The sequence below is a fragment of the Mesoplodon mirus genome (assembly GCF_964341445.2).
Source record: "Mesoplodon mirus genome assembly, chromosome: 3".
NCBI classification, from domain to species: domain Eukaryota; kingdom Metazoa; phylum Chordata; class Mammalia; order Artiodactyla; family Ziphiidae; genus Mesoplodon; species Mesoplodon mirus.
In genome coordinates this window covers 138,036,663-138,108,751 of record NC_138978.1, presented here as the reverse complement: position 1 = coordinate 138,108,751, position 72,089 = coordinate 138,036,663, and the positions used below count along the sequence as shown (strand labels likewise).

General features: G+C 42.6%; 1 long non-coding RNA gene across 1 annotated transcript; it reads right to left on the bottom strand.

Annotated features, from left to right (window-relative positions):
• Positions 1 to 44,185: 44,185 nt before the first annotated feature.
• LOC309801131 lies at positions 44,186 to 52,551 on the bottom strand. The gene is made up of 4 exons (XR_014293533.1): positions 52,478 to 52,551; positions 51,992 to 52,022; positions 47,372 to 47,437; positions 44,186 to 44,233 (listed from the first exon to the last, which is right to left on the bottom strand). It is a non-coding gene; the product is annotated as an uncharacterized lncRNA (long non-coding RNA).
• Between the last annotated feature and the right edge of the window lie 19,538 nt (positions 52,552 to 72,089).

The window sequence follows — 72,089 nt, the reverse complement described above, 5'->3', positions numbered from 1 at the left end:
AACATTGTTTTTCTTCAAGTTTATCAATAAAATCAAGATGTTAACTCTTTGCTTGCAGACTGTTGTGCATTAATTCAGTTTTTCAAGAATGGGAGTTTTAGTATCTCTAATGGAGAGGTTGTCAAGACATTAGTTGGTTAATGTATCAGTAATAATGCAGAGTTTATGTTTATAGCCATTATGTCTTTTGATTTCAGTTAATGGAAACAAATGACAAACACTATTATTGGAGAATATATGGAAAAATTAAAAATGAGGCTTTCATCTAATGACACTTTATGAATTGATGATGTTGTCTGATTTGTCATATGCTTGCTTGTGTAAGTGGATACTAATGTATAGAGAAAAATATATTTCAGTGAAATGGTATTTAAAATGGGCTCTGTAATAAAGAATATCAAATAAGTATAGTTTCAACTTTATAGTGCTAGGAAGATACTTGTAAGAAAAACAGAAAAAGCAAGCAGTGAATCGTATGGATATATCTATAATTTTAACAACAATCTACAGAAGGGAAGAACAGTGTAGGCAGGAGAAATTGCGTGAAAAAATCTTAGAAGATACTGTATTCAAACTGAAGATAGAATGATATGTACTTTTTAAATAAATGCAGAAGTCAACAAACTTTGTTTATAGGGTCAAATAGTAAATAGTTTTGGCTTTGTAGATGGTACAGTCTTTGTGACAACTACTAAACTCAGCATTTGTAGCACAAAAGCAGCCACAGATGATATGTAGACGTATGTAAACAAATGTGCAAGTCTGTGTTACAATAAAATTTTATTAAACAATAAGCAGGTGACAGACCAGATTCGACCCACAGGTTAATTTTCAGACTCCTAAAATAGATTGCTATGAAACTTAAATTCTAAGTTTTTCGATTCTGATGTAAAAGGACTATTTTTTGTGTGTGTGTGTGTGTGGTACGCGGGCCTCTCACTGTTGTGGCCTCTCCCGTTGCGGAGCACAGGCTCTGGACGCACAGGCTCAGCGGCCATGGCTCACGGGCCCAGCCGCTCTGCAGCATGTGGGATCTTCCCGGACCGGGGCACGAACCCATGTCCCCTGCATTGGCAGGCGGACTCTCAACCACTGTTCCACCAGGGAAGCCCAGGACTATTTTTATTATAAATTTTTAATTCTGCAGCATTAGGTAAAATGTAGTAAGATGCATTACTAGGTAATATCTTAAGCAGTACACATTAAGTATGGAGTTTTCCCTAAAAACATAGAAATAATATGATCCAGCAATTCCACTTATGGGTTTTTCAAAGCGTCTTATCAAGTGATGAATGGATAAGAAGATGTGGGGTGTGTGTGTGTGTGTGTGTGTATGTATATATATATGCATATATATATGGATAATATTCCATATATATATGAGATATTACTCAGGCATAAAGAAGAATGAAATCTTATCATTTGTGACAACAAGGATGGACCTAGAGGGTATTAATGCTAAGTGAAATAAGTCAGACAAAGACAATTACAGTATGATGTCACTTATTCGTGGCAACAAAAAAGTTAACCAACATAACAAAATAGTAAGGCAGTCATAGATACAGAGAACAATGAAGTGGTTGCCAGAGGGGAGAAGGGTGCGGTGTTGAGAGAAATAGCTGAGAGAGATTAAGACTTACAAACTGGGCTTCCCTGGTGGCGCAGTGGTTGAGAGTCCGCCTGCCGATGCAGGGGACATGGGTTCGTGCCCCGGTCCGGGAAGATCCCACATGCTGCGAAGCAAGACTTACAAACTTCCAGTTACAAAATAAATGCATCCTGGGGACAAAATGGGCACCATGGAGAATATAGTCAATGATATTATAATAATTTGGTTACAGATGGTATTTAGAGTTATCGTGATGATCATTTTGTAATGTATAGAAATATCAAATCACTATATTGTGCACCTGGAACTCTGTGTTGTAGTTCAACTAAATTAAAAATATACTTCAATTAGATTAAAAAAAAACACTCCTGGCAAAAATGAATTAAGCAAGAAATTGTAAAATATTTGATCAATGTGTTAAAAGTGGAAGATCATCATAAGAGATCTGATATATGAATGTTGAGGTCCCTGAAAGAGTAAAATCAAAGCAAAGATACAAAGCAAATATTAAACATTCTGATACAAAGTTTTCTGAAACAAAAAAGGCTTTGAAATTGTTTATTAAAATGAACAATGAGCATTCAATTGCAATGACCAATAGCAAATAATACTATGGAAAAATTACTAGGCTTTAAAAATAAAAATACTTTGGGCAGCTAGAATAAAAGCGCAGGAGAAAGAGAAGGGAACAAAAATTAGAATTTTAAGAGCCTTTTTGGAGAGAAATTCTCTGTGTCAGAAGATAATAGAGAAACATATTTAAGATAGGCAAGGAGAGAAATGATGAATCATGAAATTTTTACCAGCCAAGCAGACTGAATATCGAAAGTCCTGACATCAAATCATGAAAGATCTAGGGTAATATTGTTCCCATGAACAATGGAATGAACAGACTTCAGAAAACAGAATCTTTAGAAAGTGACATAAGGACAGATGGTAAATAGAAAATTTGCAGTTCCTTACTCAACTTAGACTGAATAAGGATTGTGTGTGTGAGAGAGAGAGCGCGATCTTGGTGGTAGATACCAGGGTGACTACCTTACAACAATTCATTAAGTTCTACCTCTGTTGAGGGTGCTTTTCTATACACGTGTTTTATTTTATAGAAAATTATTTTAAAAGCAACTAGATAGATAATATAATTTAATTAAAAAACATAAACGTCAAATATATAGATACATATTGAACATATAGAACATAGATATATAAATAATAGATAAAACTGTAGCTAAAACTAATACTCAATCTGCACAATGAAACAACCGAGCTTGTATTAAATGAAGAGGCCTCAGGAGACTAGAAGTGATGTCGCTCCCGATCTTGGTTCAGATGACGCTCCTGGGCTCCAGGTCCAGGACTTTACAGGAGTGAGACCAGAACCTGCAGCACAAACATAGGCAATGGAGTCACTGAGGAGGTGTACAGTCAGATGGAAGAGGGCTCCCTGGGGAGGGTGAGCAGGATCTGGAAGGCTCCTCGGGCCCTGGACTTGGCCTTGGGCCCTCATGTCCCCAGGGGTCAGATCCACAGGGCACTGGGGTCTGTTTGCTGCTCTTTGCTGAACGTGTGGTCTGCTAGCAGGGAGTGTCTAGAAATGTCCTACAGGACCGATTATACCTGGGCTTTTGGCCGGGCAGCCTTCAACTGACGGGTCCCTGGACAGTGAGACTGAGGCAGAGGAAAGCAGGGGGGCTCAGGGATCCGGGACGAAAAGGCTGATTCCCAACCACCCTGGGCCCTGTGAGGAGCCGGAGGTCTGATGACACAGGGGGTGGGTGAACCTGCCCCTCCACCCTACACTCAGTATAACTGCTCATAAGACCTGCACATTGGAAATGGAGACACCTGGAGTTTCTATTTTCCCTTATAATTCTTTCTAACCCCCAGCCAAACTCTCCTGAGGTTTATAATTTTAAAATGTTATTATGCTGCTGTAAGGAAAACATACGTTTTATCTGTTTAGCATATTGCAACTTTAAAAGTGGACAGAAGACACTGCTTTTCAAACTGTAATAAGACAAGTTATATTTAGGTTATTTAATGACAGAGTTGGAAAAACAAATAAAAAGAACATGAGTAACTTGAATCCTGCCCCTTTAACTCATCCCAAATAAGCATTGCACTGAACTGCTTTCTGGTTTTCCTTAACTTGAATTGAACACATACACAAAAGAATCTACAGAACCTCCAACCTCAGGTTGAGAAATGGTGCCGTGAAGTGACCCAGGCCCCCCAGGGGCCCCACAGAGGGTGAGGGACCCCCAGGGCTTGGGCAACTCCAGGCAGGCTGGAATCCTGCAGTGGCCCTACCTGATGCCAGGACTGTGAAGCACCCACAGGGATGCAGAGCTGGGCCAGGTGAGTTCTCTGCTTGCAAGAGCACTGGGCGCCTGTGTCCTCTTCACACTTTTCCCAGGAGTGCTGGGACTGGGGAGGTCGAGGACCCCCCAACCTCTCACCACAGCTAGCGATTAACTGGGGATGCTCCCTGCTGCCTTTAGGGCGGTTGGGAGGGCAGGGCTCGGTCCCGCAGAGAGAGGTGATGAACTTTCCAGTGGGGCTCTTCAAAGGGAACATGCTGGAACAGTACCTCCTAGAGTCATGCACATGGTGGCCCCGCAGTGCCCTACAGCCTCCCCTGTAGATGTAACAGCTGCCGGAGGATGCAGCCCAGCAAACATGGGGGCTTGTGTGGATGGGTACATGTGCCCTGGGGAGATGTGCTCCTGGCATCCTCCACTTGTCTGCAGGGTTTATTACCATCCTCTTGTCACCACCTTTGTGGTCACACTCAACAGCAGTCCCCACTGTTTTGGCTGGTGTTTCTGAAGCAGCAAAATGTAAGCTGGGGACTTATGGATGGAGAACACGTGCACTTGTCTGCCCCACCTTTTCACCTCCAGCCCTCCACGTTCATGCTTCCTCTTCCTGGGCTTCCTCTTCATCAGAAAGGAATTCCTCAAAAAGTTCTCTCCAGAAGGGGGACAGAGAATATCTTGACATCTGGAAGGAAGAGCACAGTCAGCCAGGTCCACGGCCACCCAGGGCAGGAAAACAACCATATGGGGTAGCTCACGGCAGAGCCGGACTTCGCCGTGGGCCCCGAAGGCTGGAGGGGGCCCAGACCTGCTGACTCGAGCCCCATCTCCTGCTCAGGCCACTCATGGTGACAAAGACAGATTCAATGGTGCATACCTCTGGTCAAGAGCCAGAGACATGCTAAGAAAATGTGGGAGGAGGCCTGCAGGAGAGATCACACATCTAATATAAGATCCCAGGACCCCCGGAGCCTGGATGACACCAGGTCCTCCAGAATGACAATGATAAAAAGAGGGAAAGAGGAGACGAGGTAGGGTTACAAGGAAGAGTCTATGGATTTGAAAAAGAAAATTTAGAAAAAGACTTGCAACAGGAAATAAATTACCATCCGCATGTTGCTCTCTTTGTCAGAAACGTCGTCATCTGTCATGTAGAATTGTGGTGTCCAAGGGCAGCAGCCATGTTGGGGTGGACGTGGGAAAGGAAAGGGAAGATTCAGAGTTGGGATGTGACCTTGAGACCCCTGTGTTCTCATCTCCACGACCTCCCAGGGCCTCAATTGTACCACCTCTGCAATGAAGAAGTGGGTCTCTGACCTCCAACATAAGATTGCCGCCCTCAACTTTCCTACTCCCCTGTGCACAATACCCTAGATGTGCTAACCAGAAAATAAACTTCCATATTAGGCAGTGAGAAGCGCAAGAAAGAGCAGCTCATGTGCAAAAGATCATTTTTGATGAGCAAATCAAGAAAAGGTGATTATAGAGCACAGTCACGTCTAAGGACACAATTGCTCTCTATTGTATCATTAAAATAAGAAAAAAACAAGCCAGAATTCTACACATATTTTATTCTTCCTTCTGATTTCATATCCACCTTGCTCAGTCTCCAAAGCAGGAGATATAACCCTAAAGTTCCAGGAACCCTCTGCCATTAGATCCTACCTAAGTGTTGTTCCTACTTGTATGCTTTTCCTTATCATGGCCACAAATGTTATCCAAAGTCGATTCTGTACACACACACACATGAATTAACAAGTCTTATGGATACATTTAAAACGTGACTAATGTGACTGAGTAATTGGATATTTTATTTTGTTTTATTTTAATACACTGAGTTAATCATTAATTGAATTAAATAAATTATAACAGGCACATCTAGCTAGTGGCTACCACACTGTAATACACATCCCTCTCTCTCTCTCTCTCTCTCTCTCTCTCCATATATATATATACATATATATATATATATATATATGTATATATATAAAATATATGGAGGATGTTACCACCGCTCCCCTGGTTATTCCCCTCTGTATGGTCTACCCACTCAAGATGGCTGTTTGCTGATGGTTTACCAAAGGAAAAACCTCTGCCCCTTGAAGATACTTAGCCCAAGCGGTAAGAGGGATGCGTCCCTCTGCAGGTTTCCCTGGTAACCGATGAGCCCATCTGCTGTCAATTCCCCCTTTAACTGGTAGCCTGCCTATTCCGCCCAGAGAGAAGAATGCTGCTACTGCTGCTGCTGCGTTCTGCCTGCCATCGCCTATCTACAGTGGGATGTCTCTCCAGGACCACTTTGCTTCTGACGTGAAAGATCTCCCATCTATTAAACCATGAATGTCTCTGTCCCTGACTCTGGGCTCTTTCTTTAGCCCTGAGGCTGAGCAAGTACAGGGCTTGCAGGCGTGAGAGGTGCAGCCCAACACCTTCTGCAGGGCAGTTTGCTGGCCACATTTGATGATTCATTTGTAGGTGATTCCTAGGCTCATGCACACTTGCCAGGCACTCATGAGACCTTGGGGACACTGAAACAGTAATGTCAACACCCAGATCCTAGAGGAATTCCCGACAGGTGTTCCACTTGAGGGGAGAGGTAATGAGCATGGCCCAGTGCACCTGTGCTAGACATAATCAGCGAGCAGGTGCAGAAGGGAGGGAGGGACATTCACTCACTTCATGAGGCCAGCCTTCTCACCACTGCCTCTGAAAAATCCAGGGAAGGAAGGGACAATATGCCCTTAGAAGGTAAATGGCCTGTACACTGAAAACTACAAACCACTGCTGAAAGAATTTAACAAGGAACAAATAATTGAAATGACATATCATATTCATAGACTGGAGACTTATTATTGTTGACATTTCTACACTATGCAAAGGTAAGTATAAATTCATTGTAATACATATCAAAATCCCAATGTCATTTTCAAAGAAATAGAAAAAAAAAGATCCTAAAATATATATGGAAACACTAAGGACTCCAAACAGACAAAACAATCCTGAGAACAAAGAACATAGATGGAGGATTCTCACTTCCTGTCTTCAAAACACATTACAAAGCCACAGGAATCAAAACTGTACGGTACTGACATAGAAACAGATATATAGGCCTAAAGACCAGAATAAATAACCCCCAAGAAAACTCATAGATACATGGCCAAATGAAAATCACCAAGCTTCTAAGACAACAAATAGGGAAAGTATAGTTTTTTCAACACTCAATAGGATGAAAATATAACTTACAGAAAGATTACAAACATATATCAGAAAAGGAGCTAATGTCCAAAATATATAAGAAAAACACTACAACTCAAATGCAAAGTAAGTTAAAAAAATTAAAAAGGACAAATAACTGGGTTCAGAAATGTGCAAAGACTTAAATAAGACATTTCCTGAAAAAGACATACAAATGGCGAACAAATATAGGAAAAGGTTCTCAACCTCACTAATCATCAGGGCAATGCAAATCAACACCTCATACCTGTTAGGCTGTGTATTATAAAGAAAAAAAATTAGCAGTTTAAGGACAAGATGTGGGGAATTGGAAACTTTGTACACTGCTGGTGGGAATGTAAAATGGTGCAGCTCTTATGAAAAAGAGTATGGGGGTTCCTTATAAAATTATAAACAGAAATATCATATGATTCAGCAATCACAGTTCTGGGTATATATCCAAAGGAAATTAAATCAGTATCACAATGAGATGAACTTAGGTTCATTGCAGCATTCTCCACAATAGCCTAGATATGCAACCAACTTCAAAAAACAAGTAAGTGTCCTGTGCCTGAGCTAACCTTACGTACATCAAAACAACTCCATAAGTCTCTTAGCCCCTTAGAGAGGATGAAAGCAATATTAGAGTTAAAAGTATCTTGTCCGAATTCCCTCAGTCTGCAACACAGAAACAAAAGTTCTATAGCACGGAAAGCCTCATAAACACACAGCACGTGCCAGGGTTTACCCCAGCCTTGGAAGAACTGGGAAGGATAAGACCAAGGCAGGCCTGAGGAAAGGTGAGAGGACTGGACCAGGACTGGAGTGTGGGGAGCAGGGGCAGAGCTGTCTGGATGGAGCAGTGGGTTGTAAGAAGAGCAGTGACCCTGGGTCCTGCTGCCCTGAGTCTCTGTCCTCGGCCTGGTGAATTCCAGGAGACCAGGTTAGCAGGGCTGTGACAGCCAGTGTGTGAAGTGAGCCCAGCAGCCCCTTCACACAGTCCTCTACAATTCCTGCCGGCCATGAAGGGTCTTTAGGGGCAGCTGGATGTGGAGCCCTCTCAAATGGAAGCATGTCAGCACATCAGCCTTGGGAGGTGCTGAGGATAAAATGAGGAGACTGAGCACATGAACAGCATGTGTTCTCTGACTCATCCACCTCTGGGAGCGCCCTTTCCATGAGGAGTAAACAGTGAGGACAAAAGTAAGGTGAAGCTACAAGTCCTGAAAGTGTAGAGGGAGAGAGTTCAAGTCTCATCCACCACCTGACACTCACTATAAGAACTTGTTCTCCAGTGTCAAGTGACTATGAGAGTTTTGTTCCCACTAGGATATGGCCATCATACGTGAAGGTAAAAAGGAAACCAAAATCCCTGGTGCAAAATACCCTCCAGATACCAAACAGAAATGAAGTTCTCATCTTTGGCAGTGAAAAAGCAATGAAAGAGTAGTCTTGTGAGAAAGAAAATTTCTGAATGGCAAAGCAAGAAAAGATGAGTATAAGCACAGTACAGTCAAAGGACAGGGACAACATAACTCTATTATATCATTAAAATTTGGAAAGAACAAATCAGAATTCTACACATATTTCCTTCTTCTTCCTGATTTCATATTCACCTTCCTTAGTTTCTAAAGAACTGGGTGGAAACCAAGTGTTCTAGGAATTGTCTCGCTTTAGATCCTACCTGAGAGGTGTTCCCTACGGGAATCGTCATCAGCATCAATGTTATGTATGCTCTCCACCATGCATTCTGTACAAACACAACCATGAGCATAAAGTTATTATACAAGTTGACCCACCCATTTCTCCTACTCGACTTGCTGGCTCACACAGCATCACCCTGGTCTTCCCTCCAGGTACTCAGACCTCCCCTGTGCTCTGTGCAGACAGAGTGCTTCAATAAGATCTTGATCACAGTTGAAAATTTCAAATGAGGGAGAGATGCTGAGAAAATCACCTTTCGACCCCTCACTTCTATAGACCCATTTATAGCTTTCACCATCAACCTTACCAACCTGAAATTCCAGATGTTACAGACACACTTGAAACATGGCTAGTGTGACCAAGCAATTGTGTGTTTTTTTCATTTTTTAATAGAATGAGTTAATTATTGTTTGAACTAAATTAATCATAAATAGACACATTTGGTTAGTGGCTACCACACTGGAAAGCTCAGCTCTAAGAAATCCAAAGATGAGAAAGAGGCCACCAGCCACACCTCCCCTGGTTGTTCTTTACTGCAGAAAATTTGATGGCCTGATCTGATCATTCGTATGTATGTATATCTTGGACTCTTGGACTCACGCCAGGCATTGGGAGAGTCCTTGTGGACACTGAAATAGTACAGTCAACACTCAGATCCAAGAGGAATTCCCAGCATGGGGCCCACTTGTAGACAGAGGTGAAGGGCATGGCCAGTACACCTGTATTAGACATAATCAGAGAGTAGGTGCAGAGGGGAGGGAGGGATTTCACTCTCTCCATGAGTCCATCCTTCTCACCCCTGACTCTAGAAGACCTGAGGAAGTCAGTGGAAAAGACCCCTTAGGAGGTGAAAAATTTGTATACTGAAAACTACAGGACATTGCGGAAAGAAATTAAAGAAGAGACAAGTAATTTGAATGACATACCATGTTCATAGACTGGATTATTAAATACTGTTGGCATTTCTATACTACATAAAGTGATGTACACATATATTGCAACAACCCAAAATATTCCATGTCATTATAGAAGTGGACAGAATCCAAAAATACATATGAAACCCCCCAAGTAGGTAAAACAATCTTGAGAGCAAAGAGCAACGATGGATATTAACACTTCCTGAACTCAAAACACATAACAATGCCACAGTAGTCAAAACAGTCTGCTACTGGCATCAAGACAGTGAGATAGACCAATGAAATCTAATAGAGAGACCCCAAATAGAGTCACATATATATGGCCAACTGATCTTGGCCAAGGTTCTAAGATTACCAAGTGAAGAAATGATAGTCTCTTCAACAATCAACAGCATGAAAAGGCAACCTATAGGATTGGTGGAAATATGTGTAAACCTTGTATCTGAATAAGGGACCAATATCCAGAATATATAAGAAACTACTACAAGTCAATTTCAAAAAAGCAGCAGGCAAATAACTGAGTTTAAAAATGGGTAGGGCCTCCCTGGTGGCGCAGTGGTTGAGAGTCCGCCTGCCGATGCAGGGGATATGGGATCGTGCCCTGGTCCTGGAGGATAACATATGCCGCAGAGCGGCTGGGCCCTTGAGCCATGGCCGCTGAGCCTGCGCAACCGGAGCCTGTGCTCCGCAGCGAGAGACGCCACAACAGTGAGAGGCCCGCATACCGCAAAAAAAAAGAAAGGGTAAAAAGCTTCAGTAGAAATTTCTCCATAAAGACATACAAGTGGTCAATCTACATATGAAAATTTGCTCAACATCGCTAAACATCAGGGAAATAGAAATCAAGCCACAAGGAGATATCACTCACACCTGTTAGGATGTGTATTATAAAAAGACAATTAGGGCTTCCCTGGTGGCACAGTGGTTGAGAGTCCGCCTGCTGATGCAGGGGACACGTGTTCGTGCCCCGATCTGGGAGGATCCCACATGCCACTGAGCAGCTGGGCCCATAAACCATGGACGCCGAGCCTGTGCGTTTGGAGCCTGTGCTCTGCAACGGGAGACCTCACAACAATGAGAGGCGCTTGTACTGCAAAAAAAAAAGAAGAAGAAGAAGAAGAAAAGAAAGAAAATTACTGGATGCTGGCAAAGATGTGAAGAAGTGGAACTTCTATACCCTGTTTTGTACCCTGTAGTAATGTAAAATGGTGTAGCCATTATGGAAAACAGAATGGAGGTCCCCCAAAAATTATTAAGAGAACTCTCATAAAATCCACCAGTCACTCATTTAGCTTTGTATACAAAGGAGATAAAACAAGAATGTCCAAGAGATATCTACAATCTCATGTCCATTGCAGCATTATACACAATACACAACATAGGAAAACTGCCTAGTGTCCATGGGAAGATGAATTAAATAAAGAAAATGTGGTGTCCACATACAGTGGAATGTCATTCAGTCTTTGAAAAAGAAGGAAATCCTGCCATTTGCAGAAACACGAAAGAACTTGGGGACATTTGTAAGAGTGAAATAAGCCAGTCACGGAAGGTAAAAAACTGAAAGAAAACACCGAAAAGCACAGAATAGAAGGGTGGTTCCAAGAGCTGGCAGGAGATTGACATGGGAAGTCTCTGTTCAATGGTTAGAATGTGTTATTTGCAAAATGGAAAAGTTCTAGACACATGCTGTACAACAAGGTGCATGTAGTCAACAGGACTGCCTGGACATTTCAAAACTTGTTAAGACGTTGGATTTCATTGTATGAGTACTTTTACAACAATAAAATATACATATGTAAAATAAATACAAAGTGGAAAAAGGGGAAAAAAGAAGAAAAATAAGGAAAGGGAGTCAACAGAGGGAAAGAAGAAAGCAGGAAGGGTCTCGAATGTACACAGGTATCAGGAGATAATGGGAGAGAAGCTCCTCTCCCCAGGCTTTAAAGAAGACATCTCTCCACAGTTCAATCCAGCAGGAGGGGGAAGTCCTTTCTCTTCCCCATTCAACCAGAAGTGCCAATAGCAACCTAAGTGTGGCCCAGGCTGTGCTCAGGTGTACACTTTTCCTTGATCTCTAAACCAAACACCCCTGACTCCCTATGGCTCAGGTGTCCTTCCTGTATCTCCTTCCACTTCTCTAAAGCATTTCCCTCTTCAAGTCCATCCCAAGGCTCCATTCCTGTTCTCACATATGTTGTTCACTGGGTGGGTCTCTAAGTTCTTAAGAGCCTCCCTGTGAGTAGCAGGCACTGAATTGCACACCAGGGTTCCCCTCAGCACCATCAGCAAACTACGACCTAGGGATTGAGGATTTCTAGAACAACTTTACTCATAGACAGTCTCTTGGGTAAACAAATGATATTTTACAATCAAGCATTTTCAGTTTTTTCTTTGGTGGGGAAAATATTGACACATATAAGGCAATCATATTCTATTAAAGTATGTATTTCTCAAAGGACTCACTATCGAAAAAAAATTTTTAAGTATAACTTTCCATGTTTTAAACAACTTTACTCCCAGACTTGTTTGCTTGCAAAAGCCTTCAGAAAATACCAAGAACCTACTCCATCTGGCAGTTTGCACAGCAACATGAGTGGAGATGTTCTTGTCACACTGCTTGGTTTCTCTGTCCCACCTTGCAAAGCACAACCTCCTGTCCGCCCTCCTGGGAAGGGAGCCAGTACCCACCCTAAGCTCACACCCTGGGGTAGAGTTCTTGGATCTGTCTTCACTGTATGCAGTGTTCCTTGCCCAGCACACAGAAACAGGGCCGGCACAAGTGATGGAAGACAGACTTTCCACAGGAGAAGGACATTTCGTTTCCTTAGCACAGAATCCGATAGTGAATATTAGCCTCAAAGGAGAAAGGTGGAGTGAATATCCTCCATCTACTCCTGGAGGCTCCTTCTTTCTCGGACTCCTCCAGAACTGGGTGTGGCATGTGGGTACAAGCATGGGCTCCCTGCAAAAGGAAGGAGGCCTGCCTTGCACTAGGTGCTTCAGGTAAGGGGGGAGGACTCATCCCGAGGCTCTAATAGGAAACAGTTAGAATGAGGGAAGTGGCAGAGAGATGTATCATAACCATTCAGAATGCTATGAGACCTACTAAGAGATGAGATTTCTTATTAAATGAAGTTGTAACTGACCCAGTAGTAGGGACTCTGAAACCCAGTTGTGTTCCTTAAGGATCCAGCCATGGAGCAACTAAGTCCGTGCACCACAACTACTAAGCCTGTGCTCTAGAGCCCGCAAGTCACAACTACATAGCAGATGTGCCACAACTATTGAAGCCCATGCACCTAGAACCCATGCTCTGGAACAACAGAAGCCTCCAAAATGAGAAGCCCTCGCACTGCAACGAAGACCCGACACAGCCAAAAAAAAAAAAAAAAAAAGAATCCAGTAAACATTTGCCTGAGTGGTGATAGGATTTGTTTTCCAGGTTAAATGCGTCTCAGTTGGTATAAAATCAATGCACACACTGAAAGTGTACAGTTTATTTACTTTTATATCCATACCCATTCATGATGCAGTGGTGATGGGAATATTTTTTAGAAAGTTGGCACCAGTAACAGTGATGTTTAGGGGAACATAAATCAAGGGAAACACAACACAAAAAGTTCACATACTCACAGAATCATACCACTCATTTCACATACACACACACCCAGTCTCATGCACACAAACCTACACCACCTAACCGTATTACAGCTTCTTCCTGGGACTAAAATAATTGGTTCCATTACTTGTAAATCACTTTCTATCACCAGGACTCTACTCTCATTCCCAGCACAAATTTGCAATCAGTTTGCCCTCTACACTAAAACCAGCAAGAATGTCCCACTTTCTCATCTTCCAAGTTCTTCCTCCCCAAGTGACTGATTCCAGAATACATACCGTTTTCACGTTCTGGGAAGGCCACCTGCAATTACAGAAGAGAAAACACTATGAGGATAAGATCACAGTGATGCTCAGGTCTTTTGTTCATTTGCTGACAGTAGAAAACCTCATAAGAAACAGTGGTCCAGGGAACCCAGCAAGGGTTATCAGAGCAAACCTACTCAGGCTGAAAGGCAAGAACTTTGCTGGGAGGATGGAACTTCCAAGTCCATTTAGGTTGGAAATTACAGAATTCTTTTCCTAGAGGAAAAATCGCTGCAGGAGAGAGAGCTCCATACTCTACAGGCTGTAATGGATGCTGTCAATTTTAATGTCCTGTGGAATCAGGCACCATGTGTTGGTAATAGACTCTCACTCCACATTCTCCCAACCAAGGGAATTGTATGTATCTGGAAGGAATACCCTCAAATATTCATAACTCAATTCTATTGAAAGAGAAATAAAGCAATATTTCTATCTCAGACCAGAAAAAATCCAGCTTACCTTGGGGATCCACGGAGGCTTTTCTTCTGTCCTATCACGCTGCAGGTCATCCGCCACATCCTCAGGGAGAGCTGGAGGGACACAGAGTAACTGTCAGGACACTGGTGATGCGGCTCAGGGATTACTCAGGGGCTTTCTTCTTGATGAAGACATGGGGTGGTGTGTATGGAAGTGGGAGGTCAGTAAGTGTGGGCTGAGCTGGTGTTGGGCCATCCTCTTTGGGGGATGAAATAAGGCAAAGGACAAGAGGAAGGAAATGAAAACAGAGCTTTGGCTTTCTAGATAAGGGGAGCCTAATCAGAAGGGAAGGGTCGATCTAAAAAATGGTAAACACTAAAATGCATGCTCTGTTTTAATGACACAGACCCATGACCCATCCTGCCTCTTTTGAGCTTCTGCTAAATTGCCATTGTCTCTTGATTTTTCCCAGATCACTCTTTCCCCAGCATCCACAATGCCAGCTCCTGCATTTGTCACGTCTTTTGTTGTATGATATTTTATACTTGATTAACAGCAACCTCTATTAAAGGACTGAATACAATCCTAGACAAAATATGCTATATTTATTCACTAATCACTTGTCTTAAAGAAAATCAAATACAGAAGATTTGACAAAACTGAAATCCTACCATTTAGATACAGCCACTATCAATCGTATCATATTTTTCTCCCAGTCTTTGTTTTCTATACAATGTACGTATGCCCACTGAGTCAGGGGCTGTCCATACTCTAGGGAGCTGTTCCATAAGTGGGACACTTTGTTATGAAGAGGGAGCCCAGACTGAGCACAGCCTGTCTCTAACCCAGCTGTGCAGGAGAACTGTACAGGCTAATAGCCAGGTTCCAATTTGAGTCCTTGCTTGTGGACTACAGGAATTGACCAATTCTAAAGCTTATGGTAATGTTATCCAATACAATAAAATATCCCTGATTCTTATCTGCTTTTGGCCTTGTTTAAGCAATGACACCAGCACTGACAGGTATGACCTGTACTGTATACATGGGGTCTCACACCTCTCAGAATCTGTGAGCTGACCAGGAGAATGCAGGTCTTGAGGTGAATTTCACATTAATGACTGTGCCAAAGTCAACTGATAAGTCCACCCATAGCTGCCCTGGATTCTGTGACCATAAGGCCACCTGATGGGCAAGGTCTGGACCTTTGGAGATGCTAGGACTTCCAGTCAAGGATACGGATGCAGGGACACCCTTGCTCCATGACTGAGGATCCCTTGGCTGAGTGGTAAGTGCAGGTCAGGGATCCAGAGCACCCACATGGGGATCCATCCCTGGGTTCTCAGTTTGGCTTTTCCACTTAGGAGGTCAAGAGCTGAGAACATTTATCTCTGCACCATCTCCTTCTGAGGAAAAGGAATATTAACCAAATCTGGGCAACAGCTGTGTTGAGGGAAGAACAAGGTTGTGGACAGACAGTGTGCAGTGGTGATGAGCTTTGTTGACAGGTGAATTGTGCTGTGTAAGAGGGAAATATCTCCTGAGGAAACACACACACGCTCACGCATGCAGGTTCACAATCACACCACATAGGCTCACACATGGACCCCACCCCAACCCTGATACACACAAACCCACATCATCTAAATGATGCAGTTGCTTCCAGGACCATAGAACTTGGGCATGGCTCTTTACTGGGAAATCAGTCTCTAGCTCTACACCCCCAGCCCTGATCCCTGTAGGGACTCTGAATCAGGGTGTCTCTCCAAGCAAAGCCAGCAAGAGTGTCCCACCGTCTTCATCATCTAGATTGTTCCTCAGCACAGGGGTAAACTCTGAATACATACCGGTTTTGTTTGCTGTCCAATCCACCTGTGATTAGAGAAGAGAAAACAGTGTAAGGATCTCAGCAGCCTATGCTCTGCGGACACAGGTATTTCATCTCTTTTTTTGTCCTCAGAAAACCAAATGGGAAACTGTTGTTGAGTCAATGGCCCCAAAAGAAACCAGAGAAGACAGCTGTGGGAAAGGCTGGAGCTTTGCCTGGAAGATCTCTCAGGTCCACTTTGAGGAGCAAATACAAAAGTCTATTTCAAGGAGGGAAATTTTCTGCTGAGGAAAGTGTGTCTGACTCTACAGTTTCTAACTGATGTTGCCATTTTTTAAATGGCCTTTTGAATGAGTTATCTGTTGGGAAAGACCTTCAATCAGCATTCATCCAACCAAGCAAAATTGTATACATCAGCTGTCTTGAACATTGTAGATCTTCATATCTGAAATCAATTGGAAAAGAAAGAAATGAAGCAAACTTTTAATCTCTGATAAATAAGGGGAGCTTACCCTGGAGGTAGAAGGAGCCTCTTCAACTGCCCTCGCATGGGGCAGTCCCTCCAACCGGTCCTCATGGGGCTCTAGGAGGACACCGGGTTAATGTCAGGACACTGGTGATGCTGCTCAGGAATTACTCAGAGAGCCTCGTTAATGTGGACACAGGGTGGCAGTGTATGGATGCAGGTGGTTACTGAGTGTGGACTGAGGTGCTGTTGGACAAACCTCGCTGGTGGGTGGAGGAAGGTAAAGGGGAGGAATATTTCAGAAATGAGGAAGAGAACCTTTAGCTTTCTAGCTGTAGGGAACCTAATCAATTTGAAAGTGTCAGTCTGAAAAAGCTTAAACACTAACATTGCACTATGTTTCAGTATAGAGTCCCACGGCCCCTCTGCCCATTTCAAAGTCCCTCCAAATCCCTCTTCTTCTTGAAATGTTACAAGACTCTTTCAGCTTCCTTCTAATCAAATATGATGCTCCTTCATTCATCGTCCATTCTGTTGGATTTTTGACTTATTTTATTGTGATGAAATATACATATTTATGCTTTTCATAATTTTTAAGTAGACAGTTCACTAGCATTTCTTACTTTCACAATGCTGTGTACCCATCAACACAATCTACATCTTAATCTTTTTCATCATTTCAACGTAACCTCTGTACCCATTAAATCATAATCCACCTTACTCCTGCCTCCTGACCTTGGTAATTTCTGCTTCCGGTGTCTGTGAGTTTGCCTACACTAGGTACCTCATAGAGTGGAATCATATAATATTTGTCTTTCTGCGCCTGCCTTATTTCACTAACAATAATATATTCTTTATATTATTTGGATCATTCATTTTGTAGCATAAGTCAATCTTTAATTCCTTTTTATGGTTGAAAATTATTCCATTCTGTGTATATATCACATTTTATTTATCCATTCATCACCTCATAGAGTTTCGATTGTTTGTATCTTTTGGCTACTAAGAATAATGCTACTATGAACATTAGTGTACACATTTCTGTATGGCACCATAATGGTGACAAATAATATTGTACATATTTCAAATATCATTGAATATAACAACACAAGGGGTGACTCTGAGGTGAACTAGGGACTTTTCATTAGTAAAAATATACTTACATTGTTTCACTAATTGTAACAAATGTACTCCACCTGTCTTATATATTATTAATAGCTGAAACTGGAGCGATAGGATACAGGAATTTTCTGTATTGCATGTACAACATTTATGTCAATATAATCCTGTTCTAAATAATGTCTAATAATTTAAAGAAATCTCAAAACATGGTTTCAGGGAGGGATGTGTTCTTGCTAAAGTTCAAAAATCAGCTAATGTCTAAACCATAACTAGAGACCACCTTCACTCTTTTTTTTTTTTAATGCATATATTTTTTATTTTCTCCCATTTTTTTTATAACAAATTTAATCAGTTATACATATACATTTGTTTCCATAACCCCTCCCTCTTGCGTCTCCCTCCCACCCTCCCTATCCCACCCCTCCAGGCGGTCACAAAGTACCGAGCTGACCTCCCTGTGCTATGCGGCTTCTTCCCACTAGCTATCTACCTCACGTTTGGTAGTGTATATATGTCCATGCCGCTCTTTCACTTTGTCACAGCTTACCCTTCCCCCTCCCCATATCCTCAAGTCCATTCTCTAGTAGGTCTGTGTCTTTATTCCTGTCTTACCCCTATGTTCTTCATGACATTTTTTTTCTTAAATTCCATATATATATTTGTTAGCATACAGTATTTGTCTTTCTCTTTCTGACTTACTTCACTCTGTATGACAGACTCTAGGTCTATCCACCTCATTACAAATAGCTCAATTTCATTTCTTTTTATGGCTGAGTAATATTCCATTGTATATATGTGCCACATCTTCTTTATCCATTCATCCGATGATGGACACTTAGGTTGTTTCCATCTCCGGGCTATTGTAAATAGGGCTGCTATGAACATTTTGGTACATGTCTCTTTTTGAATTATGGTTTTCTCAGGGTATATGCCCAGTAGTGGGATTGCTGGGTCATATGGTAGTTCTATTTGTAGTTTTTTAAGGAACCTCCATACCGTTCTCCATAGCGGCTGTACCAATTCACATTCCCACCAGCAGTGCAAGAGTGTTCCCTTTTTTCCACACCCTCTCCAGCATTTATTGTTTCTAGAGTTTTTGATGATGGCCATTCTGACTGGTGTGAGATGATATCTCATTGTAGTTTTGATTTGCATTTCTCTAATGAGTAAAGATGTTGAGCATCCTTTCATGTGTTTGTTGGCAGTCTGTATATCTTCTGTGGAGAAATGTCTATTTAGGTCTTCTGCCCATTTTTGGATTGGGTTGTTTGTTTTTTTGTTATTGAGCTGCATGAGCTGCTTATAAATTTTGGAGATTAATCCTTTGTCAGTTGCTTCATTTGCAAATATTTTCTCCCATTCTGAGGGTTGTCTTTTGGTCTTGTTTATGGTTTCCTTTGCTGTGCAAAAGCTTTGAAGTTTCATTAGGTCCCATGTGTTTATTTTTGTCTTTATTTCCATTTCTCTAGGAGGTGGGTCCAAAAGGATCTTGCTGTGATTTATGTCATAGAGTGTTCTGCCTATGTGTTCCTCTAAGAGTTTGATAGTTTCTGGCCTTACATTTAGGTCTTTAATCCATTTTGAGCTTATTTTTGTGTATGGTGTTAGGGAGTGATCTAATCTCATACTTTTACATGTCCCTATCCAGTTTTCCCAGCACCACTTATTGAAGAGACTGTCCTTTCTCCACTGTACATTCCTGCCTCCTTTATCAAAGATAAGGTGACCATATGTCCGTGGGTTTAACTCTGGGCTTTCTATCCTGTTCCATTGATCTATCTTTCTGTTTTTGTGCCAGTACCATACTGTCTTGATTACTGTAGCTTTGTAGTAGAGTCTGAAGTCAGGGAGCCTGATTCCTCCAGCTCCATTTTTCGTTCTCAAGATTGCTTTGGCTATTCGGGGTCTTTTGTGTTTCCATACAAATTGTGAAATTTTTTGTTCTAGTTCTGTGAAAAATGCCAGTGGTAGTTTGATAGGGATTGCATTGAATCTGTAGATTGCTTTGGGTAGTAGAGTCATTTTCACAATGTTGATTCTTCCAATCCAAGAACATGGTACATCTCTCCATGTATTTGTATCATCTTTAATTTCTTTCATCAGTGTCTTATAATTTTCTGCATACAGGTCTTTTGTGTCCTTAGGTAGGTTTATTCCTAGATATTTTATTCTTTTTGTTGCAATGGTAAATGGGAGTGTTTCCTTGATTTCACTTTCAGATTTTTCATCATCAGTATATAGGAATGCCAGAGATTTCTGTGCATTAATTTTGTATCCTGCAACTTTACCAAATTCATTGATTAGCTCTAGTAGTTTTCTGGTAGCATCTTTAGGATTCTCTATGTATAGTATCATGTCATCTGCAAACAGTGACAGCTTTACTTCTTCTTTTCCAATTTGGATTCTTTTTATTTCCTTTTCTTCTCTGATTGCTGTGGCTAAAACTTCCAAAACTAGGTTGAATAAGAGTGGTGAAAGTGGGCAACCTTGTCTAGTTCCTGATCTTAGTGGAAATGGTTTCAGTTTTTCACCATTGAGGACGATGCTGGCTGTGGGTTTGTCATATATGGCCTTTATTATGTTGAGGAAAGTTCCCTCTATGCCTACTTTCTGCAGGGTTTTTATCATAAATGGGTGTTGAATTTTGTCGAAAGCTTTCTCTGCATCTATTGAGATGATCATATGGTTTTTCTCCTTCAATTTGTTAATATGGTGTATCACGTTGATTGATTTGCGTATATTGAAGAATCCTTGCATTCCTGGAATAAACCCCACTTGATCATGGTGTATGATCCTTTTAATGTGCTGTTGGATTCTGTTTGCTAGTATTTTGTTGAGGATTTTTGCATCTATGTTCATCAGTGAGATTGGCCTGTAGTTTTCTTTCTTTGTGACATCCTTGCCTGGTTTTGGTATCAAGGTGATGGTGGCCTCGTAGAATGAGTTTGGGAGTGTTCCTCCCTCTGCTATATTTTGGAAGAGTTTCAGAAGGATAGGTGTTAGCTCTTCTCTAAATGCTTGATAGAATTCGCCTGTGAAGCCATCTGGTCCTGGGCTTTTGTTTGTTGGAAGATTTTTTATCACAGTTTCAATGTCAGTGGTTGTGATTGGTCTGTTCATATTTTCTATTTCTTCCTGATTCAGTCTTGGCAGGTTGTGCATTTCTAAGAATTTGTCCATTTCTTCCAGGTTGTCCATTTTATTGGCATAGAGTTGCTTATAGTAATCTCTCATGATCTTTTGTATTTCTGTAGTGTCAGTTGTTACTTCTCCTTTTTCATTTCTAATTCTATTGATTTGAGTCTTCTCCCTTTTTTTCTTGATGAGTCTGGCTAATGGTTTATCAATTTTGTTTATCTTCTCAAAGAACCAGCTTTTAGTTTTATTGATCTTTGCTATCGTTTCCTTCATTTCTTTTTCATTTATTTCTGATCTGATTTTTATGATTTCTTTCCTTCTGCTAACTTTGGGATGTTTTTGTTCTTCTTTCTCTAATTGCTTTAGGTGCAAGGTTAGGTTGTTTATTCGAGATGTTTCCTGTTTCTTAAGGTGGGATTGTATTGCTATAAACTTCCCTCTTAGAACTGCTTTTGCTGCATCCCATAGGTTTTGGGTCGTCGTGTCTCCATTGTCATTTGTTTCTAGGTATTTTTAAATTTCCTCTTTGATTTCTTCAGTGATCACTTCGTTATTAAGTAGTGTATTGTTTAGCCTCCATGTGTTTGTATTTTTTACAGCTCTTTTCCTGTAATTGATATCTAGTCTCATAGCATTGTGGTCGGAAAAGATACTTGATACAATTTCAATTTTCTTAAATTTACCAAGGCTTGATTTGTGACCCAAGATATGATCTATCCTGGAGAATGTTCCATGAGCACTTGAGAAAAATGTGTATTCTGTTGTTTTTGGATGGAATGTCCTATAAATATCAATTAAGTCCATCTTGTTTAATGTATCATTTAAAGCTTGTGTTTCCTTATTTATTTTCATTTTGGATGATCTGTCCATTGGTGAAAGTGGGGTGTTAAAGTCCCCTACTATGATTGTGTTACTGTCGATTTCTCCTTTTATGGCTGTTAGTATTTGCCTTATGTATTGAGGTGCTCCTATGTTTGGTGCATAAATATTTACAATTGTTATATCTTCTTCTTGGATCGATCCCTTGATCATTATGTAGTGTCCTTCTTTGTCTCTTCTAGTAGTCCTTATTTTAAAGTCTATTTTGTCTGATATGAGAATTGCTACTCCAGCTTTCTTTTGGTTTCCATTTGCATGGAATATCTTTTTCCATCCCCTTACTTTCAGTCTGTATGTGTCTCTAGGTCTGAAGTGGGTCTCTTGTAGACAGCATATAGATGGGTCTTGTTTTTGTATCCATTCAGCCACTCTGTGTCTTTTGGTGGGAGCATTTAATCCATTTACATTTAAGGTAATTATCGATATGTATGTTCCTATTCCCATTTTCTTAATTGTTTTGGGTTCATTATTGTAGGTATATTCCTTCTGTTGTGTTTCTTGCCTAGAGAAGTTCCTTTAGCATTTGTTGTAAAGCTGGTTTGGTGGTGCTGAACTCTCTCAGCTTTTGCTTGTCTGTAAACGTTTTAATTTCTCCATCAAATCTGAATGAGATCCTTGCTGGGTAGAGTAATCTTGGTTGCAGGTTTTTCTCCTTCATCACTTTAAGTATGTCCTGCCACTCCCTTCTGGCTTGTAGAGTTTCTGCTGAGAGATCAGCTGTTATCCTGATGGGGATTCCCTTGTGTGTTATTTGTTGTTTTTGCCTTGCTGCTTTTAATATGATTTCTTTGTGTTTAATTTTTGACAGTTTGATTAATATGTGTCTTGGCGTATTTCTCCTTGGATTTATTCTGTATGGGACTCTCTGTGCCTCCTGGACTTGATTAACTATTTCCTTTCCCATATTAGGGAAGTTTTCAACTATAATCTCTTCAAATATTTTCTCAGTCCCTTTCTATTTCTCTTCTTCTTCTGGAACCCCTATAATTCGAATGTTGGTGCGTTTAATGTTGTCCCAGAGGTCTCTGAGACTGTCCTCTGTTCTTTTCATTCTTTTTTCTTTATTTTGCTCTGCAGCAGTTATTTCCACTATTTTATCTTCCACCTCACTTATCCGTTCTTCTGCCTCAGTTATTCTGCTATTCATCCCATCTAGAGTATTTTTTATTTCATATATTGTGTTTTTAATCGATGCTTGATTCATCTTTAGTTCTTCTAGGTCCTTGTTAACTGTTTCTTGCATTTTGTCTATTCTATTTCCAAGATTTTGGATCTGGGAAATAGAATCTTGGATCATCTTTACCATCATTATTCTGAATTCTTTTTCAGGTAGAGTGCCTATTACCTCTTCATTTGTTAGGTCTGGTGGGTTTTTATCTTGCTCCTTCTCCTGCTGTGTGTTTTTCTGTCTTCTCATTTTGCTTATGTTACTGTGTTTGGGGTCTCCTTTTTGCAGGCTGCAGGTTCGTAGATCCTGTTGTTTTTGGTGTCTGTCCCCAGTGGCTAAGGTTGGTTTAGTGGGTTGTGTAGGCTTCCTGGTGGAGGGGACTAGTGCCTGTGTTCTGGTGGATGAGGCTGGATCTTGTCTTTCTGGTGGGCAGGTCCACGTCTGGTGGTGTGTTTTGGGGTGTCTGTGGACTTTTTATGATTTTAGGCCACCTCTCTGCTAATGGGTGGTGTTGTGTTCCTGTCTTGCTAGTTGTTTGGCTCAGGGTGTCCAGCACTGTAGCCTGCTGGTCGTTGAGTGAAGCTGGGTGCTGGTGTTGAGATGGAGATCTCTGGAAGATTTTCGCCGTTTGATATTATGTGGAGCTGGGAGGTCTCTTGTGGACCAGTGTCCTGAAGTTGGCTCTCCCACCTCAGAGGCACAGCACTGACTCCAGGCTCCTCAATTTGGGATGATGTGTTGTCTATTCATGTATTCCACAGATGCAGGATACATCAAGTTGATTGTGGAGCTTTAATCCGCTGCTACTGAGGCTGCTGGGAGAGGTTTCCCTTTCTCTTCTTTGTTCTCACAGCTCCTGGGTCTCAGCTTTGGATTTGGCCCCGCCTCTGCGTGTAGGTAGCCGGAGGGCGTCTGCTCTTCACTCAGATAGGACAGGGTTAAAGGAGCAGCCTCTTCGGGGACTCTTGCTCACTCAGGCCGGGCGGGAGGGAGGGGCATGGAGTGCGGGGCGAGCCTGCAGCGGCAGAGGTCGGCGTGACGTTGCACCAGCCCGAGGCGCGCCGTGCGTTCTCCCAGGGAAGCCGCCCCTGGATCCCGGGACCCCAGCAGTGGCGGGCTGCACAGGCTCCTGGAAGGGCGGTGTGGGCAGTGACCTGCGCTCGCACACAGGCTTCTTGGCGGCGGCAGCAGCAGCCCCAGCGTCCCACGCCCGTCACTGGGCTCCGCGCTTTCAGTCGCGACTCGCGCCCGTCTGTGGAGCCCCTTTAAGCAGCGCTCTTAATCCCCTCTCCTCGCGCACCAGGAAACCAAGAGGGAAGAAAAAGTCTCTTGCCTCTTCGGCAGCTCCAGAGTTTTCCCGGACTCCCTCCCGGCTAGCTGTGGCACATTAGCCCCTTTCAGGCTGAGTTCTGGCCGCCAGCCCCAGTCCTCTCCCTGCGCTCTGACCGAAGCCCGAGCCTCAGCTTCCAGCGCTGCGCACCCCGGCGGGTGAGCAGACAAGCCTCTCGGGCTGGTGAGTGCCGCTCGGCACCGATCCTCTGTGTGCGGATCTCTCCGCTTTGCCCTACCCAGGTATGTGGGGAGTTTCTTGCCTTTTGGGAGGTCTGGGGTCTTCTGCCAGCGTTCAGTAGGTGTTCTGTAGGAGTTGTTCCACGTGTAGCTGTATTTCTGGTGTATCCGTGGGGAGGAAGGTGATCTCCGTGTCTTACTCTTCCGCCATCTTACCCGGAAGTCTCCACCTTCACTCTTAAACATGAACCAAATGTTGAATTTTAAATGCATGTTTACTTCCATCGTTAAAACAGTACCATCTGGTTTAGTAAGTTTCAATGTGAACACATGGAATAAAAGAAGAATACTGCTTAATATTTCATAGCTTTTTCTTCAATATGAGGCACTGAATCAACTAGAATAATTATTCTTGAGTGAACCGAATGAGACATTTTCCACAGTACCTTCAGCTGGGTCATTTATAGGGTGCACCCTAAAATGTGGCCGGATCCGGATCTTTTTCAGCCAGCCTGGGGTTGATATTCTTGACCTCTGATGAGTGTTTCTTCTTCTCGCATTCTGGGAGCAGCATCCTGGGAAATGCATTACAATAGAGACAACTATTGACATCTTGCTGGCAGAAGACCATGGGGAAATAAGCAATAATTTATTCACAGTTCAATCCTTTGGTCCCTTTCCTCACCAGCGGCCCAGAAGAGCCTCCTGAATCAAAGTTGGATTTAGGAAGATCTTGCAGTTTGGTATGCAGTGAAAACACCCAACAGACAGGTATTGTGGGCAAATATCTTCATTTAACTGAGAATGTCTAGAAAGTCAGCAAACCATTGGGACCATGACTGATGGACTGGATTCAAATCCCGATTAGAAGAAGCATGCACTTGGGAAAGATATGTAGATCCCTCTTTGCCTCAGTTCCCTGTTCTGAGATGTAGAAATGTTAATATGGCCTACTTTTAGCATTATGTCATGTGGCCAAAAATGATTGAATGCAGGTAAAATGTTTGAAAAATAAAGGACCAGTGCTTCCCAAATGCTCTATAAGTGTTCAATCCTGAATGATGGCAAGAAGAAGCTGGATATTTCGTAGCTGTTGAAAGGATAGAAGGGATTTGACGGCTCCAAGTAAAGGGGGATTCAAGCTTACTCTTCAGCTTTTTCATGGGAACAATGCTTTACAGCTCATGGAGAATATCCATTATCATGTCTGACACCCAGCCCTGTTGGGGGTGAAGGGGAGGGCAAAGTGGGGGGCTGTAACCCATATGTTATGGTGGAGGGTGTGGAAATTTAGAGAGATAAGTGACTGTCCAAGAGTCACAACCATGATGAATGATGGATCACGGACAGGACAGACAGAGCCAGTGCCTACCCTGAGCTCAATCCCTGGGGTAGATCTCTTGGTTCTGTCTTCACTGTATGCAGTGTTTCTTGCCCAGCACACAGAAACAGGGCCGGCACAAGTGATGGAAGACAGACTTTCTACAGGAGAAGGACATTTCGTTTCCTTAGCACAGAATCCGATAGTGAATATTAGCCTCAAAGGAGAAAGGTGGAGTGAATTTCCTCCATCTACTCCTGGAGGCTCCTTCTTTCTCGGACTCCTCCAGAACTGGGTGTGGCATGTGGGTACAAGCATGGCCTCCCTGCAAAAGGAAGGAGGCCTGCCTAGCACTAGGTGCTTCAGGTAAGGGGGGAGGACTCATCCCGAGGCTCTAATAGGAAACAGTTAGAATGAGGGAAGTGGCAGAGAGATGTATCATAACCATTCAGAATGCTATGAGACCTACTAAGAGATGAGATTTCTTATTAAATGAAGTTGTAATTGACTCAGTAGTAGGGATTCTGGAACCCAGTTTTGTTCATTAAGAATCCAGCCATGGGACCTGGAGGAAGATGGCGGAAGAGTAAGATGCAGAGATCACTTTCTTCCCCACAGATACATCAGAAATTCATCTACACGTGGAACAACTCCTGCAGAACACCTACTGAATGCTGACAGAAGACCTCAGATCCCACAAAAGGCGAGAAACTCCCCACATACCTGGGTAGGGCAAAAGAAAAAAAGAATAAAGAGACAATAGGATAGGGACGGGACCTGCACCAGTGGGAGGGAGCCGTGAAGGAGGAAAGGTTTCCCCACACTACAAGCCCCTTCGCGGGTGGAGACTGCAGGTGGCGGAGGGGGAAAGCTTCGGAGTAGCAGAGGAGAGCACAGCAACAGGGGTTTGGAGGGCAAAGTGGAGAGATTCCGGGACATTGGATCGGTGCCCGCAGGCACACCCCTGCCCAAGAGGCTTGTCTGCTCGGGCGCTGGGGCGGGCGGGGCTGGGAGCTGAGGTTCCGGTATCGGCTTTCAGTCGGAGCGCAGGGAGAGGACTGGGGCTGGCGGCAGGAAGAGAGCCTGAAGGGGTTAGTGCACCACGGCTAGCCCAGAGGGAGTCCGGGGAAAGGGTCTGGAGCTGCCGAAGAGGCAAGAGACTTTTTCTTCCCTTTTGTTTCCTGGTGCGTGAGGAGAGGGCATTAAGAGGGCTGCTTGGGGAAGCACCGGAGATGGGCGCGAGCTGCGGGTAGAGGCACGGACCCCGGAGACCGGCGTGGGACGCTGGGGCTGCTGCTGCCACCGCCGCGGGGCCTGTGTGTGAGCGCGGGTCACTGTCCGCCCTGCCTTCTGGGAGGCCTGTGCACCCCACCACTGCCGGGGTCCCGGGACCCGGGGACGGCTTTCCCGGGAAAGCGCACGGAGCACCTCGGTCTGGTGCAACGTCACAGCGGCCTCTGCCGCCGCAGGCCCGCCCCACTCTGTGTGCCCCTCCCTCCCCTATGCCTGAGTGAGCCAGAGCCCCTGAATCAGCGGCTCCTTTAAACCCGTCCTGTCTGAGCGAAGAACGGACGCCCTCCGGTGACCGATGCGCAGAGGTGGGGCCAGGTCCAAGGCTGAGACCCGGGAGCTGTGAGAGCAGAGAAGAGACAGGGAAATCTCTCTGTGCAGCCTTGGAGGCAGCGGATTAAAGCTCCACGGTCCACTTGATGTGCCCTGCATCTGTGGAGTGCATGAATGGACAGCGAATCATGCCAAATTGAGGAAGTGGACTTTGAGGACAAGATTTAAGACTTTCCCCCCTTTTCCTCTTTTTACAACGAATTATCCCAAATTAAGGAGGTGGACTTAGAGAGCAAGATTTCAGACTTCTCGCCCTTTTCCTCTTTTTACAACGAATTATCCCAAATTGAGGAGGTGGACTTGGAGAGCAAGATTTTTGATTTTTCCCCCTGCTCTCTTTTTGTGAATGTGTATGTGTATTCTTCTGTGTGAGATTCTCTCTGTATAGCTTTGCTTCCACCATATGTCCCAGGGTTCTATCTGTCCATTTTTTTTTCAATAATTACTTTTTAATTTTAATAACGCTACTATATTTCATACTTTATTCTATTTTACTTTACCTGCTCTTTCTTTTTTTCCTACCTTCCCTTCCTCCCTCCCTCCCTCCGCCCCTCCTTTCCTTCTTTCTCTCTTTCATTCCTTCCTCCCTCCCTCGCTCCCTTCTTCCGTTCACTCTTTTTCTTTCCTTCCTCCCTCCCTCCATCCCTCCTGTCCTTCTTTCCTCCCTCCCTCCTCCCACGCTTCTTCCTTTCACTTTCTTTTTCTTTCCTTCCTCCCTCCCTCACTCCTGTCTTTCTTTCTTTCCTTCCTTCCTCCCTCCCTCCCTCCCTTCTCCCTTTCACTCTTTCTTTTACTTTCCTTCCTCCCTCCCTCACTCCTTTCTTTCTTTCTTTCCTTCCTTCATCCCTTCTTCCATTCACTCTTCCTTTTCCTTTCATTCCTCCCTCCCTCCTTTCTTTCTTTCTTTCCATCCTTCCTCCCTCCCTCCCTCCTTTCTTTCTTTCTTTCTTTCTTTCTTTCTTCCTTCCTTCCTTCCTTCCTTCCTTCCTTTCTTTCCTTTTCCTTTCTTTCTCTCTCTCTCTCTTTCTTCTACTAATTCTTTCTACTTTTTCTCCCTGTTATTCTGAGCCGGGTGGATGAAAGGCTCTTGGTGCTGCAGCCAGGAGTCAGTGCTGTGCCTCTGAAGTGGGAGAGCCAACTTCAGGACACGGATCCACAAGAGACCTCCCAGCTCCACATAATATCAAGCAGCGAATATCTCCCAGAGATCTCCATCTCAACACTAGCATCCAGCTTCAGTCAACGACCAGCAAACTACAGTGCTGGTCAAGCTATACCAAGCAACTAGCAAGGCAGGAACACAACCCCACCCATTAACAGAGAGGCTGCCTAAAAACATAATAAGGCCACAGGCACCCCAAAACACACCACCAGACGTGGACCTGTCCACCAGAAAGACAAGATCGAGCCTCAACCACCAGAACACAGGCACTAGTCCCCCCCACCAGGAAGCCTATACAACCTACTGAAACAAACTTAGCCATTGGGGACAGACACCAAAAACAACGGGAACTACGAACCTGCAGCCTGCAAAAAGGAGACCTCAAACACAGTAAGATAAGCAAAATGAGAAGACAGAAAAACACACAGCAGGTGAAGGAGCGAGATAAAAACCTACCAGACCTAACAAATGAAGAGGTAATAGGCAGACTACCTGAAAAAGAATTCAGAATAATGATAGTAAAGATGATCCAAGATTCTATTTCCCAGATCCAAAATCTTGGAAATAGAATAGACAAAATGCAAGAAACAGTTAACAAGGACCTAGGAGAACTAAAGATGAATCAAGCATCGATTAAAAACACAATAGGTGAAATGAAAAATACTCTAGATGGGATCAATAGCAGAATAACTGAGGCAGAAGAACGGATAAGTGAGGTGGAAGATAAAATAGTGGAAATAACTGCTGCAGAGCAAAATAAAGAAAAAAGAATGAAAAGAACAGAGGACAGTCTCAGAGACCTCTGGGACAACATTAAACGCACCAACATTCGAATTATAGGGGTTCCAGAAGAAGAAGAGAAAAAGAAAGGGACTGAGAAAATATTTGAAGAGATTATAGTTGAAAACTTCCCTAATATGGGAAAGGAAATAGTTAATCAAGTCCAGGAGGCACAGAGAGTCCCATACAGAATAAATCCAAGGAGAAATACACCAAGACACATATTAATCAAACTGTCAAAAATTAAACACAAAGAAATCATATTAAAAGCAGCAAGGGAAAAACAACAAATAACACACAAGGGAATCCCCATCAGGTTAACAGCTGATCTCTCAGCAGAAACTCTACAAGCCAGAAGGGAGTGGCAGGACATAATTAAAGTGATGAAGGAGAGAAACCTGCAACCAAGATTACTCTACCCAGCAAGGATCTCATTCAGATTTGATGGAGAAATTAAAACGTTTACAGACAAGCAAAAGCTGAGAGAGTTCAGCACCACCAAACCAGCTTTACAACAAATGCTAAAGGAACTTCTCTAGGCAAGAAACACAACAGAAGGAATATACCTACAATAACGAACCCAAAGCAATTAAGGAAATGGGAATAGGAACATACATATCAATAATTACCTTAAATGTAAATGGACTAAATGCTCCCACCAAAAGACACAGAGTGGCTGAATGGATACAAAAACAAGACCCATATATATGCTGTCTACAAGAGACCCACTTCAGACCTAGAGACACATACAGATTGAAAGTAAGGGGATGGAAAAAGATATTCCATGCAAATGGAAATCAAAAGAAAGCTGGAGTAGCAATTCTTATATCAGACAAAATAGACTTTAAAATAAAGACTATTACAAGAGACAAAGAAGGACACTACATAACGAAAAAGGGATCAATCCAAGAAGAAGATATAACAATTGTAAATATTTATGCACCCAACATAGGAGCACCTCAATACATAAGGCAAATACTAACAGCCATAAAAGGGGAAATCGACAGTAACACACTCATAGTAGGGGACTTTAACACCCCATTTTCACCAATGGACAGATCATCCAAAATGAAAATAAATAAGGAAACACAAGCTTTAAATGATACATTAAACAAGATGGACTTAATTGATATTTATAGGACATTCCATCCAAAAACAACAGAATACATATTTTTCTCAAGTGCTCATGGAACATTCTCCAGGATAGATCATATCTTGGGTCACAAATCAAGCCTTGGTAAATTTAAGAAAATTGAAATTGTATCAAGTATCTTTTCCAACCACAATGCTATGAGACTAGACATCAATTACAGGAAAAGATCTGTAAAAAATAGAAACCCATGGAGGCTAAACAATACACTACTCAATAACGAAGTGATCACTGAAGAAATCAAAGAGGAAATAAAAAAATACCTAGAAACAAATGACAATGGAGACATGATGACCCAAAACCTATGGGACGCAGCAAAAGCAGTTCTAAGGGGGAAGTTTTTAGCAATACAATCCCACCTTAAGAAACAGGAAACATCTCGAGTAAACAACCTGACCCTGCACCTAAAGCAATTAGAGAAAGAACAAAAAACCCCAAAGCTAGCAGAAGGAAAGAAATCATAAAGATCAGATCAGAAATAAATGAAAACGAAATGAAGGAAATGATAGCAAAGATCAATAAAACTAAAAGTTGGTTCTTTGAGAAGATAAATAAAATTGACAAACCATTAGCCAGACTCATCAAGAAAAATAGGGAGAAGACTCAAATCAATAGAATTAGAAACGAAAAAGGAGAAGTAACAACTGACACTGCAGAAATACAAAAGATCATGAGAGATTACTACAAGAAACTCTATGCCAATAAAATGGACAACCTGGAAGAAATGGACAAATTCTTAGAAATGCACAACCTGCCAAGACTGAATCAGGAAGAAATAGAAAATATGAACAGACCAATCACAAGCACTGACATTGAAACTGTGATAAAAAATCTTCCAACAAACAAAAGCCGAGGACCAGATGGCTTCACAGGCGAATTCTATCAAGCATTTAGAGAAGAGCTAACACCCATCCTTCTCAAACTCTTCCAAACAATTTCAGAGTAAGGAACACTCCCAAACTCATTCTACGAGGCCACCATCACCTTGATACCAAAACCAGGCAAGGATGTCACAAAGAAAACTACAGGCCAATCTCACTGATGAACATAGATGCAAAAATCCTCAACAAAATACTAGCAAACAGAATCCAACAGCACATTAAAAGGATCATACACCATGATCAAGTGGGGTTTATTCCAGGAATGCAAGGATTCTTCAATATACGCAAATCAATTAATGTGATACACCATTAACAAGTTGAAGGAGAAAAACCATATGATCATCTCAATAGATGCAGAGAAAGCTTTCGACAAAATTCAACACCCATTTATGATAAAAACTCTGCAGAAAGTAGGCATAGAGGGAACTTTCCTCAACATAATAAAGGCCATATATGACAAACCCACAGCCAACATTGTCCTCAATGGTGAAAAACTGAAACCATTTCCACTAAGATCAGGAGCAAGACAAGGCTGCCCACTCTCACCACTATTATTCAACATAGTTTTGGAAGTTTTAGCCACAGCAATCAGAGAAGAAAAGGAAATAAAAGGAATCCAAATTGGAAAAGAAGAAGTAAAGCTGTCACTGTTTGCAGATGACTTGATACTGTACATAGAGAATCCTAAAGATGCTACCAGAAAACTACTAGAGCTAATCAATGAGTTTGGAAAAGTAGAGGATACAAAATTAATGCAAAGAAATCTCTGGCATTCCTGTACACTAATGATGAAAAATCTGAAAATGAAATCAAGAAAACACTCCCATTTACCATTGCAACAAAAAGAATAAAATATCTAGGAATAAACCTACCTAAGGAGACAAAAGACCTGTATGCAGAAAATTATAAGACACTGATGAAAGAAATTAAAGATGATACAAATAGATGGAGAGATATACCATGCTCCTGGATTGGAAGAATCAATATTGTGAAAATGACTCTACTACCCAAAGCAATCTACAGATTCAATGCAATCCCTATGAAACTACCACTGGCATTTTTCACAGAACTAGAACAAAAAAATTTCAAAATTTGTTTGGAAAAACAAAAGACCCCGAATAGCCAAAGCAATCTTGAGAACGAAAAAAGGAGCTGGAGGAATCAGGCTCCCTGACTTCAGACTATACTACAAAGCTACAGTAATCAAGACAGTGTGGTACTGGCACAAAAACAGAAAGATAGATCAATGGAACAGGATAGAAAGCCCAGAGATAAACCCACGCACATATGGTCAACTTATCTTTGATAAAGGAGGCAGGAATGTACAGTGGAGAAAGGACAGCCTCTTCAATAAGTGGTGCTGGGAAAACTGGACAGGGACATGTAAAAGTATGAGATTAGATCACTCCCTAACACCATACACAAAAATAAGCTCCAAATGGATTAAAGACCTAAATGTAAGGCCAGAAACTATCAAACTCTTAGAGGAAAACATAGGCAGAACACTCTATGACATCAATCACAGCAAGATCCTTTTGGACCCACCTCCTAGAGAAATGGAAATAAAAACAAAGATAAACAAATGGGACATAATGAAACTTCAAAGCTTTTGCACAGCAAAGGAAACCATAAACAAGACCAAAAGACAACCCTCAGAATGGGAGAAGATATTTGCAAGTGAAACAACTGACAAAGGAGTAATCTCCAAAATTTATAAGCAGCTCATGCAGCTCAATAGCAAAAAAACAAACAACCCAATCCAAAAATGGGCAGAAGACTTAAATAGGCATTTCTCCAAAGAAGATATACAGACTGCCAACAAACACATGAAAGAATGCTCAACATCATTAATCATTAGAGAAATGCAAATCAAAACTACAATGAGATATCATCTCACACCAGTCAGAATGGCCATCATCAAGAAATCTAGAAACAATAAATGCTGGAGAGGGTGTGGAGAAAAGGGAACACACTTGCACTGCTGGTGGGAATGTGAATTGGTATAGCCACTATGGAGAACAGTATGGAGGTTCCTTAAAAAACTAAAAATAGAACTACAGTATGACCCACCAATCCCACTACTAGGCATATACCCTGAGAAAACCATAATTCAAAAAGAGACATGTACCAAAATGTTCATTGCAGCTCTATTCACAATAGCCCGGAGCTGGAAACAACCTAAATGTCCATCATCAGATGAATGGATAAAGAAGATGTGGCACATATATACAATGGAATATTACTCAGCCATAAAAAGAAATGAAACTGAGCTATTTATAATGAGGTGGATAGACCTAGAGTCTGTCATACAGAGTGAAGTAAGTCAGAAAGAGAAAGACAAATACTGTATGCTAACACATATATATGGAATTAAAAAAAATGTCATGAAGAACCTAGGGGTAAAACGGGAATAAAGACACAGGACTACTTGAGAATGGACTTGAGGATATGGGGAGGAGGAAAGGTAAGCTGTGACAAAGCGAAAGAGAGGCATGGACATATATAAAGTACCAAACGTAAGGTAGATAGATAGTGGGAACCAGCCACAGAGCACAGGGACATCAGCTCGGTGCTTTGTGACCGCCTGGAGGGGAGGGATGGGGAGGTTGGGAGGGAGAGAGATGCATGAGGAAAGGGATGTGGGAACAGATGTAAATGTATAACTGATTCACTTTGTTATAAAGCAGAAACTAATAAAAAAATTATCTTTGAGCCGAAAAGGAAAAAAAAGAAGTAATCAATAAAAATTATTAATATACTCTCTCAAATAAAAAAAACAAAAAAAGAATTTAGCCATGGAGCAACTAAGCCTGTGCACCAAAACAACTAAGCCTGTGCTCTAGAGCCCGCAAGTCACAACTACTGAGCCCACGTACCACAACTATTGAAGCCCATGCACCTAGAGCCCGTGTTCTGGAACAACAGAAGCCACCGAAATGAGAAGCCCGCACACTGCAACGAAGACCCAACACAGCCAAAAAAAAAAAAAAAAAGAATCCAGTAAACATTTGCCTGGGTGGTGATAGGATTTGTTTTCCAGGTTAAATGAGGCTCACTTGGTATAAAATCAATGCACACACTGAAAGTGTACAGTTTATTTATTTTTATATCCATACCCATTCAAGATGCAGTCGTGATGGGAATATTTTCTAGAAAGTTGGCACCAGTAAGAGTGATGTTTAGGGGAACATAAATCAAGGGAAAAACAACACAAAAAGTTCACATACACACACAGAGTCATACCACTCATTTCACATACAGACACACCCAGTCTCATGCACACAAACCTACACCATCTAACCGTAATAAAGCTTCTTCTTGGGACTATAGTAATTGGTCACATTACTTGTAAATCACTTTCTATCACCAGGACTCTACTCTCATTCCCAGCACAAATTTGGAATCAGTTTGTCCTCTACACTAAAACCAGCAAGAATGTCCCATTTTCTCATATTCAAAGTTCTTCCTCCCCAAGTGACTGATTCCATCATACATATCGGTTTCATGTTCTGTGAAGGTCACCTGCAATTACAGAAGAGAAAACACTATGAGGATAAGATCACAGTGATGCTCAGGTCTTTTGATCATTTGCTGACAGTAGAAAACCTGATAAGAAACAGTGGTCCAGGGAACCCAGCAAGGGTTATCAGAGCAAACCTACTCAGGGTGAAAAGCAAGAACTTTGCTGGGAGGATGGAACTTCCAAGTCCATTTAGGTTGGAAATTACAGAATTCTTTTCCTAGAGGAAAAATCGCTGCAGGAGAGAGAGCTCCGTACACTACAGGCTGTAATGGATGCTGTCAATTGTAATGTCCTGTGGAGTCAGGCACCATGAGTTGGTAATAGTCTCTCACTCCACAATCTCCCAACTAAGGGAATTGTATGTATCTGGAAGGAATAACCTCAAATATTCATAACTTAATTCTATTGAAAGAGAAATAAAGCAATATTTCTATCTCAGACCAGAAGAAATCTAGCTTACCTTGGGGATACACGAAGGCTTTTCTTCTGTCCTATCATGGTGCAGGTCAAAGGCCACATCCTCAGGGAGAACTGGAGGGATACAGAGTAACTGTCAGGACACTGGTGCTGCTGCTCAGGAATTACTCAGGGGCTTTCTTCTCGATGAGGACATGGGGTGGTGTGTATGGATGTGGGAGGTTAGTAAGTGTGGCGTGAGCTGGTGTTGGGCCATCCTCTTTGGGGGAGGAAGGAAGGCAAAGGACAAGAGGAAGGAAATGAAAACAGAGCTTTGGCTTTCTAGCTAAGGGGAGCCTAATCAGAAGGGAAGGGTCGATCTAAAAAATGGTAAACACTAAAATGCATGCTCTGTTTCAATGACACAGACCCATGACCCAACCTGCCTCTTTTGAGCTTCTGCTAAATTGCCACTGTCTCTTGATTTTTCCCAGATCACTCTTTCCCCAGCATCCACAATTCCAGCTACTGCATTTGTCATGTCTTCTATTGTACAATATTTTGTACTTGATTAACAGCAACCTCTATTAAAGGACTGAATTCAATCCTAGACAAAATATGCTATATTTATTCACTAATCACTTGTCTTAAAGAAAATCAAATACATAAGATTTGACAAAACTGAAATCCTACCATTTAGATACAGCCACTATCAATCGTATCATATTTTACTCCCAGTCTTTGTTTTCCATAAAATGTATGTATGCGCACTGTGTCAGGGGCTGTCCATACTCTTGGGAGCTGTTCCATAAGTGGGACAATTCGTTATGAAGAGGGAGCCCGGACTGAGCACAGCCTGTCTCTAACCCAGCTGTGCAGGAGAAGTGTACAGGCTAACAGTCAGGTTCCACTTTGAGTCCTTGGGTGTGGGCTACAGGAATTGACCAATGCTAAGGCTTATGGTAATGTTATCCAATACAATAAAATAGCTCCCTGATTCTTATCTGCTTTTGGCCTTGTTTAAGCAATGACACCAGCACTGACAGATATGACCTGTACTGTATACATGGGGTCTCACACCTCTCAGAATCTGTGAGCTGACCAGGAGAATGCAGGTCCTGAGGTGAATTTCACATTAATGACTGTGCCAAAGTCAACTGATAAGTCCACCCATAGCTGCCCTGGATTCTGTGACCACTAAGGCCACCTGATGGGCAAGGTCTGGACCTTTGGAGATGCTAGGACTTCCAGCCAAGGATACGGATGCAGGGACTCCCTTGCTCCATGACTGAGGATCCCTTGGCTGAGTGGTAAGTGCAGGTCAGGGATCCAGAGCACCCACATTGGGACCCACCCCTGGGTTCTCAGTTTGGCTTTTCCACTTAGGAGGTCAAGAGCTTAGAACATTTATCTCTGCACCATCTCCTTCTGAGGAAAAGGAATATTAACCAAATCTGGGCAACAGCTGTGTTGAGGGAAGAACAAGGTTGTGGACAGACAGTGTGCAGTGGTGATGAGCTTTGTTGACAGGTGAATTCTGCTGTGTAAGAGGGAAATATCTCCTCAGGAAACACACACACGCTTATGCATGGAGGTTCACAAACACACCACATAGGCTCACACATGGACCACACCCCAACCCTGATACACACAAACCCACATCATCTAAATGATGCAGTTACTTCCAGGACCATAGAACTTGGGCATGGCTTTTTACTGGGAAATCAGTCTCTAGCTCTACACCCCCAGCCCTCATCCCTGTAGGGACCCTGAATCAGGGTGTCTCTCCAAGCAAAGCCAGCAAGAGAGTCCCACCGTCTTCATCATCTAGATTGTTCCTCAGCAGAGGGGTGATCTCTGAATACGTACCGTTTTTGTTTGCTGTCCTATCCACCTGTGATTAGAGAAGAGAAAACAGTGTAAGGATCTCAGCATCCTGTGCTCTGCGGACACAGGTATTTCATCTCTTTTTTTGTCCTCAGAAAACCAAATTGGGAACTGTTGTTGAGTCAATAGCCCCAAAAGAAACCAGAGAACACAGCTGTGGGAAAGGCTGGAGCTTTGCCTGGAAGATCTCTCAGGTCCAATTTGAGGGGCAAATACAAAAGTCTATTTCAAGGAGGGAAATTTTCTGCTGAGGAAAGTGTGTCTGACTATACAGTTTCTAACTGATGTTGCCATTTTTTAAATGGACTTTTGAATGAGTTATCTGTTGGGAAAGACCTTCAATCAGCATTCATCCAACCAAGCAAAACTGTATACATCAGCTGTCTTGAACACTGTAGATCTTCATATCTGAAATCAATTGGAAAAGAAAGAAATGAAGCAAACTTTTAATCTCTGATAAATAAGGGGAGCTTACCCTGGAGGTAGAAGGAGCCTCTTCAACTGCCCTCACATAGGGCTGTTCTTCCAACAGGTCCTCAGGGGGCTCTAGGAGGACACAGGGTAAGTGTCAGGACACTGGTGATGCTGCTCAGGAATTACTCAGAGAGCCTCGTTAATGTGGACACAGGGTGGGAGTGTATGGATGCAGGTGGTTACTGAGTGTGGACTGAGGTGCTGTTGGACAAACCTCCCTGGTGCTGGAGGAAGGCAAAGGGGAGGAACATTTCAGAAATGAGGAAGAGAACCTTTAGCTTTCTAGCTGTAGGGAACCTAATCAATTTGAAAGTGTCAGTCTGAAAAAGCTTAAACACTAACATTGCACTATGTTTCAGTATAGAGTCCCACGGCCCCTCTGCCCATTTCAAAGTCCCTCCAAATCCCCCTTCTTCTTGAAATGTTACAAGACTCTTTCAGCTTCCTTCTAATCAAATCTGTCGCTCCTTCATTCATCGTCCATTCTGTTGGATTTTTGACTTATTTTATTGTGATGAAATATACATATTTATGCTTTTCATAATTTTTAAGTAGACAGTTCACTAGCATTTCTTACTTTCACAATGCTGTGTAGCCATCAACACAATCTACATCTTAATCTTTTTCATCATTTCAACGTAACCTCTGTACCCATTAAATCATAATCCACCTTACTCCTGCCTCCTGACCTTGGTAATTTCTACTTCCGGTGTCTGTCAGTTTGCCTACACTAGGTTCCTCATACTAGTGGAATCATATAATATTTGTCTTTCTGTGCCTGCCTAATTTCACTAACAATAAAATATTTTTTATATTATTTGGATCATTCATTTTGTAGCATAAGTCAATCTTTAATTCCTTTTTATGGTTGAAAATTATTCCATTCTGTGTATATATCACATTTTATTTATCCATTCATCACCTCATGGACTTTGGATTGTTTCTATCTTTTCGCTACTAAGAATAATGCTACTATGAACATTAGTGTACACATTTCTCTATGGCACCATAATGGTGACAAATAATATTGTACATATTTCAAATATCATTGAATATAACAACACAAGGGGTGACTCTTAGGTGAACTACGGACTTTTCATTAGTAAAAATATACTTACATTGTTTCACTAATTGTAACAAATGTACTTCACCTATGCTATATATTATTAATAGCTGAAACTGGAGTGATAGGATACAGGAATTTTCTGTACTGCATGTACAACTTTTATGTCAATATAATCCTGTTCTAAATAATGTCTAATAATTTAAAGAAATCTCAAAACATGGTTTCAGGGAGGGATGTGTTGTTGCTAACGTTCAAAAATCAGCTAAAGTCTAAACCGTAACTAGAGACCATCTTCACTCTTAAACATGAACCAAATGTTGAATTTTAAATGTATGTTTACTTCCATGGTTAAAACAGTACCAGCTGGCTTAGTAAGTTTCAATTGGAACACATGGAATAAAAGAAGAATACTGCTTAATATTTCATAGCTTTTTCTTCAATATGAGGCACTGAATCAACTAGAATAATTATTCTTGAGTGAACCTAATGAAAAATTTTCCACAGTACCTTCAGCTGGGTCATTTATAGGGTGCCCCCTAAAATGTGGCCAGATGCGGAACTTTTTCAGCCAGCCTGGGATTGATATTCTTGACCTCTGATGAGTGTTTCTTCTTCTGGCATTCTGGGAGCAGCATCCTGGGAAATGCATTACAATAGAGACAATTATTGACATCTTGCTGGCCGAAGACAATGGGGAAATTAGCAATAATTTATTCACAGTTCAATCCTTTGGTCCCTTTCCTCACCAGCGGCCCAGCAGAGCCTCCTGAAACAAAGTTGGACTTAGGAAGATATTGCAGTTTGGTATGCAGTGCAAACACTCAACAGACATGTTTTGTGGGCAAATATCTTTATTTAACTGAGAATGTCTAGAAACTCAGCAAACCATTGGGACCATGACTGATGGACTGGATTCAAATCCCGTTTGGAAGAAGCATGTGCTTGGGAATGATATGTAGATCCCTCTTTGCCTCAGTTCCCTGTTCTGAGATGTAGAAATGTTAATATGGCCTACTTTTAGCATTATGTCATGTGGCCAAAAATGATTGAATACAGGTAAAATGTTTGAAGAATAAAGGAACGGTGCTTCACAAATGCTCTATAAGTGTTCAATCCTGAATGATGGCATGAAGAAGCTGGATATTTCGTAGCTGTTGAAAGGAGAGAAGGGATTTGACGGCTCCAAGTAAAGGGGGATTCAAGCTTACTCTTCAGCTTTTTCATGGGAACAATGCTTTAGAGCTCATGGAGAATATCCATTATCATGTCTGACATCCAGCCCTGTTGGGGGTGAAGGGGAGGGCAAAGTGGGGGCTGTAACCCATATGTTATGGTGGAGGGTGTGGAAATTTAGAGAGATAAGTGTCTGTCCAAGAGTCACAACCATGATGAATGATGGATCACGGACAGGACAGACAGAGCCAGTGCCCACCCTGAGATCAATACCTGGGGTAGATCTCTTGGGTCTGTCTTCACTGTATGCAGTGTTTCTTGCCCAGCACACAGAAACAGAGTCGGCACAAGTGATGGAAGACAGACTTTCCACAGGAGAAGGACATTTCGTTTCCTTAGCACAGAATCCGATAGTGAATATTAGCCTCAAAGGAGAAAGGTGGAGTGAATTTCCTCCATCTACTCCTGGAGGCTCCTTCTTTCTCGGACTCCTCCAGAACTGGGTGTGGCATGTGGGTACAAGCATGGGCTCCCTGCAAAAGGAAGGAGGCCTGCCTAGCACTAGGTGCTTCAGGTAAGGGGGGAGGACTCATCCCGAGGCTCTAATAGGAAACACAATGAGGGAAGTGGCAGAGAGATGTATCATAACCATTCAGAATGCTATGAGACCTACTAAGAGATGAGATTTCTTATTAAATGAAGTTGTAATTGACCCAGTAGTAGAGATGCTGAAACCCAGTTGTGTTCATTAAGAATCCAGCCATGGAGCAACTAAGTCCGTGCACCACAACTACAAAGCCTGGGGTCTAGAGCCCGCAAATCACAACTACTGAGCCCACGTGCCACAACTATTGAAGCCCATGAACCTAGAGCCCGTGCTCTGGAACAAGAGAAGCCACCGAAATGAGAAGCCCGTGCACTGCAACGAAGAGCCAACACAGCCAAAAAAAAAAAAAAAGAATCCAGTAAACATTTGCCTGGGTGGTGATAGGATTTGTTTTCCAGGTTAAATGAGGCTCACTTGGTATAAAATCAATGCACACACTGAAAGTGTACAGTTTATTTACTTTTATATCCATACCCATTCATGATGCAGTGGTGATGGGAATATTTTCTAGAAAGTTGGCACCAGTAACAGTGATGTTTAGGGGAACATAAATCAAGGGAAACACAACACAAAAAGTTCACATACACACACAGAGTCATCCCACTCATTTCACATACAGACACACCCAGTCTCATGCACACAAACCTACACCACCTAACCGTAATGCAGATTCTTCCTGGGACTATAGTAATTGGTCACATTACTTGTAAATCACTTTCTATCACCAGGGACCCTACTCTCATTCCCAGCACAAATTTGGAATCAGTTTGCCCTCTACACTAAAACCAGCAAGAATGTCCCACTATCTCATCTTCAAAGTTCTTCCTCCCCAAGTGACTGATTCCAGAATACATACCGTTTTCACGTTCTGGGAAGGTCACCTGCAATTACAGAAGAGAAAACACTATGAGGATAAGATCACAGTGATGCTCAGGTCTTTTGTTCATTTGCTGACAGTAGAAAACCTCATAAGAAACAGTGGTCCAGGGAACCCAGCAAGGGTTATCAGAGCAAACCTACTCAGGCTGAAAGGCAAGAACTTTGCTAGGAGGATGGAACTTCCAAGTCCATTTAGGTTGGAAATTACAGAATTCTTTTCCTAGAGGAAAAATCGCTGCAGGAGAGAGAGCTCTGTACTCTACAGGCTGTAATGGATGCTGTCAATTTTAATGTCCTGTGGAATCAGGCACCATGAGTTGGTAATAGACTCTCACTCCACATTCTCCCAATCAAGGGAATTGTATGTATCTGGAATGAATACCCTCAAATATTCATAACTTAATTCTATTGAAAGAGAAATAAAGCCATATTTCTATCTCAGACCAGAAGAAATCCAGCTTACCTTGGGGATACACGGAGGCTTTTCTTCTGTCCTATCACGGTGCATGTCATCCGCCACATCCTCAGGGAGAGCTGGAGGGACAGAGAGTAACTGTCAGGACACTGGTGATGCTGCTCAGGAATTACTCAGGGTCTTTCTTCTCGATGAGGACATGGGGTGGTGTGTATGGATGTGGGAGGTTAGTAAGTGTGCGCTGAGCTGGTGATGGGCCATCCCCTTTGGGGAAGAAGGAAGGCAAAGGACAAGAGGAAGGAAATGAAAACAGAGATTTGGCTTTGAAGCTAAGGGAATCCTAATCAGAAGGGAAGGGTCGATCTAAGAAATTGTAAACACTAAAATGCATGCTCTGTTTCAATTACAGAGACACATGACCCATCCTGCCTGTTTTGAGCTTCTGCTAAATTGCCACTGTCGCTTGATGTTTCCCAGATCACTCTTCCCCCAGCATCCACAATGCCAGCTACTGCATTTATCATGTCTTCTGTTGTATATTATATACTTGATTAACAGCAACCTCTATTAAAGGAGTGAATACAATCCTAGACAAAATATGCTATATTTATTCACTAATCTCTTGTCTTAAAGAAAATCAAATACACAAGATTTGACAAAACTGAAATCCTACCATTTAGATACAACCAGTATCAATCCTATCATATTTTTCTCCCAGTCTTTGTTTTCAATACAATGTACGTATGCCCACTGAGTCAGGGGCTGTCCGTACTCTAGGGAGCTGTTCCATAAGTGGGACACTTCGTTATGAAGACGGAGCCCAGACTGAGCACAGCCTGTCTCTAACCCAGCTGTGCAGGAGAAGTGTATAGGCTAACAGTCAGGTTCCACTTTGAGTCCTTGGGTGTGGACTACAGGAATTGACCAATTCTAAAGCTTATGGTAATGTTATCCAATACAATAAAATAGCTCCCTGATTCTTATCTGCTTTTGGCCTTTTTTAAGCAATGACACCAGCACTGACAGATATGACCTGTACTGTATACATGGGGTCTCACACCTCTCAGAATCAGTGAGCTGACCAGGAGAATGCAGGTCTTGAGGTGAATTTCACCTTAATGACTGTGCCAAAGTCAACTGATAAGTCCACCCATAGCTGCCCTGGATTCTGTGACCACTAAGGCCACCTGATGGGCAAGGTCTGGACCTTTGGAGATGCTAGGACTTCCAGCCAAGGATACGGATGCAGGGACTCCCTTGCTCCATGACTGAGGATCCCTTGGCTGAGTGGTAAGTGCAGGTCAGGGATCCAGAGCACCCACATTGGGACCCACCCCTGGGTTCTCAGTTTGGCTGTTCTCCTTAGGAGGTCAAGAGCTTAGAACATTTATCTCTGCACCATCTCCTATCGAGGAAAAGAAATATTAACCAAATCTGGGCAACAGCTGTGTTGAGGGACGAACATGCAATCAACTTCAGAAAACAAGTAAGGGTCATGTGCCTGAGCTAACCTTAGGTACTTCAAAACAACTCCGTACGTCTCTTAGCCCCTTAGAGGGGATGAAAGCAATATTTGAGTTAAAAGTAACTTGTCCCAATACCCTTAGTCTGGAATACTGAAAAAAAAGTTCCACAGCAGGGGAAGCCTCCTAAACACACAGCACCTGCCAGGGTTTACCCCAGCCTTGGAAGAACTGGGAAGAATAAGACCAAGGCAGGCCTGAGGAAAGGTCAGAGGGTAGGCAGGACTGGGGTGTGAGAAGCAGGGGCAGGGCTGTCTGGACGGAGAAGTGGGTTGTAAGAAGAGCAGTGACCCTGGGTCCTGCTGCCCTAAGTCTCTGTCCTGGGCCTGGTGAACCCCAGGAGACCAGGTTAGCAGGGCTGTGAAAGCAAGTGTGTGAAGAAGCCCAGCAGCCCCTTCACACAGCCCTCTAGAATTTCTGCCGCCCATGGAGGTTCTCTAGGGGCAGCTGGACGTGGACCCCTCTCAAATGGAAGCATGTCAGCACATCAGCCTTCGGGAAGTGCAGAGGCTGAGATGAGCTGAAGGAGACTGAGCAAATGCAGTGATCCCAGAACACGTGTTCTGTGACTCATCCATCTCTGGGACTGTCCTTTACAAGAGGAACTAACAGTGAGGACACTACATGAGGTGAAGCCACAAGTCCTGAAAGTGCAGAGGGAGACAGTTCACTTCTCATCCACCACCTCACCCTTTCTAGAAGAACTTGGTCTCAAGTTTCAAGGGCCCATGAGAGTTTTGACCCACAGGTTCTGTCCATCATAGGTCAATATGCAAAGGAAAACAAACTCTCCTGTGCACAATACCCTACATTTGCTAACCAGAACACAAACTTCCATATTAGGCAGTGACAAGCACAAGAAAGAGCAGCTCATGTGCAAAAGATCATTTTTGATGAGCAAATCAAGAAAAGGTGATTATAGAGCACAGTCACGTCTAAGGACACAATTTCTCTCTATTGTATCCTTAAAATATGAAAAAAAAGTCAGAACTCTACACATATTTCATTCTTCTTTCTGATTTCATATCCACTTTCCTCAGTCTCCAAAGGAGGAGATTTAACCCTAAAGTTCCAGGAACCCTCTGCCATTAGATCCTACCTAAGTGTTGTTCCTACCTGTATCCTTTTCCTCATCACAGCCACAAATGCTATCCAGAGTCGATTCTGTAGAAACACGAATACGAATGTACAAGTCTTATGGATACATTTAAAATGTGACTAATGTGACTGAGTAATTGGTTATTTTATTTTGTTTTATTTTAATACACTAAGATAATCATTGACTGAATTAAATAAATTGTAACAGGCACATCTAGCTAGTGGCTACCACATTGTAATACACATCCCTCTCTCTCTCTCTCTCTCTCCATATAAATGTATATATATATATATATAATATATGGAGAATGTTACCACCACTCCCCTGTTTATTCACCTCTGTATGTTGTATCAATTAAAGTTGACTATTTGCTGATGGTTTAATGAAGGTAAAACCTCTGCCCCGTGAAGGTACTTAGCCAAAGGGGTAAGAGGGATGTGTCCCTCTGCTGGTTTCCCTGGTAACCGATGAGCCCATCTGCTGTCAATCCCCCCTTTAACTGGAAGCCTGCCTATTCCGCCCAGAGAGAAGAATGCTGCTACTGCTGCTGCTGCGTTCTGCCTGCCATCGCCTATCTACAGTGGGATGTCTCTCCAGGACCACTTTGCTTAAGACGTGAAAGATCTCCCATCTATTAAACCATGAATGTCTCTGTCCCTGACTCCGGGCTCTTTCCTTAGCCCTGAGGCTGAGCAAGTACAGGGCTTGCAGGCGTGAGAGGTGCAGCCCAACACCTTCTGCAGGGCAGTTTGCTGGCCACATTTGATGATTCCTTTGTAGGTGTTTCCTAGGCTCATGCACACTTGCCAGGCACTCATGAGACCTTGGGGACACTGAAACAGTAGTGTCAACACCCAGATCCTAGAGGAATTCCCGACAGGTGTTCCACTTGAGGGGAGAGGTAATGAGCATGGCCCAGTGCACCTGTGCTAGACATAATCAGCGAGCAGGTGCAGAAGGGAGGGAGGGACATTCACTCACATCATGAGGCCATCCTTCTCACCACTGCCTCTGAAAAATCCAGGGAAGGAAGGGACAAAATGCCCTTAGAAGGTAAATGGCCTGTACACTGAAAACTACAAACCACTGCTGAAAGAATTAAACAGGGAAAAAATAATTGAAATGACATAGCATATTCATAGACTGGAGACATATTATTGTTGACATTTCTACACTACACGAAGGTAAGTAGTAATTCATTGTAATACATATAAAAATCCCAATGTCATTTTCAAAGTAAAAGAAAAAAAATCCTAAAATACATATGGAACCACTAAGGAATCCTAACAGACAAACCAATCCTGAGAACAAAGAACATAGATGGAGGCTTCTCACTTCCTGACTTCAAAACACATTACAAAGCCACAGGAATCAAAACTGTACGGTATGGACATAGAAACAGATACATAGGCCTAAAGACCAGAATAAATAACCCCCAAGAAAACTCATAGATACATGGCCAAATGAAATTCACCAAGCTTCTAAGACAACAAATAGGGAAAGTATAGTTTTTTCAACAGTCAATAGGATGAAAATATAACTTACAGAAAGATTACAAACATATATCAGAAAAGGAGCAAATGTCCAAAACATCTAAGAAAAACACTACAATTCAAATGCAAAATACATTAAAAAATTAAAAAGGGCAAATAACTGGGTTCAGAAATGTGCAAAGACTTAAATAAGACATTTCCTGAAAAAGACATACAAATGGCTAACAAATATAGGAAAAGGTTCACAGCTTCACTAATCATCAGGGCAAGGAAAATGAACACCTCACACCTGTTAGGCTGTGTATTATAAAGAAAAAAATTAACAGCTTAAGGCAAAGATGTAGGGAATTGGAAACTTTGTACACTGCTGGTGGGAATGTAAAATAGTGCAGCTCTTATGAAAAACAGTACGGGGGTTCCTTATAAAATTATAAACAGAAATATCATATGATTCAGCAATCACAGTTCTGGGTATATATCCAAAGGAAATTAAATCAGTATCACAATGAGATGAACTTAAGTTCATTGCAGCATTCTCCACAATAGCCTAGATATGCAACCAACTTCACAAAACAAGTAAGGGTCCTGTGCCTGAGCTAACCTTAGGTACTTCAAAACAACTCCATAAGTCTCTTAGCCCCTTAGAGAGGATGAAAGCAATATTAGAGTTAAAAGTAACTTGAACCAATTCCCTTAGTCTGGAATACTGAAACAAAAGTTCTACAGCAGGGGAAGCCTCCTAAACACACAGCACCTGCCAGGGTTTACACAAGCCTTGGAAGAACTGGGAAGGATAAGACCAAGGCAGGCCTGAGGTAAGGTCAGAGCGTAGGCAGGACTGGGGTGTGGGGAGCAGGGGCAGGGCTGTCCGGATGGAGCAGTGGGTTGCAAGAAGAGCAGTGACCCTGGGTCCTGCTGCCCTGAGTCTCTCTCCTGGGCCTGGTGAATTTCAGGAGACCAGGTTTGCAGGTCTGTGAGAGCCAGTGTGTATAGCAAGCCCAGCAACCCCTTCACAGAGTCCTCTAGAATGCCTGCCAGCCATGAAGGGTCTTTAGGATCAGCTGGACGTGGAGGCCTCTCAAATGGAAAAATGTCTGCACATCAGCCTTGGGAGGTGCTGAGGCTGAAATGAGGAGACTGAGCACACGCATTGATTCCAAAGTATGTGTTCTGTGACTCATCCACCTCTGGGAGCGCGCATTCCATGAGGAATAAACAGTGAGGACAAAAGTAAGATGAAGCTACAAGTCCTGAACGTGTAGAGGGAGAGAGTTCAAGTCTCATCAACCACCTGACACTCACTATAAGAATTTATTCTCTAGTGTCCGGTGACTATGAGACTTTTGTTCCCACTAGGATATGGCCATCATACGTGAATGTAAAACTGAAACCAAAATCCTGGTGCAAAATACTCTACAGGTACCAAACAGAAACGAACCTTTCATCTTTGACAGTGAAAAAGCAATGAAAGAGTAGTCTTGTGAGAAAGCAAATTTCTGAATGGCAAAGCAAGAAAAGATGACTATAAGCACAGTACAGTCAAAGGACATGGACACAATAACTCTATTATATCATTAAAATTTGGAAAGAGCAAATCAGAATCCTACACATATTTTCTTCTTCTCCCTGATTTCATATCCACCTTCCTTAGTTTCTAAAGAACCGGGTGGAACCCAAGTGTTCTAGGAATTGTTTCGCTTTATATCCTACCTGAGAGTTGTTCGCTATGTGAATCGTCATCAGCATCAGTGCTATGTATGCTCTCCAAGATCCATTCTGTACAAACACAACCATGAGCATAAAGTTATTATACAAGTTGACCCACCCATTTCTCCTACTCGACTTGCTGGCTCACACAGCATCACCCTGGTCTTCCCTCCAGGTTCTCAGACCTCATCTGTGCTCTGTGCAGACAGAGTCCTTCAATAAGATATTGATCACAGTTGAAAATTTCAAATGAGGGAGAGATGCTGAGAAAATCACCTTTCGACCCCTCACTTCTATAGACCCATTTATAGCTTTCACCGTCAACCTTACCAACCTGAAATTCCAGATGGTACAGACACACTTCAAACATGGCTAGTGTGACCAAGCAATTGTGTGTTTTTTGCATTTTTTAATAGAATGAGTTAATTATTCTTTGAACTAAATTAATTATAAATAGACACATTTGGTTCGTGACTACCACACTGGAAAGCTCAGCTGTAAGAAATCCAAAGATGAGAAAGAGGCAACCAGCCACCCTTCCCCTGGTTGTTCTTTACTGCAGAAAATTTGATGGCCTGATCTGATCCTTCGTATGTAGGTATATCTTGGGCTCTTGAACCCACGCCAGGCATTGGGAGGGTCCTTGTGGACACTGAAATAGTACAGTCAACACTCAGATCCAAGAGGAATTCCCAGCAAGGGGCCCACTTGTAGACAGAGGTGAAGGGCATGGCCCAGTACACCTGTATTAGACATTATCAGAGAGTAGGTGCAGGGGGAGGGAGGGATTTCACTCTCTCCATGAGTCCATCCTTCTCAATCCTGACTCTAGAAGGCCTGAGGAAGGCAGTGGAAAAGGCCCCGTAGGAGGTGAAAATTTGTATACTGAAAACTACAGGACACTCTAGAAAGAAATTAAAGAACAGACAAGTAATTGGAATGACATACCATGTTCATAGACTGGATTATTAAATACTGTTGGCATTTCTATACTACATAAAGTGATGTACACATATATCACAACAACCCAGAAAATTCCATGTCATTATTATAGAAGTGGACAGAATTCTAAAATACATATGGAACCCCCCAAGTAGATAAAACAATCTTGAGAGAAAACAGCAATGATGGAGATTAACACTTCCTGAACTCAAAACACATAACAATGCCACAGTAGTCAAAACAGTCTGCTACTGGGATCAAGATAGTGATATAGACCAATGAAATATAATAGAGAGACCCCAAATAAACGCACATATATATGGCCAACTGATCTTTGCCAAGGTTCTAAGATTACCAAGTGAAGAAAGGATAGTCTCTTCAATAATCAACAGAATGAAAAGGCAACCTATAGGATGGGAGGAAATATGTGTAAACCTTGTATCTGAATAAGGGACCAATATCCAGAATATATAAGAAACTACTACAAGTCAATTTCAAAAAAACAGCGGGCAAATAACTGAGTTTCAAAATGGGTAAAAAGCTTCACTAGACATTTCTCCATAAAGACATACAAGTGGTCAATCTACATATGAAAATTTGCTCAACCTCGCTAAGCATCAGGGAAATGGAAATCAAGCCACAGGGAGATATCACTCATACCTGTTAGGTTGTGTATTATAAAAAGGCAATTAGGGCTTCCCTGCTGGCACAGTGGATGAGAGTCCGCCTGCCGATGCAGGGGACACATGTTCGTGCCCAGGTCTGGGAGGATCCCACATGCCGCTGAGCAGCTTGTCCCATGAGCCATGGCCGCTGAGCCTGTGTGTTTGGAGCCTGCGCTCCGCAACGGGAGAGCCCACAACAATGAGAGACACATGTACTGCAAAAAAAAAAAAAAAAAAAAAGAAAGAAAGAAAATTAATGGATGCTGGCAGAGATGTGAAGAAGTGGAACTCCTGTACCCTGTTTTGTACCCTGTAGTAATGTAAAATGGTGTAGCCATTATGGAAAACAGAATGGATGTCCCCCAAAAATTATTAAGAGAACTCTCATAAAATCCAGCAGTCACTCATTTAGGTTTATATACAAAGGAGATAAAACAAGAATATCCAAGAGATATCTACAATCTCATGTCCATGGCAGCATTATACACAATACACAACATAGGAAAACTGCCTAGTGTCCATGGGAAGATGAATTAATAAAGAAAATGTGGTGTATACATAGAGTGGAATGCCATTCAGTCTTTGAAAAAGAAGGAAATCCTGCTATTTGGAGCAACACGAAAGAACTTGGAGGACATTTGTAAGAGTGAAATAAGCCAGTCACGGAAGGTCAAAAACTGAAAGAAAACTCTTAGAAGCAGAGTGTAGAAGGGTGGTTCCAAGAGCTGGCAGGAGGTTGACATGGGGAGTCTCTGTTCAATGGTTAGAATGTGTTATTTCAAAATGGAAAAGTTCTAGACACATGCTGTTCAACAAGGTGCATGTAGTCAACAGGACTGCCTGGACATTTCAAAACATGTTAAGACGTTGGATTTCATCGTATGTGTACTTTTACAACAATAAAATATACATATGTAAAATAAATACCAAGTGGAAAAAGGGGAAAAAAGAAGAAAAATAAGGAAAGGGAGTCAACAGAGGGAAAGAAGAAAGGAGGAAGGGTCTCGAATGTACACAGGTATCAGGAGATAATGGGAGAGAAGCTCCTCTCCCCAGGCTTTAAAGAAGACATCTCTCCAGAGTTCACTCCAGCAAGAGGGGGATGTCCTTTCTCTTCCCCATTCAACCAGAAGTGCCAATAGCAACCTAAGTGTGGCCCAGGCTGTGCTCAGGTGTACACTTTTCCTTGATCTCTAAACCAACCACACCTGACTCCCCATGGCTCAGGTGTCCTTAAAGTATCTCCTTCCACTTCTCTAAAGCATTTCCCTCTTCAAGTGCAGCCCGAGGCGGCAATCCTGTCCTCACACGTGGGGTCCACTGGGCGGGTCTCTGAGTTCTTAAGAGCCTCCCTGTGAGTAGCAGGCACTGAATCACACACCAGGGTTCCCCTCAGCACCATCAGGTAACTACGACCTAGGGATTGAGGATTTCTAGAACAACTTTACTCAAGGACAGTCTCATGGTTAAACAAGTGACATTTTACAATCAAGCATTTTCAGTTTTTTCTTTGGTGGGGAAAATATTGACACATATAAGGCAATCATATTCTATTAAAGTATGTATTTCTCAAAGGACTCACTATCGAAAAAAATTTTTAAGTATAACTTTCCATGTTTTAATTGACTTTACTCTCAGACTTGTTTGCTTGCAAAAGCCTTCAGAAAATACCAAGAACATACATCATCTGGCAGTTTGCACAGCAACATGAGTGGAGATCCTCTTGTCACACTGTGTGATTTCTCTGTCCCACCTTGCAAAGCACAACCTCCTGTCCGCCCTCCTGGGAAGGGAGCCAGTGTCCACCCTGTGCTCAATCCTTGGGGTAGATATCTTGGTTCTGTCTTCACTGTATGCAGTGTTTCTTGCCCAGCACACAGAAACAGGGCCGGCACAAGTGATGGAAGACAGACTTTCTACAGGAGAAGGACATTGCGTTTCCTTAGCAGAGAATCCGATAGTGAATATTAGCCTCAAAGGAGAAAGGTGGAGTGAATTTCCTCCATCTACTCCTGGAGGCTCCTTCTTTCTCGGACTCCTCCAGAACTGGGTGTGGCATGTGGGTACAATCATGGGCTCCCTGCAAAAAGAAGGAGTCCTGCCTACCACTAGGTGCTTCAGGTAAGGGGGGAGGACTCCTCCTGAGGCTCTAATAGGAAACAGTTAGAATGAGGGACGTGGCAGAGAGATGTATCATAACCATTCAGAATGTTATGAGACGTACTAAAAGATGAGATTTCTTATTAAATGAAGTTGTAATTGGCCCAGTAGTAGGCATGCTGAAACCCAGTTTTGTTCACTAAGAATCCAGCCATGGAGCAACTAAACCCGTGCACCACAACTACTAAGCCTGTGCTCTAGACCCTGAAAATCACAACTACTGAGCCCACGTGCCACAAATTTTGTAGCCCATGCACTTAGAGCCCATGGTCTGGAACAACAGTAGCCACCGAAATGAGAAGCCCGCACAGTGCAACGAAGACCCAACACAGCCAAAAGAAAAAAAAAAAAGAATCCAGTAAACATTTGCCTGGGTGGTGATAGGATTTGTTTTCCAGGTTAAATGAGGCTCACTTGGTATAAAATCAATGCACACCCTGAAAGTGTACAGTTTATTTACTTTTATATCCATACCCATTCATGATGCAGAGTTGATGGGAATATTTTTTAGAAAGATGGCACCAGGAACAGTGATGTTTATGGGAACATAAGTCAAGGGAAACACAACACAAAATGTTCACATACACACACAGAATCATACCACTCATTTCACATACAGACACACCCTTTCTCATGCACACAAACTTACACCACCTAACCATAATACAGCTTCTTCCTGGGACTATAGTAACTGGTCACATTACTTGTAAATCTCTTTCTATCACCAGGACCCCTACTCTCATTCCCAGCACAAATTTGGAATCAGTTTGCCCTCTACACTAAAACCAGCAAGAATGTCCCACTTTCTCATCTTCAAAGTTCTTCCTCCCCAAGTGACTGATTCCAGAATACATACCGTTTTCACGTTCTGTGAAGGCCACCTGCAACTACAGAAGAGAAAACACTATGAGGATAAGATAACAGTGATGCTCAGGTCTTTTGTTCATTTGCTGACAGTAGAAAACCTGATAAGAAACAGTGGTCCAGGGAACCCAGCAAGGGTTATCAGAGCAAACCTACTCAGGCTGAAAGGCAAGAACTTTTCTAGGAGGATGGAACTTCCAAGTCCATTTAGGTTGGAAATTACAGAATTCTCTGCCTAGAGGAAAAATCGCTGCAGGAGAGAGAGCTCCGTACTCTACAGGCTGTAATGGATGCTGTCAATTTTAATGTCCTGAGGAATCAGGCACCATGAGTTGGTAAAAGACTCTCACTCCACATTCTCCCAACCAAGGGAATTGTATGTATCTGGAAGGAATACCCTCAAATATTCATAACTTAAATCTATTGAAAGAGAAATAAAGCAATATTTCGATCTCAGACCAGAAAAAATCCAGCTTACCTTGATGATCCTCGGAGGCTTTTCTTCTGTCCTATCACGGTGCAGGTCTACCGCCACATCATCAGGGAGAGCTGGAGGGACACAGAGTAACTGTCAGGACACTGGTGATGCAGCTCAGGAATGACTCAGGGCCTTTCTTCTCGATGAGGACATGGGGTGGTGTGTATGGATGTGGGAGGTTAGTAAGTGTGGGCTGAGCTGGTGTTGGGCCATCCTCTTTGGGGGATGAAGGAAGGTAAAGGACAAGAGGAAGGAAATGAAAACAGAGCTTTGGCTTTGTAGCTAAAGGGAGCCTAATCAGAAGGGAAGGGTCGATCTAAAAAATGGTAAACATTAAAATGCATGCTCTGTTTCAATGACAGAGACCCATGACCCATCCTGCCTCTTTTGAGCTTCTGCTAAATTGCCACTGTCTCTTGATTTTTCCCAGATCACTCTTTCCCCAGCATCCACAATGCCAGCTACTGCATTTATCATGACTTCTGTTGTATGATATTTTATACTTGATTAACAGCAACCTCCATTAAAGGACTGAATTCAATCCTAGACAAAATATGCTACATTTATTCACTAATCACTTGTCTTAAAGAAAATCAAATACACAAGATTTGACAAAACTGAAATCCTACCCTTTAGATACAGCCACTATCAATCGTATCATATTTTTCTCCCAGTCTTTGTTTGCTATACAATGTACGTATGCCCACTGAGTCAGCGGCTGTCCATACTCTAGGGAGCTGTTCCATAAGTGGGACACTTTGTTATGAAGAGGGAGCCCGGACTCAGCACAGCCTGTCTCTAACCCAGCTGTGCAGGAGAAGTGTACAGGCTAACAGTCAGGTTCCACTTTGAGTCCTTGGGTGTGGGCCACAGGAATTGACCAATTCTATGGCTTATGGTAATGTTATCCAATACAATAAATAGCTCACTGATTCTTATCTGCTTTTGGCCTTGTTTAAGCAATGACACCAGCACTGACAGATATGACCTGTACTGTGTACATGGTGTCTCAAACCTCTCAGAATCTGTAGCTGACCAGGAGAATGCAGGTCTTGAGGTGAATTTCACATTAATGACTGTGCCAAAGTCAACTGATAAGTCCACCCATAGCTGCCCTGGATTCTGTGATCATTAAGGCCACCTGATGGGCAAGGTCTGGACCTTTGTAGATGCTAGGACTTCCAGCCAAGGATACGAATGCAGGGACTCCCTTGCTCCATGACTGAGGATCCCTTGGCTGAGTTGTAAGTGCAGGTCAGGTATCCAGAGCATCCATATTGGGACCAACCCCTGGTTTCTCAGTTTGGCTTTTCCACTTAGGAGATCAAGAGCTTAGAACATTTATCTCTGCACCATCTCCTTCTGAGGAAAAGGAATATTAACCAAATCTGGGCAACAGCTGTGTTGAGGGAAGAACATGCAACCAACTTCACAAAACAAGTAAGGGTTCTTTGCCTGAGCTAACCTTAGGTACTTCAAAAGAACTCCGTAAGTATCTTAGCCCCTTAGAGCGGATGAAAGCAATATTAGAGTTCAAAGTAACTTGTCCCAATTCCCTTAATCTGGAAAACTGAAACAAAATTCTACAGCAGAGGAAGCCTCATAAACACAGAGCACCTGCCTGGGTATACCCCAGCCTTGGAAGAACTGGGAAGGATAAGACCAAGGCAGGCCTGAGGAAAGGTCAGAGGGTAGGCAGGACTGTGGGGTGGGGAGCAAGAGCAGGGCTGTCTGGAAGGAGCAGTGGGTTGTAAGAAGAGCAGTGACCCTGGGTCCTGCTGCCCTGAGTCTCTGTCCTGGGCCTGGTCAACCCCAGGAGACCAGGTCAGCAGGGCTTTGAAAGCAAGTGTGTGAAATAGCCCAGCAGCACCTTCACACTGTCCTCTAGAATTCCTGCCGGCCATGAAGGGTCTTTAGGGGCAGCTGGACGTGGACCCCTCTCAAATGGAAGCATGTCAGCACATCAGCCTTGGGGAAATGGAGAGGCTGAGATGAGCTCAAGGAGACTGAGCACATGCAGTGTTCCCAGAGCATGTGTTCTGTGACTCATCCATCTCTGGGACTGTCCTTTACAAGAGGAACTAACAGTGAGGACAAAACATGAGGTGGAGCCACAAGTCCTGAAAGTGCAGAGGGAGACAGTTCACTTCTCATCCACCACTTCACCCTTTCTAGAAGAACTTGGTCTCAAGTTTCAAGGGCCCATGAGTGTTTTGACCCATGAGTGTTTTGTTCTGTCCATCATGGGTCAATATGCAAAAGAAAACAAACTCTCCTGTGCACAATACCCTAGATGTGCTAACCAGAAAACAAACTTCCATATTAGGGAGTGACAAGCACAAGAAAGAGCAGCTCATGTGCAAAAGATCATTTTTGATGAGCAAATCAAGAAAATGTGATTATAGAGCACAGTCACGTCTAAGGACACAATTGCTTTCTATTGTATCATTAAAATATGAAAAAAACAAGTCCGAACTCTACACATATTTTATTCTTCTTTCTGATTTCATATCCACCTTCCTCAGTCTCCAAAGCAGGAGATATAACCCTAAAGTTCCAGGAACCCTCTGCCATTAGATCCTACCTAAGTGTTGTTCCTACCTGTATCCTTTTCCTTATCACGGCCACAAATGCTATCCAGAGTCGAATCTGTAGAAACACGAACATGAATTTACAAGTCTTATGGATACATTTAAAATGTGACTAATGTGACTGAGTAATTGGATATTTTATTTGTTTTATTTTAATACTATGAGTTAATCATTAATTGAGTTAAATAAATTATAACAGGCGCATCTAGCTAGTGGCTACCACACTGTAATACACATCCCTCTCTTTCTCTCTCTCCATGTATATATATATATATATATATATATATATATATATATATACCCATTCAGGATGGCTGTTTGCTGATGGTTTATCAAAGGAAAAACTTGTGCCCAGTGAAGTACTTAGTACAAGAGGTAAGAGGGATGCGTCACTCTGCTGGTTTCCCTGGTAACCGATGAGCCCAACTGCTGTCAATTCCCCCTTTAACTGGTAGCCTGCCTATTCCGCCCAGAGTGAAGAATGCTCCTACTGCTGCTGCTGCGTTCTGACTGCCATTGGCTATCTACAGTGGGATGTCTCTCCAGGACTACATTGCTTCTGACGTGAAAGATCTCCCATCTATTAAACCATGAATGTCTCTGTCCCTGATTCCAGGCTCTGTTCTTAGCCCTGAGGTTGAGCAAGTACAGGGCTTGCAGGTGTGAGAGGTGCAGCCCAACACATTCTGCAGGGCAGTTTGCTGGCCAGATTTGATGATTCATTTGTAGGTGTTTCCTAGGATCAGGCACACTTGCCAGGCACTCATGAGACCTTGGGGACACTGAAACAGTAATGTCAACACCCAGATCCTAGAGGAATTCCCGACAGGTGTTCCACTTGGGGGGAGAGGTAATGAGCATGGCCCAGTGCACCTGTGCTAGACATAATCAGCGAGCAGCTGCAGAAGGGAGAGAGGGACATTCAATCACTTCATGAGGCCATCGTTCTCACCACTGCCTCTGAAAAATCCAGGGAAGGAAGGGACAAAATGCCCTTAGAAGGTAAATGGCCTGTACACTGAAAACTACAAACCACTGCTGAAAGTATTTAACAAGGAACAAATAATTGAAATGGCATATCATATTCATAGACTGGAGATTTCTTATTGTTGACATTTCTACACTACCCAAAGGTAATTATAAATTCATTGTAATACATATCAAAATCCCAATGTCATTTTCAAAGAAATAGAAAAAAAAAGATCCTAAAATATATATGGAAACACTAAGGAGTCCAAACAGACAAAACAATCCTGAGAACAAAGAACATAGATGGAGGCTTCTCACTTCCTGTCTTCAAAACACACTACAAAGCCACAGGAATCAAAACTGTATGGTACTGACATAGAAACAGATACATAGGCCTAAAGACCAGAATAAATAAATCCCAAGAAAACTCATAGATACAGGGCCAAATGAAATTCACCAAGCTTCTAAGACAACAAATAGGGAAAGTATAGTTTTTTCAACAGTCAATAGGATGAAAATATAACTTACAGAAAGATTACAAACATATATCAGAAAAGGAGCTAATGTCCAAAACATCTAAGAAAAACACTACAACTCAAATGCAAAATACATTAAAAAATTAAAAAGGGTAAATAAATGGGTTAAGAAATGTGCAAAGACTTAAATAAGACATTTCCTGAAAAAGACATACAAATGAGTAACAAATATAGGAAAAGGTTCTCAACCTCACTAATCATCAGGTCAATGCAAATGAACACCTCACACCTGTTAGGCTGTGTATTATAAAGAAAAAAATTAACAGTTTAAGGCCAAGATGTGGGGAATTGGAAACTTTGTACACAGCTGGTGGTAATGTAAAATGGTGCAGCTCTTGTGAAAAAGAGTATGGGTGTTCCTTATAAAATTATAAACAGAAATATCATATGATTCAGCAATCACAGTTCTGGGTATATATCCAAAGGAAGTTAAATCAGTATCACAATGAGATGAACTTAGGTTCATTGCAGCATTCTCCACAATAGCCTAGATATGCAACCAACTTCACAAAAAAAGTAAGTGTCCTGTGACTGAGCTAACCTTAGGTACTTCAAAACAACTCCGTAAGTCTCTTAGCCCCTTAGAGAGAATGAAAGCAATATTAGAGTTAAAAGTAGCTTGAACCAATTCCCTTAGTCTGGAATACTGAAACAAAAGTTCTACAGCAGGGGAAGCCTCCTAAACACACAGCACCTGCCAGGGTTTACCCCAGCCTTGGAAGAACTGGGAAGGATAAGCCCAAGGAAGGCCTGAGGAAAGGTCCGAAGGAAGGCAGGACTGGAGTGTGGGGAGCAGGGGCAGGGCTGTCCGGATGGAGCAGTGGGTTGTAAGAAGAGCAGTGACCCTGGGTCCTGCCGCCCTGAGTCTCTGTCCTGGGCCTGGTGAATTCCAGGAGACCAGGTTAGCAGGGCTGTGACAGCCAGTGTGTGAAGCGAGCCCATCAGACCCTTCACACAGTCCTCTAGAATTCTTGCCGGCCATGAAGGGTCTTTAGGGGCAGTTGGACGTGGAGCCCTCTCAATTGGAAACCTCTCAGCACATCAGCCTTGGGAGGTGCTGAGGCTGAAATGAGGAGACTGAGCACATGCAGTGATCCAATAGAATGTGTTCTGAGACTCATCCATCTCTGGGAGCGCGCTTTCCATGAGGAATAAACAGTGAGGACAAAAGTAACATTAAGCTACAAGTCCTGAAAGTGTAGAGGGAGAGAGTTCAAGTCTCATCCACCACCTGACACTCACTATAAGAACTTGTTCTCCAGTGTCAAGTGACTATGGGAGTTTTGTTCCCACTAGGATATGGCCATCATACGTGAATGTAAAAATGAAATCAAAACCTTGGTGCAAAATACCCTCCAGGTATCAAACAGAAAAGAACCTTTCATTTTTGGCAGTGAAAAAGCAATGAAAGAGTAGTCTTGTGAGAAAGAAAATTTCTGAATGGCAAAGCAAGAAAAGATGACTATAAGCACAGTACAGTCAAAAGACATGGACACAATAACTCTATTATATCATTAAAATTTGGAAAGAACAAATCAGAATTCTACACATATTTCCTTCTTCTTCCTGATTTCATGTTCACCTTCCTTCATTTCTAAAGAACCGGGTGGAATCAAAGTGTTCTAGGAATTGTGTCCCTTTAGATCCTACCTGAGAGTTGTTCCCTATGTGAATCGTCCTCAGCATCACTGCTATCTATGCTCTCCACCATGCATTTTGTACAAACACAACTATGAGCCTAAAGTTATCATACAAGTTGACCCACCCATTTCTCCTACTCGACTTGCTGGCTCACACAGCATCACCCTGGTCTTCCCTCCAGGTTCTCAGACCTCCCCTGTGCTCTGTGCAGACAGAGTCCTTCAATAGATATTGATCACAGTTGAAAATTTCAAATGAGGAAGAGATGCTGAGAAAATCACCTTCCAACCCCTCACTTCTATAGACCCATTTATAGCTTTCACCGTCAACTTTACCAACCTGAAATTCCAGATGTTACAGACACACTTGGAACATGGCTAGTGTGACCAAGCAATTGTGTGGTTTTTGCATTTTTTAATAGAATGATTTAATTATTTTTCGAACTAAATTAATTATAAATAGAGACATTTGGTTAGTGGCTACCACACTGGAAAGCTCAGCTCTAAGAAATCCAAAGATGAGATAGAGGCAACCAGCCACCCCTCCCCTGGCTGTTCCTTACGGCAGAAAATTTGATGGCCTGATCTGATCATTCGTATGTAGGTATATCTTGGGCTCTTGTACCCACGCCAGGCATTGGGAGAGTCCTTGTGGACACTGAAATAGTACAGTCAACACTCAGATCCAAGAGGAATTCCCAGCAAGGGGCCCAATTGTAGACAGAGGTGAAGGGCATGGCCCAGTACACCTGTATTAGACATAATCAGAGAGTAGGTGCAGAGGGGCGGGATGGATTTCACTCTCTCCATGAGTCCATCCTTCTCACCCCTGACTCTAGAGGACCTGAGGAAGGCAGTGGAAAAGGCCCCGTAGGAGGTGAAAAAATTGTATACTGAATACTACAGGACATTGGGGAAAGTAATTACAGAAGAGACAAGTAATTGGAATGACATACCACGTACATAGACTGGATTATTAAATACTGTTGGCATTTCTATACTACATAAAGGGATGTACACATATATCACAACAACCCACAAAATTCCATGTCATTATTATAGAAGTGGACAGAATTCGAAAATACATATGGAACACCCCCAAGTAGATAAAACAATCTTGAGAGCAAAAAGCAATGATGGAGATTAACACTTCCTGAACTCAAAACACATAACAATGCCACAGTAGTCAAAATAGTCTGCTACTGGCATCAAGACAGTGAGATAGACCAATGAAATATAATAGAGAGACCCCAAATAAACGCACATATATATGGCCAACTGATCTTGGCCAAGGTTCTAAGATTACCAAGTGAAGAGAGGATAGTCCCTTCAACAATCAACAGAATGAAAAGGCAACATATAGGATGGGAGGAAATATGTGTAAACCTTGTATCTGCATAAGGGACCAATATCCAGAATATATAAGAAACTACTACAAGTCAATTTCAGAAAAACACGGGCAAATAATGGACTTTAAAAATGGGTAAAAAGCTTCAATAGACATTTGTCCATAAAGACATACAAGTGGTCAATCTACATATGAAAATTTGCTCGACATCGCTAAGCATCAGGGAAATGGAAATGAAGCCCCAAGGAGATATCACCGACACCTCTTAGAATGTGTATTATAAAAAGACAATTAGGGCCTCACGGTTGGCACAGTGGTTGAGAGTCCGCATGCCGAGGCAGGGGACACGTGTTTGTGCCCCGGTCTGGGAGGATCCCACATGCCGCTGAGCAGCTGGGCCCATGAGCCATGGCCGTTTAGCCTGTGCGTTTGGAGCCTGTGCTCCTCAACGGGAGAGCCCACAACAATGAGAAGCCCGTGTAATGCAAAAAAAAAAAGAAAATTAACGGATGCTGGCAAAGATGTGAAGAAGTGGAACTTCTGTATCCTATTTTGTAACCTGAAATAATGTAAAATGGTGTAGCCATTATGGAAAACAGAATGGAGGTCCCCCAAAAATTATTAAGAGAACTCTCATAAAATCCAGCAATCACTCATTTAGGTTTATATACAAAGGAGATAAAACAAGAATGTCCAAGAGATATCTACAATCTCATGTCCATTGCAGCATTATACACAATACACAACATAGGAAAACTGCCTAGTGTCCATGGGAAGATGAATTAATAAAGAAAATGTGGTGTATATATACAGTGGAATGTCATTCAGTCTTTGAAAAGGAAGGAAATCCTGCCATTTGCAGCAACACGGAAGAACTTGGAGGATATTTGTAAGAGTGAAATAAGCCAGTCACAGAAGGTCAAAAACTGAAAGAACACTCCGAGAAGCAGAGAGTAGAAGGGATGTTCCAAGAGCTGGCAGGAGGTTGACATGGGAAGTCTCTGTTCAATGGTTAGAATGTGTTATTTGCAAAATGGAAAAGTTCTAGACACATGCTGTACAACAAGGTGCATGTAGTCAACAGGACTGCCTGGACATTTCAAAACTTGTAAAGACGTTGGATTTTATCGTATGTGTACTCTTATAACAATAAAATATACATATGTAAAATAAATACAAAGTGGAAAAAGGGGAAAAAAGAAGAAAAATAAGGAAAGGGAGTCAACAGAGTGAAAGAAGAAAGCAGGAAGGGTCTCGAATGTACACAGGTATCAGGAGATAATGGGACAGAAGCTCCTCTCCCCAGGCTTTAAAGAAGACATCTATCCAGAGTTCAGTCCAGCAGGAGGGGGATGTCCTTTCTCTTCCCCATTCAAGCAGAAGTGCCAATAGCATCCTAAGTGTGGCCCAGGCTGTGCTCAGGTGTACACTTTTCCTTGATCTCTAAACCAACCACCCCTGACTCCCCATGGCTCAGGTGCCCTTCCTGTATCTCCTTCCACTTCTCTAAAGCATTTCCCTCTTCAAGTCCAGCCCGAGGCTCCAATCCTGTCCTCACACGTGGGGTCCACTGAGCGGGTCTCTGCGTTCTTAAGAGCCTCCCTGTGAGTAGCAGGCACTGAATCGCACACCAGGGTTCCCCTCAGCACCATCAGGAAACCACGACCTAGGGACTGAGGATTTCTAGAACAACTTTACTCATAGACAGTCTCTTGGGTAAACAAGTGACATTTTACAATCAAGCATTTTCAGTGTTTTCTTTGGTGGGGAAAATATTGACACATATAAGGCAATCATATTCTATTAAAGTATGTATTTCTCAAAGGACTCACTATCGAAAAAAAATTTTTAAGTATATCTTTCCATGTTTTAATTGACTTTACTCCCAGACTTGTTTGCTTGCAAAAGCCTTCAGAAAATACCAAGAACCTACTTCATCTGGCAGTTTGCACAGCAACATGAGTGGAGATGCTCTTGTCACACTGCTTGGTTTCTCTGTCCCACCTTGCAAAGCACAACCTCCTCTCCGCCCTCCTGGGAAGGGAGTCAGTGCCCACCCTGAGCTCATCCCTGGGGTAGATCTCTTGGTTCTGTCTTCACTGTATGCAGTGTTTCTTGCCCAGCACACAGAAACAGGGCCGGCACAAGTGATGGAAGACAGACTTTCCACAGGAGAAGGACATTGCGTTTCCTTAGCAAAGAATCCGATAGTGAATAATAGCCTCAAAGGAGAAAGGTGGAGTGAATTTCCTCCATCTACTCCTGGAGGCTCCTTCTTTCTCGGACTCCTCCAGAACTGGGTGTGGCATGTGGGGACAAGCATGGGCTCCCTACAAAATGAAGGAGGCCTACCTAAAACTAGGTGCTTCAGGTAAGGGGGGAGGACTCATCCCGAAGCTCTAATAGGAAAGAGTTAGAATGAGGGAAGTGGTAGAAAGTTGTATCATAACCATTCAGAATGCTATGAGACCTACTAAGAGATGAGATTTCTTATTAAATGAAGTTGTAATTGACCCAGTAGTAGGGATTGTGAAATACAGTTTTGTTCACTAAGAATCCAGTCATGGAGCAACTAAGCCCGTGCACCACAACTACTAAGCCCGTGCTCTAGAGCCCGCAAGTCAAGGCCAAGATGTGGGGAATTGGAAACTTTGTACACTGCTGGTGGGAATGTAAAATGGTGCCGCTATTATGAAAAAGAGTATGGGGGTTCCTTTTAAAATTATAAACAGAAATATCATATGATTCAGCAATCACAGTTCTGGGTATATAGCCAAAGGAAATTAAATCAGTATCACAATGAGATGAACTTATGTTCATTGCAGCATTCTCCACAATAGCCTAGATATGCAACCAACTTCACAAAACAAGTAAGGGTCCTGTGCCTGAGCTAACATTAGGTACATCAAAACTACTCCGTAAGTCTCTTAGCTCCTTAGAGAGGATGAAAGCAGTGTTAGAGTTAAAAGTAACTTTTCCTTATTCCCTTAGCCTGGAATACTGACACAATATTCTACAGCAGAGGAAGCCTCATAAACACACAGCAACTGCCAGGGTTTACACCAGTCTTAGAAGAACTGGGAAGGATAAGACCAAGGCAGGCCTGAGGAAAGGTCAGAGGGTAGGCAGGACTGGAGTGTGGGGAGCAGGGGCAGGTCTGTCCGGATGGAGCAGTGGGTTGTAAGAAGAGCAGTGACCCTGGGCCCTGCTGCCATGAGTCTCTGTCCTGGGCCTGGTGAATTCCAGGAGACCAGGTTAGCAGGGCTGTGAGAACCAGTGTGTGAAGTGAGCCCAGCAGCCCCTTCACACAGTCCTCTACAATTCCTGCCGGCCATGAAGGGTCTTAAGGGGCAGCTGGACGTGGACCCCTCTCAAATGGAAGCACCTTCAGCACATCAGCCTTGGGAGGTGCTGAGGCTGAAATGAGGAGACTGAGCACATGCAGTGGCCCCAAAGCATGTGTTCTGTGACTCATCCATCTCTGGGAGCGCATTTTCCATGAGGATTAAACAGTGAGGACAAAAGTAACATTAAGCTACAAGTCCTGAAAGTGTAGAGGGAGAGAGTTCAAGTCTCATCCACCACCTGATACTCAGTATAAGAACTTGTTCTCCAGTGTCAAGTGACTATGAGAGTTTTGTTCCCACTAGGATATGGCCATCATACGCGAATGTAAAAAGGAAACCAAAATCCCTGGTGCAAAATACCCTCCAGGTACCAAACAGAAACGAACCTTTCATCTTTGGCAGAGAAAAATCAATGAAAGAGTAGTCTTCTGAGAAAGAAAATTTCTGAATGGCAAAGCAAGAAAAGATGACTATAAGCACAGTACAGTCAAAGGACATGGACACAATAACTCTATTATATCATTAAAATTTGGAAAGAGCAAATCAGAATTCTACACATATTTCCTTCTTCTTCCTGTTTGCATATTCACCTTCCTTAGTTTCTAAAGAACTGGGTGGAACCCAAGTGTTCTAGGAGTTGTCTCGCTTTAGATCCTACCTGAGAGTTGTTCGCTATCAGAATCGTCATCAGCATCACTGCTATATATGCTCTCCATGATCCATTCTGTACAAACACAACATGAGCATAAAGTTATTATACAAGTTGACCCACCCATTTCTCCTACTTGTCTTGCTGGCTCACACAGCATCCCCCTGGTCTTCCCTCCAGGTTCTCAGACCTCCCCTGTGCTCTGTGCAGACAGAGTCCTTCAATAAGATATTGATCACAGTTGAAAATTTCAAATGAGGAGGAGGTGCTGAGAAAATCACCTTTCAACCCCTTACTTCTATAGACCCATTTACAGCTTTCACCGTCAACCTTACCAACCTGAAATTCCAGATGTTATAGACACACTTGAAACATGGCTAGTGTGACCAAGCAATTGTGTGGTTTTTGCATTTTTTAATAGAATGAGTTAAGTCTTGTTTGAACTAAATTAATTATAAATAGACACATTTGGTTAGTGGCTACCACACTGGAAACTCAGTTCTACGAAATCCAAAGATGAGAAAGAGGCAACCAGCCACCATTCCAATGGTTGTTATTTACTGCAGAAAATTTGATGGCCTGATCTGATCATTCATATGTAGGTATATCTTGGGCTCTTGGACCCAAGCCAGACATTGGGAGAGTCCTTGTGGACACTGAAATAGTACAGTCAACACTCAGATCCAAGAGGAATTCCCAGCAAGGGGCCCACTTGTAGACAGAGGCGAAGGGCATGGCCCAGTACACCTGTATTACACATAATCAGAGAGTAGGTGCAGGGGGAGGGAGGGATTTCAATCTCTCTATGAGTCCATCCTTCTCAATCCTGACTCTATAAGACCTGAGAAAGGCAGTGAAAAACACCCCGTAGGAGGTGAAAAATTTGTATACTGAAAACTACAGGACATTGCTGAAAAAAATTAAAGAAGAGACAAGTAATTGGAATGACATACCATGTTCATAGACTGGATTATTAAATACTGTTGGCATTTCTATTCTACATAAAGTGATGTACACATATATCGCAACAACCCACAAAATTCAATGTCATTATTATAGAAGTGGACAGAATCCTAAAATACATATGGAACCCCCACAAGTAGATAAAACAATCTTGAGAGCAAAGAGCAATGATGGAGATTAACACTTCCTGAACTCAAAACACATAACAATGCCACAGTAGTCAAAATAGTCTGCGACTGGCATCAAGACAGTGAGATAGACCAATGAAATATAATAGAGAGACCTCAAATAAACGCACATATATATGGCCAACTGATCTTGGCCAAGGTTCTAAGATTACCAAGTGAAGACAGGATAGTCTCTTCAACAATCAACAGCATGAAAAGGCAACCTATAGGATGGGAGGAAATATGTGTAAACCTTGTATCTGAATGAGAGACCAATATCCAGAATATATAAGAGACTACTACAAGTCAATTTCAGAAAAACAGCAGGCAAATAACTGAGTTTAAAAATGGGTAAAAATCTTCACTAGACATTTCTCCATAAAGACATACAAGTGGTCAATCTACATATGAAAATTTGCTCAACCTCGCTAAGCATCAGGGAAATGGAAATCAAGCCACAGGGAGATATCACTCACACCTGTTAGGATGTGTATTATAAAAAGACAAATAGATCTTCCGTGGTGGCACAGTGGTTGAGAGTCCGCCTGCCGAGGCAGGGGACACATGTTCATTCCCCGGTCTGGGAGGATGCCACATGCCGCTGAGCGGCTGGGCCCATGTCCCATGGCTGCTGAGCCTGTGCATTTGGAGCCTGTGCTCTGCAACGGGAGAGCCCACAACAATGAGAGACACGTGTGCTGCAAAAAAAAAAAAAAAAAAAAATAAGAAAGAAAGAAAATTAATGGATGCTGGCAGAGATGTGAAGAAGTGGAACTCCTGTACCCTGTTTTGTACCCTGGAGTAATGTAAAATGGTGTAGCCATTATGGAAAACAGAATGGAGGTCCCTGAAAAATTATTAAGAGAACTATCATAAAATCCTGCAGTCACTCATTTAGGTTTATATACAAAGGAGATAAAACAATAATGTCCAAGAGATATCTACAATCTCATGTCTATTGCAGCATTATACACAATACACAACATAGGAAAACTGCCTAGTGTCCATGGGAAGATTAATTAATAAAGAAAATGTGGTGTATACATACAGTGGAAAGTCACTCAGTCTTTGAAAAAGAAGGAAATCCTGCCATTTGCAGCAACACGAAAGAAATTAGAGGACATTTCTAAGAGTGAAATAAGCCAGTCACAGAAGGTCAAAAACTGAAAGAAAACTCCGAGAAGCAGAGAGCAGAAGGGGGGTTCCAAGAGCTGGCAGGAGGTTGACATGGGAAGTCTCTGTTCAATGGTTAGAATGTGTTATTTCAAATTGGAACAGTTCTAGATACATGCTGTAAAACAAGGTGCATGTAGTCAACAGGACTGCCTGGACATTTCAAAACTTGTTTTGAAGTTGGATTTCATCGTATGAGTATTTTTACAACAATAAAATACACATATGTAAAATAAATACAATGTGGAAAAAGGGGAAAAAAGAAGAAAAATAAGGAAAGGGAGTCGACAGAGGGAAAGAAGAAAGCAGGAAGGGTCTCGAATGTACACAGGTATCAGGAGATAATGGGAGAGAAGCTCCTCTCCCCAGGCTTTAAAGAAGACATCTCTCCAGAGTTCACTCCAGCAAGAGGGGGATGTCCTTTCTCTTCCCCATTCAACCAGAAGTGCCAACAGCATCCTAAGTGTGGCCCAGGCTGTGCTCAGGTGTACACTTTTCCTTGATCTCTAAACCAACCACACCTGATTCCCCATGGCTCAGGTGCCCTTCCTGTATCTCCTTCCACTTCTCTAAAGCATTTCCCCCTTCAAGTCCAGCCCGAGGCGCCAATCCTGTCCTCACACGTGGGGTCCACTGGGCGGGTCTCTGAGTTCTTAAGAGCCTCCCTGTGAGTAGCAGGCACTGAATCGCACACCAGGGTTCCCCTCAGCACCATCAGCAAACTACGACCTAGGGATTGAGGATTTCTAGAACAACTTTACTCATAGACAGTCTCTTTGTTAAACAAGTGACATTTTACAATGAAGCATTTTCAGTTTTTTCTTTGGTGGGGAAAATATTGACACATATAAGGCAATCATATTCTATTAATGTATGTATTTCTCAAAGGACTCACTATCGCAAAAAATTTTTTAAGTATAACTTTCCATGTTTTAATTGACTTTACTCCCAGACTTGTTTGCTTGCAAAGGCCATCAGAAAATACCACAACCTATATCATCTGGCAGTTTGCACAGCAACATGAGTGGAGATGCTCTTGTCACACTGCTTGGTTTCTCTGTCCCACCTTCTAAAGCACAATCTCCTGTCCGCCCTCCTGGGAAAGGAGCCAGTGCCCACCCTGAGCTCAATCCCTGGGGTAGATCTCTTGGTTCTGTCTTCACTGTATGCAGTGTTTCTTGCCCAGCACACAGAAACAGGGCCGGCACAAATGATGGAAGACAGACTTTCCACAGGAGAAGGACATTGCGTTTCCTTAGCACAGAATCTGATAGTGAATATTAGCCTCAAAGGAGAAAGGTGGAGTGAATTTCCTCCATCTACTCCTGGAGGCTCCTTCTTTCTCGGACTCCTCCAGAACTGGGTGTGGCATGTGGGTAGAAGCATGGGCTCCTTGCAAAAGGAAGGAGGCCTGCATAGCACTAGGTGCTTCAGGTAAGGGGGGAGGACTCATCGGGAGGCTCTAATAGGAAACAGTTAGAATGAGGGAAGTGGTAGAGAGATGTATCATAACCATTCAGAATGCTATGAGACGTACTAAGAAATGAGATTTCTTATTAAATGAAGTTGTAATTGACCCACTAGTACGGATGATGAAACCCAGTTTTGTTCACTAAGAATCCAGCCATGGAGCAACTAAACCCGTGCACCACAACTACTAAGCCTGTGCTCTAGAGCCTGAAAGTCACAACTACTGAGCCCACGTGCCACAACAATTGAAGCCCATGCACCTAGAGCCCGTGGTCTGGAACAACAGTAGACACCGAAATGAGAAGCCCGCGCAGTGCAACGAAGTCCCAACACAGCCAAAAGAAAAAAAAATAATAATCCAGTAAACATTTGCCCGGGTTGTGAAAGGATTTGTTTTCCTGGTTAAATGAGGCTCAATTGGTATAAAATCAATGCAGACCCTGAAAGTGTACAGTTTATTTACTTTTATATCCATACCCATTCATGATGCACTGTTGATGGGAATATATTTTAGAAAGTTGGCACCAGTCACAGTGATGTTTAGGGGAACATGAATCAAGGGAAAGACAACACAAAATGTTCACATACACACACAGAATCATCCCACTCATTTCACATACAGACACACCCAGTCTCATGCACACAAACCTACACCACCTAACCGTAATACAGACTCTTCCTGGGACTATAGTAATTGGTCACATTACCTGTAAATCACTTTCTGTCACCAGGGCCCCTACTCTCATTCCCAGCACAAATTTGGAATCAGTTTGCCCTCTACACTAAAACCAGCAAGAATGTCCCACTTTCTCATCTTCAAAGTTCTTCCTCCCCAAGTGACTGATTCCAGAATACATACTGTTTACACGTTCTGTGAAGGCCACCTGTAATTACAGAAGAGAAAACAATATGAGGATAAGATCACAGAGATGCTCAGGTCTTTTGTTCATTTGCTGACAGTAGAAAACCTCATAAGAAACAGTGGTCCAGGGAACCCAGCAAGGGTTATCAGAGCAAACCTACTCAGGCTGAAAGGCAAGAACTTTGCTGGGAGGAAGGAACTTCCAAGTCCATTTACGTTGGAAATTACAGAATTCTTTGCCTAGAGGAAAAATCGCTGCAGGAGAGAGAGCTCCATACTCTACAGGCTGTAATGGATGCTATCAATTTTAATGTCCTGAGGAATCAGGAACCAAGGGTTGGTAATAGACTCTCACTCCACATTCTCCCAACCAAGGTAATTGTATGTATCTGGAAGGAATACCCTCAAATATTCATAACTTAAATCTATTGAAAGAGAAATAAAGCAATATTTCTATCTCAGACCAGAAAAAATCCAGCTTACCTTGATGATCCACGGAGGCTTTTCTTCTGTCCTATCACGGTGCAGGTCAACCGCCACATCCTCAGGGAGAGCTGGAGGGACATAGAGTAACTGTCAGGACACTGGTGATGCGGCTCAGGAATTACTCAGGGCCTTTCTTCTCGATGAGGACATGGGGTGGTGTGTATGGATGTGGGAGGTTAGTAAGTGTCGGCTGAGCTGGTGTTGGGCCATCCTCTTTGGGGGATGAAGGAAGGCAAAGGACAAGAGGAAGGAAATGAAAACAGAGCTTTGGCTTTGTAGCTAAGGGGAGCCTCATCAGAAGGGAAGGGTCGATCTAAAAAATGGTAAACACTAAATTGCATGCTCTGTGTCAATGACACAGACCCATGACCCATGCTTTGAGCTTCTGCTAAATTGCCACTGTCTCTTGATTCTTCACAGATCACTCTTTACCCAGCATCCACAATTCCAGCTACTGCATTTATCATGTCTTCTGTTGTATAATATTTTATACTTGATTAACAGCAACCTCTATTAAAGGACTGAATTCAGTCCTAGACAAAATATGCTATATTTATTCACTAATCACTTGTCTTAAAGAAAATCAAATACACAAGATTTGACAAAACTGAAATCCTACCATTTAGATACAGCCACTATCAACCGTATCATATTTTTCTCCCAGTCTTTGTTTTCTATACCATGTATGTATGCCCACTGAGTCAGGGGCTGTCCATACTCTAGGGAGCTGTTCCATAAGTGGGACACTTCGTTATGAAGAGGGAGCCTGAACTGAGCACAGCCTGTCTCTAACCCAGCTGTGCAGGAGAAGTGTACAGGCTAACAGTCAGGGTCCACTTTGAGTCCTTGGGTGTGGGCTACAGGAATTGACCAATGCTATGGCTTATGGTAATGTTATCCAATATAATAAAATAGCTCCTTGATTCTTATTTGCTTTTGGCCTTGTTTAAGCAATGACACCAGCACTGACAGATATGACCTGTACTGTATACATGGGGTCTCACACCTCTCAGAATCTGGGAGCTTACCAGAATTCAGGTCTTGAGGTGAATTTCACATTAATGACTGTGCCAAAGTCAACTGATAAGCCCACCCATAGCTGCCCTGGATTCTGTGATCATTAAGGCCACCTAATGGGCAAGGTCTGGACCTTTGGAGATGCTAGGACTTCCAGCCAAGGATACGAATGCAGGGACTCCCTTGCTCCATGACTGAGGATCCCTTGGCTGAGTGGTAAGTGCAGGTCAGGGATCCGGAGCATCCATATTGGGACCCACACCTGTGTTCTCAGTTTGGCTTTTCCACATAGGAGGTCAAGAGCTGAGAACATTTATCTCTGCACCATCTCCTTCTGAGGAAAAGGAATATTAACCAAATCTGGGCAACAGCTGTGTTGAGGGAAGAACAAGGTAGTGTTCAGGCAGTGTGCAGTGGTGATGAGCTTTGTTGACAGGTGAATTGTGCTGTGTAAGAGGGAAATATCTCCTCAGGAGATATAAATGTAAAATGATGCCGCTATTATGAAAAAGAGTATGGGGGTTCCTTATAAAATTATAAACAGAAATATCATATGATTCAGCAATCACAGTACTGGGTTTATATCCAAAGGAAATTAAATCAGTATCACAATGAGATGAACTTAGGTTCATTGCAGCATTCTCCACAATAGCCTAGATATGCAACCAACTTCACAAAACAAGTAAGGGTCCAGTGCCTGAGCTAACCTTAGGTACTTCAAAACAACTCCATAAGTCTCTTAGCCCCTTAGAGAGGATGAAATCAATATTAGAGTTAAAAGTAACTTGAACCAATTCCCTTACTCTGGAATACTGAAACAAAAGTTCTACAGCAGGGGAAGCCTCCAAAACACACAGCACGTGTCAGGGTTTACCCCAGCCTTGGAAGAACTGGGAAGGATAAGCCCAAGGCAGGCCTAAGGAAAGGTCCGAGGGTAGGCAGGACTGGGGTGTGGGGAGCCGGGGCAGGGCTGTCCGGATGAAGCAGTGGGTTGTAAGAAGAGCAGTGACACTGGGTCCTGCTGCCCTGAGTCTCTGTCCTGGGCCTGGTGAATTCCAGGAGACCAGGTTAGCAGGGCTGTGAGAGCCAGTGTGTGAAACGAGCCCAGCAACCCCTTCACACAGTCCTCTACAATTCCTGCCGGCCATGAAGGGTCTTTAGAGGCAGTTGCACGTGGAGCCCTCTCAATTGGAAGCAACTCAGCACATCAGCCTTGGAAGGTGCTGAGGCTGAAATGAGGAGACTGAGCACATGCAGTGGCTCCAAAGCATGTGTTCTGTGACTCATCCACCTCTGGGAACACGCTTTCCATGAGGAATAAACAGTGAGGACAAAAGTAAGGTGAAGCTACAAGTCCTGAAAGTGTAGAGGGAGAGAGTTCAAGTCTCATCCACCACCTGACACTCACTATAAGAACTTGTTCTCCAGTGTCAAGTGACTATGACAGTTTTGTTCACACTAGGATATGGCCATCATACGTGAATGTAAAACTGAAACCAAAATCCTGGTGCAAAATACCCTTCAGGTACCAAACAGAAACGAACCTTTCATTTTTGGCAGTGAAAAAGCAATGAAAGCGTAGTCTTGTGAGAAAGAAAATTTCTGAATGGCAAAGCAAGATAAGATGACTATAAGCACAGTACAGTCAAAGGACATGGACACAATAACTCTATTATATCATGAAAATTTGGAAAGAACAAATCAGAATTCTACACATATTTCCTTCTTCTTCCTGATTTCATATTCACCTTCCTTCGTTTCTAAAGAACCGGGTGGAACCAAAGTGTTCTAGGAATTGCCTCGTTTTAGATCCTAACTGAGAGTTGTTCCCTACGTGAATCGTCATCAGCATCACTGCTATGTATGCTCTCTACCATGCATTTTGTACAAACACAACCATGAGCATAAATTTATTATACAAGTTGACCCACCCATTTCTCCTACTCGACTTGCTGGCTCACAGAGCATCACCCTGGTCTTCCCTGCAGGTTCTCAGACCTCCCCTGTGCTCTGTGCAGACAGAGTCCTTCAATAAGATATTGATCACAGTTGAAAATTTCAAATGAGGGAGAGATGCTGAGAAAATCACCTTCCGACCCCTCACTTCTATAGACCCATTTATAGCTTTCACCGTCAACTTTACCAACCTGAAATTCCAGATGTTACAGACACACTTGAAACATGGCTAGTGTGACCAAGCAATTGTGTGGTTTTTGTGCTTTTTAATAGAACGATTTAATTATTGTTTGAACTAAATTAATTATAAATAGACACATTTGGTTAGTGGCTACCACACTAAAAAGCTCAGGTGTAAGAAATCCAAAGATGAGAAAGAGGCAACCAGCCACCCCTCCCCTGGCTGTTCCTTACTGCAGAAAATTTGATGGCCTGATC